At 37.3% G+C, this 72,089-nt stretch overlaps 1 protein-coding gene across 1 annotated transcript; it reads left to right on the top strand.

The window, feature by feature from the left end:
• The first annotated feature begins 27,892 nt into the window (after nt 1-27,892).
• SKAP2 (src kinase associated phosphoprotein 2) lies at nt 27,893-65,913 on the top strand. Its single transcript, XM_086467884.1, has 8 exons — nt 27,893-28,008; nt 28,916-28,979; nt 29,336-29,440; nt 29,584-29,592; nt 48,362-48,430; nt 55,054-55,166; nt 64,561-64,662; nt 65,063-65,913. The coding sequence occupies exons 1-7, from the start codon at nt 27,931-27,933 to the stop codon at nt 64,651-64,653; spliced, it is 531 nt and encodes a 176-aa protein (XP_086324010.1). The 5' UTR covers nt 27,893-27,930; the 3' UTR covers nt 64,654-64,662; nt 65,063-65,913.
• The last annotated feature ends 6,176 nt before the right edge of the window (nt 65,914-72,089 follow it).

Here is a 72,089-nt window from a genome sequence, read left to right as displayed (position 1 = left end):
GATAATATAGAAATCAGTCTGTTACTGAACATTTGGAAGTGCAGCCATAAAGGGAAAAATATAACCACAGTTACACTTTTAAATCTGAAACAAGTGCCATGTGATGATGATGTATAAAAGTCTCTTCCTTTTAGAGCTGCTGGAAAGTTATGGGGGGGAAAAATATTTTCCAAAGAAATTATGAATTATGCTGTCCTCTTAAGAAAAACAAATCTAATGTTATTACTAAGAATGTTTTGTGTTTTTTTTTAAAAAAAAGAAGGAAGAAAGAAACAATTGGTAGTGCTTATTTCTAATTTGAAGGTGATCTTGGCCTAGATAATAGCTATTCCCATATCCATAGACAGAAAATGATATGCCTCTATATTGATAAAAACTTGAGATTTGTGAGTAGGATCCAGACAACAGTTCGGTTCCCAAAGATTTGTGTATAGGCAGGCAGTCACAGGAGTTTGGCCTTTTTTTTTTTTTAATAACACTTTTACTGTGCATTTTCTAATGCCTCAGCTTAGATTTTAGTTATTTAAGATTGTTTTAAAAGTATTACATGAAAAATTTTAAATTACAAAAATAGATTACATCTCTCCATAAACTGAAGGACTGAAAATCTCTGATTGTGTTGGAGGTCGAGAGAACTAAAGCTCTAGCCAGAGATGTAAGAACGCATTAAGGAGTATAATTTGCATACATTGTGTAAAAATGCAACATCTTAGTGAATTTTGAGAACATTGAATGTGTGACATTCACTTTGCATTAGTCTTTAAAATTTTGAAGCATCTTAAAGTGACTTTGAGAAAGACTCCTCTTAAAGAGGACCTTGAGGAATTGCGTATGTCCAAGTGTAAGCCATTTTATCCCAAAGCATTAAGACGCATATATACATGAGGTTATGAAAACATGTGCAGTTAGAATGGAAAGTGCTAGAATGTGATAGCCACAACTGGACCAACCATTTAAAATAATACAATGCAAATATGATTCTGAAGCATTTGATTCCTTGATGGAATTTTTTTCTTGCTATTTTGCCATCTTCTACTTTTGGACTTCTTGTTTAATAGTAGCAGATAGTATTAAACTATTTTCAAGGGGGAGGAAAGCACTTAAAGAGTTATTAATATTCTGCTTATGGATATCTGAAAAAAAAATATGGAAGGTCATAGTCTGACCTAGAGACCTTGGCAGTGTCCTTTAAACAAGCATTAATCATACGTAGTGCATCAAATCATCATGTGCAAGATAACATTAGTGACCTCTCCAACTGAGAATAACAAATGACTCTTAATTTTCCTTTCTGTACATGACAGTAGTGTTGACAACCTCTATGTATATTTTTTTTGCCCTGTACCTAATCAACTCATCATTCTCGACACAAAATTTTCCTTGAAGTACATCTTTTCACTCCTATTTCTGCGTGATAGGAACCTGTGTAGAGAACATGTAATGTTTATTTCTGCTAGGATGTTTAAAAGCAAAGTAGTTTCTGCATCTTTTATGCTGATGAAATGACGTGCTGAACAACGGGAATTGAAATATGTTGACTAGTTAAAATATGTAAAATTTATAAAGCTGTGCTTCAAAATGTGGATAAAAGTACACCATGCTACAACATTCTCGGGGAATATGCATATTACTTGAAACATTTTTGATAGTCTTTAGTCATATGAAAAAACTAAAATAATCCATGCATCTTCTGCATTACGTGTGTGAAAGTAGCTTAAAAGTCCTAAAGGGGGCATTACTAGTTGTAACTGGAATTGTGATGTGCTCAGAGATGTGTCTTTATATCCAGTTAGAGAGTCAGAGTAAATATTTTAGAGCTAAACTGAAGACAATTGCCTGTCAGCTGCTGAAAAGGTCTTGTTAAACCTATTATAACCCTATAATGCTTTAGTCTTTGTTCAGAAATGGCCAATGCTGCAGCTATGGGTGTACTGGAGGAGTCCATAGGATCGCTGGGCATTATAGGGTTAATAGGCACCTTAGGCAATATTTCGTGACTGTTGCTGCCTTCACAGAAATTGCCTCAGGATTTCAGCATTCTGGCCTGTCGGTCTTGCCATTGCTCCACCACCTGCACTCTGATCGCTCCAGCTGGTTTCCTTCTTCTCTCATTTTTGCAGGCTGGCCTTAAGCACGAGCAGTGGCGGCTTGGCTGAGCCCTGCAGAGACTTGCAACTCGTTGGCTATCTGGGTATTCAGCCCTTCACCATGGATTTGGAGGCAAAAGCAATGTGCCGTTTGTTGGCACCTTGGGGTGCTGCAGATCAGAAGTCTGGCCTTGCTTTGTCTTTCACTGGTGATGCCAACTGTTAGTCTGGCTCTTGAGACATTTTCCTAACTGAATTTCAGTGGGATAGAGTTCACGGAAGTCTAACATATTTTAAGATTTTGCTGCAGCTGCAGACTTTCTTGGTGGCATTTGTTTAGTCGTTTGTTCTTTTTGGCACTTGTGTCATTTAGCGACCAAATTAGCAGCCTCTGCTGCTAGTTACTAAAAACAAATGGTTCATAGGAGAACATGTAAGAGTAGAGAAGGATATCAGATTAAATCTCAGAAGACTGAGCACTCTGAAGTAGCATATAACAACTTTTTAAAAAGTCATAATGGGTGGCTAAATAAACTCTGTGGGTTTATGTTGCTGGAAGCTTTCAGGAAAATCCTCTTGAGTGATAGTTTCAACTTCCACCCACTCGTCAGTTGGGCTTTTTCATCCAGTCAGCTAGCAAAATTGTCAGTAGGGTAAAGTGAAACCTTCTTATTTGATCATATAGGCAATGTCTAGTATACTCATCATGTTCACATCAATTGCAATAGGTGTCTTTGTCATGCTTGCTCTCTTCATTGATTGCTTGGAGTATTCCAAATTAGAGATGATTAGACACTCTTTCCATAATCCAACTAAATACTGAAGCTACATTTGAGCTATAGTATTATTGCTTTGCTGAAATCCCCTGTGAGAGTTTTGCCAGAGGTTTAAAATTCCTAAGCCAGATCGTATTCTGTATTACAGAAATCTTTTTTAAAAATATTTTATGCAACAGCTTCCAGCTCAGTGAGCTTCAATTTATGAACATCTGAATAGCAGAAGAAAGATTAATAAATCTAAGGCACTATGCAATTTATAATCCTTCACATACCTACAAAATGCCTTTTTTTCCTAATAGGCTTAAATTCTAATATGCTTTTCAACCAGTAAGATTCAGGTTTCATCCTTTTTTGATGAGTTGCCTCAAGGGAACATCTAGAATTTTAGTTCCAGAAAATTTCTACTCTGAATTTGTTTCTAATTGGTTAAAACTCTTCCAGAACTTGCAGAGACAATGTTTTATGGACTGCACTGTACAATGTTGCAGGATAACTGGGCCCTACATCTCTTCTTTTACTCAACCTGAAAAGGATGCCACAGATGACACAGATGTGAAATTCAGTATTTGCCCCTGAGTCTGTCACCACAGTTACCTTCAGGTGGTTAGTCAAGTCCCTGATTTTTAGAAGGCTAATTGTTTCTTAAGGTGGAAGAGAGAGAGTGAGAAGATTGGTGCGTCTTTTTTTTTTTTTTTTTTTGAAATGTGCTTACTTGTTTTGTGCTGCAACTCACCTCTTTCACCCTTCAAATGGTATTATTCAACAGTGACACCTTTTTGTGTTTAATAACCAAATGATAACCTTTTTGTTGTTCCATATGGTAATACATGTTTCAGTCATGTTTTTTGTTTTAGAAGACTGACTTCTTAACAGTGAAACAAACAGAACAAATTTATCCTCATTTTTGGGTTGACAATCTGCTCAACAAGATTTTTTTTGTTAATCTAAAACTCTCTGTTGGTCTTCGCTTTATTGACCTTCAACACTGAAGTTTGTCACTGCCCCTTCAAGTTAGTGCTCCTGCTATAGGTTTTTTTTCTGTGGATCTATTTCGAGTTATAAGTCAAGCTCGTCAAGCTTGTGAATGTATGCTGTGACTATACCTGATGACTAAGTCGGTGTTCTGTGCTTTGCCAGTTGTGTTTAAGTGCATTCGTGAATCTAGATTGCATCTCTAGAGCCAGCTGGATAATTCAGGTTCTGTAGCCTAGTAATTACTGTATCGGCCAAACCAGCATGTTTCAGTTCCTCTGATTTCTCTCTTAATGCTTGTTTTCTTTAAACAAACAAACAAACAGACCAACACCCACCTTGGTCACCTTAGTGGTGTTTTTTTTTTTTTTTTATACTATCTTTCATAGGTCAAGAACTGCTGTTATGAAAATTTAAGAATTAAGCAGTTCTGCTGTTCTAACACTGAGATGTAATTCTGTATGGACATTAAAGCTGTTTTGACTTGCACAGATAATACAGTATCGTGTTTCTCTGAAGTAAGTTACCAAGAACCATAAGAATGATGGTATGATTGAGCATGCAAATTAACTTTTTAAGGGTTTCTACTATATTTGTCCTTAAACATGAGTTCTTAGATTTAAACCTTCAAAAATGTTTTCAGATTTACTCCTTTAAGTTGTCTGTTTAGTTGCATAATCTGACTTGTGCTTAATTTGCCGTTGTATCCAAGAGCAAAACTAGTTTCGTAGATCTGAAAGATTAGTATGGGTTTAGTATGTAGCTAAGGGTACTATCTACATCAGTTCTTCTTGTTGTTTAGAAAATTATGCTTTAATTAATATTTGCCTTTTGTAGGGGTGAAGTTTCAAGGTGGAGAAAAATCTTAAAGGACCACACTGATCTTTATTGTAAAATTCAGTTCAGAGCTACAGAGATGTGTGTAGATGTAGCTAAATATTTTTGTCCCTGTTGTAATTAAACATTACTGTTTTTTCCTTTCTCACTATAGGCTTCATGGTGACCTTTTTTCTTTTTGTGTAATCTTAATTTAGTGCTACTGCTTCAGCTCATTCCTTTGACTAAAGGATGATAATTTACTTGTATTTACACAAATGGCCATCTCATTTTTTCACTTAACAATATTCTGCAACACATTCTTTGCTATTTTTCCTGTTTCTATAGAATTTTCTTGATTTAAAAAAACCCCTTGTGTAACTTCATTATAATAATTTTTAACTTTATTAATTAAACAAAAAATCAGGAGAGTACCTTTTGGGGCCATAAAATATGACAGTAGATGCTGCCTCCAAGAAATAATTAAATGGAAAAGTGGTAATATGTGTGAGGGGATCTTTCTGAGACTATTTGTAAACTTTTGATTTCTTAATGTTGCCTTCAGGCTTGGTAAGAAAAGCTCAGTGTTTGTAAAGATTATCCTGACAGCAATATGCTGGGTCAATTGTCAAGACATGTTTAGCATGGGGGGATGTATTAATCTGCTATAGCTACCACTGTAAGTGGTTGGAATAAATAGAGGGCTCAAGCAGATGAAGAGGGATTAACTGTGTAAATTGAGCAAACTCTTCAATCACTAAACCAGTGATTTTACAAAGGATTAGTCTGCTTTTACAAATATTGATTACTGATTTGTTACTCAGAATGAAGATGATATAACTTGTGCAGTTGCTATGTAGTATGCTATGTGAAGTGTGCATCATTCATATTAATGGGATTGTCATAGGCATTACAGAAACTGACAGATTTATTATAGCAGTGCCGTTAGCATTGTCATAGTTAAGGTTATGTCAGCATTTCCATTAAAAGTCCCATTTTCTTTTTTTGCTGTTCATAGATCAACTTTAAAATTTGTACTGTAGAAATTTGGCAATACCAGTTTATAGCTTTGACACAATTACTATTTTTGTGCACTTTTAAAGAGAACAAATCAACATATTTTAAATTAGAAGAAAATACTGCATATCACTTAAAAAAAATTTATAGGTTCGAATTCTTTGTTTTCATTGTAGCTTTTGCATGATACTGTGTATGTTCAGTAGTTTCATTAAGCTGGGTTTGTAGAGGAGTGTATGTGTGTTAACTAGTTGCTATAAAGCGAAAATAGCTGAGGTGTTTTTGTTTAAATGAGCTCTTTTTGCCTCTCTAAAGGCTTGTCTGGCTTTTCTTCAGTACTACTAAAGATTATTACGTTTCTTACAAGTTCTGTACCACTTACATCCACAGACCGTAATACTATCACTAAATACTGTCCATGGAACAGGCAACACTGCTCTGTTAATTCATATACCTTTAATGTTACAACTGGTTTAAGTTTCCACAGTGGTACATTCACCGGGCAGTTTGTCTTTCTAATCCTTAGTTTACATTTAGGTACAGAGGTAGGCTTAAGGAACATTCAAGTGTGGTGTCAGAATCAAGGGACACAAGATGAGTTCAGTGAGTTTGGAAAATATCCCACTGACGTCTATTCAGCTACTTCCTCATTGCAAAAGTCTTAAGTTTTAAAAACATGCCACTTTCTCTCAATGTGTCATCTTTCTCCTCGTATACCGATAATCACAAAACTCAGTCACAGCTCTTCTCTTCATTCTCTTTTCCCAAATTGCAACCCTGTGGCAGAATATGGTTTGTGAACTTCCAGACCGTTAACACTTTGCGATTTCCCATGGTAGATGCTGAAGATATAGAACCCTGTATGCATTTTCCATAGGAAAAGACAAGCTGGCATTTACCAAGTCAATATAAGTGAACCTTTTCCACTTTTGGATTTCAATCCCATAGATGGTATGCAAATAAAAATAATTTGCTAACTGCAAATAAAAAAATTTTTGCAAATATTCCTACATGATACTAAAACCAGTAAGAACTGCACAGAGTCATCTGAGAAAGATAATAGTCTTGTGTGAAAAAGGAATACATTCTGTACTTTGGTATCACTTAGGCCGTTGGAAAATTAATGTGGATATTTCAAGTGACTAGACATAACAAAATGGGACTTATGGGAGAACTGGAGCAGTAGCTCTGATCTGTTTTCTCTTATTAAAAGAAAAATGGCTTCTGCCAGAGCTCTTCTTGCTTGCATCTTAAGTCTTATGGTTTCTTCTGGAGACTTCAAATGGAGTGGAAAATATTAGTGTTGTCATTCAGAAAACTTGGAGTTGATATGGGAAGGTGGTTCTTCCAATACTCAGTTCCAATTCTTAGTACTCCAAGATGAATGACCACTGAGATCTGGAAAGTTTTCAGGAAACACAGGAGTATTCTGCTGGCTTCTTGCAGTGTACTCTGCTGGCTTCTTACACTGTTTCCCTTGTTCTTTTAAATTTGGTCCACTGCAATTACAGCAAAACAGGAGAACTTTTTGTGTTTGTGGTAGCAGTCTCTTTGTGAGAGGAGGTTTGTATATAGTGATGTGTTTTTCCAACAATAAAGCCTTTGAATTTTTATTACCTCTTTATTACCTCTTTCAAAGCACTTAGAAATAAATGCACTATGTTAGTCCCTTTGGAGTTGTTTACCTTTAAATTTTCTCGTGGTCTTGCTCTGTAGATTGATCAGTGCAATGTCATCGTTGCAGGAGACTGTAATTCTACCAGAAGTTCTTACTTCTACATGCTGAATGATATTTGATATGCATTTTGTGTGCTGCAGTGGGAAAACTTGAAATGCTTGTGTGAGATTTTTTTTTCTTTTGTTTTTATTTTAAAAAGGCTTGTCTTTGCATGCAAACTGTACTGTAAAATCATACTTCCATCTTAATCCAAATTAGCTTTTGAATGCAGAGAAGCTTTGAGTGTGATAGTTCACTGATCACTGCTCATAGCTTTTTACTTAAATTATCAGTAGTAGAAGAAATGTGTCAAAAATGAGGCAATGAAGCAGAACATTCAAGCCATTTTGTGTTTGCAGGAATATGTAAAATGTGGGAAATGAAAACTGTAGCTTTTGTGGACCTCTTCGTTGAAATCTGCAAATACCACTTTTAAAGACGTGTCTGTCTGTAGCTGACTGTAGGAATTCTAATCTCTTCCTTTATACAGATGAAAGATTTTTCAACTCCAACCAGTAATGTTAAAACTTTTTTTGATCAAGGATATGAGCTGTTGGAGCATTTAAAATGCTCCAAGTGTGTATGTATGTTTCCTTTCAGAAGCTTAGCAGGCCAAGCCTTTGGCCAGGACTCAGAACAGTTGGAACTTTGCAGGCTACACAGCTAATCCAAGAGGGCTGCCACTTGGCATAAGTGACTTCCATACATAAAACATCACACAGTTTATGTTGGGGTGTTTTGTTGGTGTTTTATGGTAGTCTGAGAATTTCCTTGTTTCCCTGAATTTCTTTGGTATTGCTCATTGTATTTCCAGTGTGTTATGCTTCTGATGAGAGCAGAAGTTAAAATGTTCCCCTGCTCAAGTATCCCTATCACAGACTGAAATTCACATTGGATGATTTTCCTGTTCAGCTAAATTTGGCACTTCTCAAAATGTACTGTTTTGTGTCTGTCCCCCCGCCTCTTTTCTTTAATTTTTGAAGCTTAAAGCATTTTCTGAAACTAGAAACAGAACAGTTTAGGAAAGGAGATATACAGGACAAAAAATTGGGGAAATGATAAAAAGAAGAAGAAAATTTGTATACTTTTTGTTTAATTGATGTGTGATTTGTGAAGAATCTAGCTTGCATGGTATTACCAGAACTTGGGTAAGAGTCACAGAGTTCATGTGATTTAAGCTCTCATAGATCTGTCAAAATGTTGAGTAATAAGTACTTGGATTACTAGGATGCTGAAACTAAAAGAACACGTACTACTAATTTTTAAATATAATTTGAAAGTTCATTGTTTAGCTTTGTAAGAAATCACATTTGGCAGTTTTTCTGCCAAAACATATTAAATCCTTCTCGTATTCAGTTAAATAGTTGTCATTGCTTAGTCTCAGTTTAGGCTTATTTGCTGAACAAAACTGCTGTGCCAGTTGCCCAAAGGTGAAAGTTTAGACTCTTCAAAAGTAATAATTAGAAACATGACAAAATCAGAAAAGTAATCGGAAACTTCTATGTGAGATTATCATAAGTTTTTCTTGAGGTGTTGTAATATGTGGTTATTTCCAAGGGATTCTTATGCTTACCAGGTGGCTATTTAAAAATAGTAGTAAGCTGCAGTGTACAATTGTAGTATCACCTTTTCCAGATGTTGTAGATGTTAAGCTGAAAATTGTTTTTTTCACCTGGACGTATTAAATGTTAGCTTTTGACTTGCTGTTTGATAAACCTATAGGACTTTCTTCCTATTAGTCATCTGGGAATACAGGAAACATGATGTGGTTAAAGATGCTCTCCATATGCAATTTGACATTATGCTGGTCATACTTCAGCTGTAGACTCTTTATTTCTGGCCTTTTAATTTTCTTTGATTAGGTAACAGCACCTTCTGTGGTTCAGCTATTGTATAGGTATTCTGAATCTTTACTTAGTCTTTCTAATCAAAATTGGATGTGTGTACTTGTCTGTGAGACGATGCTGGGAAATTTCAGCTTGCCTGCATAATTTTGTGAGAATTTCCAGTACCTCTAATTGATCCAGGATGGTCTATTTTGACTTGCTTCTATCTGCAGAGCAGAGGCGTTTTTATCTCTGTGTTTTCCTGTATACTTTGTTTCTCATAACAAAGTAGGAAGCTGAGCTGCTTGTTGCATGGGCAAAATTTGTATTGTCGATCTCTGCAACTGATACACTTTTCTGTTATCCGTAGCGTGGGCTTCTGGGTGATTGAAACCTTTCTGTTTTGCGCTGGAATGGTTGATTAAACTTTGATGATCCTTGGAGGGATTTAAGCAGAACTTTTACGTTTCTATGGCTTATGTTACAGTGGTGTGAGTGGTAGGCTTTGTACAGGAGACCTTTTCTTTACTGCTATATCTTCTTTCTGTCTTCTTGCCTCAGAATCTTTGAGACAGAGCAGGAGTGGGAGGGCTGCTCCTGTGAAGCATGCAGTGGCCCGTTTTATAACCCTGGGGGATAATGCCTGCTCACAGCAGAAGACTTTTTTTTTTTCTTTTTTGCCATATGCCATGGGTGTCACTTGTGAAATTTTAATAATTATCTACGTGAAAATGTGAAAGTCAAATCTGGATCAAGGGTTGAAAGCCATGAATTCCTCTGTACATCAAGGTGCCATGCAAAATGTAACAGTGGGTATTTTAGAACCAATTTGAAAGCAAAAAAAAGACAGAATAATATTGGTTTATAAATTCAAAGTTAAGTTTGGATGAGGAGTGTGTGATCCAGGATAATTCCATTAGGCTGTGGATCCTGGTGAATGGAGTCTGGCTGGCTGACTCTTGTAATTTATTAACAACAACAAGTCTTTGTCAGACTGCCTGGACTTCTGCAAAGTGTTTGACACTCCCACATGACATCCTTGTCTCTAAATTGGAGATATGTGGATTTGACAGGTGAACTACTCAGTGGATACGGGATTAGCTGGATGGTCACACTGAAAGAGTTGCAGTCAACAGCTTGATGTCAAAGTGGAGACCAGTGATGAGTGGTGTTCCTCAAAGGTCCGTGTTGGGACCAGTGCTGTTTAACATCTTTGCTGGCGACATGGACAGTGGGATTGAGTGCACCCTTAGCAAGTTTGCCGATGACACCAAGCTGTGTGGTGTGGTTGACAGGAGGGGAGGGAGGCCATCCAAAGGGACCTTGACAGGATGAAGAGGTGGGTCTATGCAAACTTTATGAGTTTAACAAGGCCAAGTGCAGGGTCCTGCACCTGGGTTGGGGCAATCCCAAGCACAAATACAGGCCAGGCGAAGAGTGCATTGAGAGCAGCCCTGCAGAGAAAGACTTGAGGGTGTTGGTTAAGGAAAAGCTCAACATGACCTGGCAATGTGCATTTGCAGCCAAGAAAGCCAGTGGCATCCTGGGCTGCATCGAAAGAAGTGTGGCCAGCAGTTCGAGGGAGATGATTCTCCCCTTGTACTCCACTCTTGTGAGACCCCACCTGCAGTGCTGTGTTCAGCTCTGGAGTCCCTAGCATGAGAAGGACATGGACCTGCTCCAGCGGGTCCAGAGGAGGCCACGAAGATGATCAGGGGGCTGGAGCACCTCTCCTATGAGGAAAAGCTGAGAGAGTTGGGGTTGTTCAGCCTGGAGAAGAGAAGGCTCTGGGGAGACCTTCTAGCCTCCTTCCAGTACTTAAAGGGGGCCTATAGGAAAGATGGGGAGGGACTCTTTATGAGGGAGTGTAGATAGGACAAGGGGTAACAGTTTCAGGTTGAAAGAGGGTTGATTTAGGGTTGATTTAGATTAGATGTAAGGAAGACATTCTTGACTGTGAAGGTGATGAGGCACTGGCACAGGCTGCCCGGGGAAGCTGTGGCTGCCCCCTCTCTGGCAGTGTTCAAGGGCAGGTTGGATGGGGCTTGGAGCAACCTGGTCTGGTGGAAGGTGTCCCTGCCCATGGCAGGGGGTTTGGATCTAGGTGATCTTTAGGGTCCCTTCCAACCCAAACCATTCTATGATTCTATGGAATGAAATATGTTACAACTACTAAAGAAACTTTGCTCGGGAAACAGATGAAGATTGAGAAGCCATAAATGTAAGATTTTTTTTTAAATTTAAAGTATCTAAATATAGATTTATTTATTTAGGGGCTAAATGACAATGACAAAAAGAGACAGAACTCAAGCATGCTAACTGCTTAAAAGAACTAATTATTTCTGTAAAGAATATGTTACAGTGGTTTTTAGGCTGCCTGGCCCACTGCCTTCTCCTGACCTTGCAGGAAGGAAGGGAGGAGAAATGCTCATACTGCTTTCCTTCCAAGGGAGGAGTCAAGAAGAAATACTCCGTATTTAGGCCTCTGAGGGTGGGGTTTTAGTGTTTGTAACCCAAACTTCATATCCCAAATTAGAAAGAATTAAAACTAGAAACAGATGACACTGCTGTAAGTATTCTTTAATAAAATACACTGCTGGCTCTTCTTAGAGGAATAATATATCAAGCCAAGTTATTTTGCAAAAATTATTGTAAACTATTAGAGAACACAATGGTGAATGCTGGGGATGGCTCCAGAGAAAAACTTCATAGACTAGGCAGTCTTTGGAACAAGCACTTTGAAGACCAAAATGCTAACTTTTCTTGAACTGATGTTTCAAAACCTAACGATTTTCATTATATTTAGTCCCCTGAATGAAATGCATTTTCTTTAATTTTTATCTTTTGATTCTTGCATGTTAAACTAATTCAGAGCTATTAGGCTGCTGCATTTGCAAAGTACTGAAATAGTCTTTGTGAAAGTATTCAAGGCAGTTAATGAAGCTCGTGAGATTTTATGTGATTTTCCTACTGATAACTTTTCCTTAATAAGGAAGAAGACTGAAGACTCTGGGAAATGAGATTTTTCAAAATTTAGTATACATTAATCTTTAATTAAAAAAAAAATGTAGGGAGAAGGTATGCATGTGAAAGTAAAACACCTCCACTTTAGCTTACATTTACAGTGCTTGTGCAACAGATGTGGCCCCAGCGTATTGCTGTGTACAGATTCAAAGATAATTGAATCCCTCTGTAGTAGCTATTAAAAATGGGTAAATGCTGTAATTCCAGATCAAAATGAAATGGAGAGATATTAAGAATTTGGGGAGAAGTGTGTAAGAAGGGGGGTGGGAGGGAAGAAAAGGAGATGAAAATATTTTTGCATTGCTATAAACGTTACTCCTTCTTTGCTCAACTTTAGCACAAATATTTTCAGAAAAGCTTTGCCAATTTAGAATTGCAGCCTGAGAGATATCATAAAAGCCTGAGCTTGAGGACAACCCCTCCTATTTTCTGCATTTTAAAAGATATTATTTCAATCTTAGGTAGCAAGTCTTGGTTTTTAGAGAAACATCCATTTTCATACTGGATTATAAGATACACTTTCATATTGCCAGCATTTTTCCTCTCTATTTTCTAGCTGATGTCAAAGTTTTTACTAACAGTAACTCAAACAGGAATGGATTTCAGTTTCTCCTTTTGTATAAATGGATCTTCAGTGCACTGAAAAGGAAGCTGGAAAAATAATTTTCAATAATAGTGGTTTGGGTTTTTTTGAGTTAAAGGAAGATAAAGAAATAGCAATCACTGTTTTCTCCATACAATCAAATTAACTTATTTTGTCCTGGCAGTTTTCTTTTGCAAGGACTGAAGAACAGTGAATTACTCTTATTTGAGCAAGAAGTCTTTACCATTATAATAGTTAAACCTATGGTCCTATACTAGGAAAGCAAGCTGTAATCAACCAGTTAGCTGTTACTGAATTACAGTTATCTCCACTTCGCCTGTTTAACTTCCCATAAGCATGCTAAGCACCTCTTTAGAATGCATTGACCTCTAATTACTTCTTGCTTTATGTATCCCTTAGCCCACATTGAAGAAACGGAAAGTATTCCTATTGGTATACAGTGCAGAATAATACAACCTGGTTTTGTTTTATTTATTTTGTATACAGAATGGAATTTTAACGCCTTTGGGTCCTCCAAAAATCAAAATGCAATACATAACTGAATTTTGTGCTTTATCGTGTGGAGTGACACTGATGAAACTGTTTTTAAGTAATGGGCCAAATTCACTATTACAGTAGTTTGCAAGATTGTATCATTCAGACTTTTGACCAATTACCAAGCTGCAAAAATTGTAGCCACGCCATGAGCTGTAGTCTGAGGTCTTCCTGAAGTCACAAGATATACTGGATTTGTGGGATTTGTGCAGTGGAACCTGTACATTAGTACACCTACGTTAATAATGTTCATGTTTTTCTGAAGTCAAAGCATGACTGGTAGAAAAGCTGGCTTTATGCTTGAGTGAGAGCATTTCATTTTCTTTTCACTGGAGGAATTTCTAGCCTGGCTGCAATAGCATTATAATAACTGCCAGCTGCTCACTTGGCACAAGAGTGCCTAGAACCCAGAGAAAGAGCCTGGTGCTTTATATGTGTAATTTACTTTTCTCTAAAATTTGAAGGTTTAGGCCTCATAAATATTTTGATCTGGTCTTTCATGGCCTTTGTACACATCAGTCTGGGAATATGCATGTGGAGCATAGCTTGCAGATTTTACTTTGGAGTACGTTGAAGTAATTCCCACCAGGATAAGAAGAGAAATTATTCTGGGAGATTCATCTCCCAGAGTGGGTGGTCAAGAAAGAAGGAAAACCTTTAACATTAAGCAGATGGACCTCCCTCATTTTATACTGTATATTGGGGATGCAATCATCTCCCCATGTATTGGGTAGTATTGATCTGATTTTTCACATCAAAAGAATAAGATTCAAGATATTATTTGTGAGGTAGAAACTCAGGAATGGAAAGGAGACGTTTTTTGTATCCTGAGCTCTGTGCTTGCCCACCACTGTCAGGGCAATGATACAGCAGAAATTAAATCTGGAAGGGTACATAGGAGTAATTGTTGTACCTTTCTTCAGCTGTACACTCATACAGCTGCCTGCCACAGAGCACTTCTTGACTCACAGTGCCACTTTGGTATTTAAAACTGGCTTCAGAAACTACAGTGTACTAAAGGAGAAACCAGGAAAGACTATGGGCCATTTAAACATCTTTATTTCAAAATCCTTGAGACATATCGGTAAAAAGACCATACAGAGGTAGGAAGTAGGTAGGAAGACATAGTGGTCTCTGCTGGTCTGATTTTGGGAGAGAAATTTTACTCCGATCTGGTAGTCAGCTTGACCATAAGTATCTGAGCAACAAACACAGAGACACCCAAGAAAGTGAATACCAGTAGGCCCTATCTTGCATCCTTAGGACACAAACTCCTTGCATCTCTAAAGTTAATTTCTTATCTTGGTCAATCTCCAGTGAAATTAGAGGAAGCTGAAATTCAGGCCATTTCACCTGCATCCATGAGGGAAGGGAAAAATTTTCCCTGTCCTGAAGACATCCTGGGATGTGCATGGGAGTATAATGTTTGGGAATTCAGAGCTCTAAACTCTATAGAGTATGTGATTTGAAGCAACTTGTTTAATTTGCTTCACAGTTCTTTATTAAAAAAAGTAATGCCTCTCTTGGCAGTCTTTCTCTGTGTTAAATAGATTATTTGTAGAAGGAGATACCTTATTCAAAATACCATGCAGTCATCAACTGATGAGTCTCTGATCTCAGCTGCTAGTGTAATGTTGCTTTACTATAACAAAGTGCTGCTTTAGTGATACTTTTTTGGAGGTTTATGCCAAGCCTGATCTAATTCAAACGAATGGGGAAGCAACATTTTGTTTGAAAGCAACTGCAAAAAACAACCTGTTGTGCAAATTCCGAACTTCCGGTTGGGAGTTCCCACATCTAGGGATTGCAGTTCACTCTAAATCCTGTTTGAGATGTAGATAAGAGAGTAAAGCAATGAAAAAAAATGGAAGAAAGGTAACACAGTTTAGGAATCTTCCATGCTTACTCTAGGCAGTAGCTGTAAGGAAGATGTCATTCTCTCTTCTTTCTTCCCCTCGTGTTTGTTGCAGTACAGGGGTAAGAGTGTATCTGTGTTTGTGCCTTCTTCCTGCCGCATCTGCACAACACCTGTGGTTAATGAGAATGTGAGGGGGTGGTTCTTTCTCTTTCCTTTATACTTTTCATACTACTTATTCTCCCTCCCCTTCCTTCTGGAGGTACGGAGCAATGAAAGAAAGAATTTAGCCAGATTTATGCTTTTTCTTTCATGTACAGCTGTATGTGTCTTCGGATATTACAGTTGGGTCTGTTTCTCCTGCCCTTCCACTAAAGTTCCATCATATTTTTTGGTTCCCAGGCTTCTCTGACAGAAGGATGATAATATGCACATGATCTGTTTCTGCTTCAGCTACTTATAGATTGTGAGTGGCAGTGGGGCTGACCAGCTGTTGCTTGTTTTGTGGAGTTACTGACTCAGTTGCTTTGAGGAACAGAAAAAGAAACTGTCTTCTCTACAGGTTGAGGGTGGGAGGAGGATGCCTTTCTGCTATGCCACCAGAACAGTGGAAGACTGCCTTTTTTCATGTAGGTTCTTTTCCTCGCAAGCTTTCAGTGCCCTATGCAAAATAAATTGTCAAATTTATCCTGACTTCTCTCAGCAGAAGTAGCAAAACCGAGAATGGAATTTTGACTCTCTGAAGGTAGTCAGTTCAGATGGGCTTCTACCTACAGGCAGGATAACATTAAAGAGTCCCCAGAGTATGTGGTTCTCCAGGATTGTATATCCCTTTTGATTTGACTGTTCGCTAAATGATCACTTGCCAAGCTTCCTCATCAAAACCCAAACTGATAAAAACAATAACGTATGAAATTAGATCCAAATAGTGGCTGAAATTCTTAAATGAAAAAAATTGAGAGTGAACTAGTTTTGTTTGTTTAATTAGGTTTTGTGTCTTCCACATCTGTGGGGGATGCACTGTTCTAAAATGAGCCCTTACCAGATGAGGTAAAGCTGTAAGTGTTGCACACTGATGCCTCCCAATGACCAATATAAAGCAGCACACTATGTATATTTGTAAAACTTTTCACCTCCCCCGCTCATAATATCAGCATTAAATCATCTTTTTAAGTAACTATTAAACTTATCACGTACCAGCCAGCGAGTGTCTTTGTGTTAAATTCTCACCTACCGTTGTGCAGTGATTGCATATTATCAGGGAAGGGGGGACAGCTGCACCATTTTATAATGCATGTACATGGAGCCAATAACTCTTGTATTTTTAACACAGTAGTAAGAATTCCGCAGAAGCTGAAATAATAGCTACTGTACTCCTAATCTTTAAAAATAATAATAAAAAAAATCTGTGGAAATGTCAATGTGTATAAAATTCTATCTACTGTCTTATGGTATCCAACAAAATCTTTCGTGATCTAAAGAGCCAGTTGTATTATTTAAAGAATGCATTATCATTTTCAGTATTTTATGCTTTAAAAAATTACATCCTCTGCATGTTTCTATTGGTTTTTCCTTTCACAACTGTATTTAAGTAAGACCACCATAAACCAACTTATTTGTGGACACATTAAAAAAAATTCTATTTTAAGGAACGACGTAAAAATCCAGGAAGTTGGCATCACCATCCAGAGACAGTGTTCTTGGTTCAAGGTCAGACAATTGATATTTAACCTACACTACATAGTTTAAATTGTTGGTTTTTAGCACAGGGATTGTCTGCTGATATCAGTCCTTTTTTGTATGTTTATATTGGTAGAACTTAATGAGATTACATATATTTTGATGAATAATTGCTGCCTACCTACCTACAGTGACTCTTATGAATATTTGATGATAATAAGTAGTAGGAACTTCACTGTGGTGCTCACACGCACTTAAAAAGCCAGCGGCACAGGAATAGCTTCTGTTCTGCTTTTTTGCTTGTGGTAAACAGTATAACATTTATATACATGTTAATTATTAGACATATCTAACATATTCCTATTCTTAATACTAGCAATTCCATTTAAATCATAATTCTGTTGTTTTAGGATGCAGGAAAAAGATGCAATTTTTAATACATAGATTCCTATTTTAAGATGAGGCAGGGTTGACTGGTTGGTCTCATGCTTCTAGCTATGAATTAGTGATTGAGAAAAAGGAAAAAATACACTGGAACATACCATTTTGCAGATGCAGATATATTCTACAAAAGCTAAAATTAATGTCTGAAGATCAAATATTTTGTAGACTTTCGTGCAATGTCTTTGGTCTATCCAGTATCACCAAATAGATCCTATAGGCAGTACTTTCACGTCATATTGCAAATCAGGCAATGTCTGTCAACAGCAGGCATCACTTTTTATCACCTTTTCATCTGGTTTATTTTTTAGTAGGCGACGTAACAGAGGGTCTTCACCTTGTATGTTTGAAGATATTTTTGTATGAAGCTGGTATTGAAAACCACATTCCTGATTTAATTGTGTTGAATTGTGATACTTGGTTTTGTTTGCACATTTGAAAATGTACTGCTTTCGTTATCCAACTTGCTTTACAGACCATGTTCAAAACACAAACATGTTTTCTAAGTTGCTGTAGCTTGTTTAATTATCTGTTTTTCTTTCTGAGACTTGCAGGGCCTGCTACACAGCTATATTTTTCATTGCTAAAGTCATGAGGACAGTAGCAAACATCTGACATTTATAGTTAGAGGGTTTTTGTACTTAAAATAATCTGGCATAGTAGTTACTAGAATTATTTTTTTTAGTAGCTCCTGCATATTGAAAGTGTAAAATCCGTAAGTTTAGTAATGCTGAAGTTTATTAATGCTACTATAGCATTTTTCTTGAAAAGCGGTGCTTTACAGAGTTTATTTTTCTTTCAGGGAATCAGTTTCCTCCTGTTGCAGCTCAGGATCTTCAGTTCGTTCTGAAGGCTGGATACCTGGAAAAACGCAGAAAAGGTAAGTCTAACTGTCTTTGTGAAAACTAGTGCATATTTTGTATCTGGGAAGTCTATGTGTCAGTATTTGATCTTATACACACAAATAACTTCATACAGCAATGATAGATAAAATTGAATAGAAGCTGAATTGTTGAAGCATTATTATGCAAAAGAAACACAGTACATAGTTGCTCCTGTAGTATTAAAAGAAAATCCTATTTCTTTATTGGCTAAAAAAATCGTGCTGTGAAAGTCCACTGTCAGCCACAATTCGGAGACTTTCAGATATTTTTGAAGAAAACATTAGGAACATCTGTAAAAGTACCATATGTTGACTTCATGTTTCAGTGAGCATCAAGATTTATTTTCCTTCAAGAGGGCAAGTATTGATCTCAGCTTTGATTCAGTCAATATTTACCTTGATTCAATAAATCTTATATTGTCACTTTAATACCCACTTAATGCTGCAATAACTCTAGGAAATATTTAGGAAGTTGTTCATTATTTCCTTATATTTAATGTTACACATGACTTCTCTCTTTATATGATTTCAAATTCCCATTCGTTTCCTTATCACCAATTTTTATTTCTAATTTCCTTCTCGCTGCCATACATTTATCTTCTTAATAATCAGATTTTGTTTCCTTTCTTTAGTGCTTTTCCTGTCTCCTCCTCCCTTTTATCTCACCCTTGAAAAGAATTAACAAATTTGTGTTCAATAATGACAAAAAGTGAAAGTAAACACAAATTATATTAATTGCAGACCACAGTTTTCTTGGCTTTGAATGGCAGAAGCGTTGGTGTGCTATCAGTAAGACGGTCTTCTATTATTACGGAAGTGACAAAGGTAATTATAATAATTATGATAAACTAGAAAAGTGATCTTTTAATGCACGGAGAATACGGAAGCTTTAGTGGAGTTGGAAACTGCAAATCTAAGATCATTTTAAGAAAGCAAATGAAACTTTTAAAAGTTGATTCTTAAACAGTGTTGTGAATTTTAAAAATGTGTAAATATTCTTCAGAATCTGTAAATGATGTGCTCATTTTCTAAAGCAGCGAGACTGAGGAAAAAATATTAAGGTACTTGTGAAGTTACTTTGTGCGCCAATAACAGCTATCTATTAGGTTTGATAATATGCTGGTACTAAATTGATTTACTGGACACTTTTTTCTGTATAAATAGGATTTTAATTTTAAAATGCCCTCTAGCAATTATACCTTCTAGGTTCTTTAAAGATGGTTCTATTCAGGAAAATGTTAGTCTAAAAACCATATAGTGGAGTTCTGTGTTTTTTTCTAAATAGCTTATGTTCCGAAAAAGCTAGAAATGAAGTAATCTATTTAACTAAAAGCCAGTCATGGAGACTGAAGCTAGCTTCTGAAGGTGACTTAACTTTTAATGGCCAGTTTAGAAAGAATCTGTCATAAATGTTGGGATATCACTTTGAATTTTTAAAATTGACAGTCAAATAAAGCATCCTTTAAATTGTGTGCCAAGTGTATTTGATATTTAAGGGTAAAACAAATGATACGGAAATATATCTTAGTAAATCTTAAAAGTGCAATTATGTCTTCCCCCCAGCCCCCAAAAATACTTATTCTTGGGAAGACTTTCAATTGAAGCTTTTATTTCTTCTGCTTATGTTTGTGTGACTCTACTTGAGATTAGTGCAGGTAGTTACCTTGTGTTGTTTTATTCAAAGACTAATTTAATTTGGTCCAGTTTGTTTCATTCCTCAATATGGTGACTCATTTAAACTCATTGTCTCTTTAAAAACAAAAGAAATAAAGTAAGGGTCTAACTGTAAGTTCAGTTTTCATCTTGCTACAGTTTCCCATCATATTCTTTGTTTCTAGACTTTTGTTAGTATATCTGCTAAATACTCCCTTTTCTTCTTTACTCTTTCCTTGGTATTTACAAAGTGATCAAGCTTCAAAACCATAAACCATCTCTATTCAAAAATTTTGAGGAGGTATGGCATAACACTGATTTGTCAGTAATTATTTCTTTCTCTGGAAAATTACCTTGTTCTGTTTGTTTATATATAGTTATACATTACCTAGTACTTGAAAAATTTTTTGGTCAGAATATGTTGCTAGTTCTTAAAGATTGTTCTGCGATTTTAAATCTTTGTCTTTTCATCTGCTAGTTTTTGGAAAAAAAAAAAAGAAAAAGCTTGGTATTTTTTTTTTCTTGTGTCTATGCTAATGATTATTTATACTTTTTAGCATGTGGTCTTTGCATTAAGGCAGGAAAACTGCCCACCTGCCCTTTTTCTATCTTTTTTTTTTTTTTTTTTTTTCTTTTGCAACACCCTGACTATCAAGGCTGCGTTGTAACTTCTAATACCTGTGCTGTAAAGCTGACATACATGGAATCATGTTCCCTAGCACTTGGCAGGCTGGTGTCATGTTAGGAACTGACTGTGATGTACTGTGGGATCTCTTTCCTTTATGGATCTATAGACAGATGCTTTCACTTATGCATGGATAGCTTCTGTAGGTTGCAGATTGTTTGGGGAAGATCCTCCTAACCATAACCTAATGATGTGGGAGAGGCACATAGTCCATGGGAATTGTATAGGCATGGCCAGACTCCAAACGGTAGCTTATGGAGGAACCAAATAAATCAGATGCATGAATTTCTGCCCTACGTCCATGTGACTGGTTCTGCTAGTGCAGAAAAATTAGCGCAGTATGGCGGAATTCTTTAATCTTGCAGATCTGGGACCAACATTCACACCTGAACTTACCTTTGAAGAAGGATGCTTTTTTTCTAGACTGATCAGAGGTACTTTCTTTGTCCCTCTAATGCCATAGTACATAAAGGTGCCTGTTCCCATGCAGAAGTGAATTGCCATCATTGTGAGGAAACTGGATAGCAGCGACTGCTGTAGTTCCATGACAAACTAGTTTGCTGTTGAAGCTGAGCTGTTGTCCTGATGGTTGTGAACATATGTGCTGGTGTTTATCATGCTGTTTAGCTGCAGATGGTCAGCATGGACAAAGTGCGCGATGAGACAGTCCTGAGGAGATGTGGCATTTAGTCACTGAAAGGACCTAAAACTGTTTTCACTCACACTATTGTGGCCAGCAGTGGTACCTGCTGTAGTATGCTGTCGTATTGGGGCCCTTCTTCTTTTACTGTGACCGTTGATGCTGTACCGGATAACTTGGATGTCGTAGAAAATGTGTGCTCTTATTGACTGTAGTGGTGAAGTATGCATTTGGGTGGCTCCATGCAAATTGCTGCCACCTCCTGAATTTCTGGGATGGTGTCCGTCTAAATGATGCCGGTCGGCCCTAGCCTGTGCAGTGCCTGCAGATGTTTTGTATCAGCTGGGCCCTCATTTCTGACAGGTTCCAGGGCTGATTCACATGACACGAAAATTCCCCCTCGTTGATGTGAACCTGGTTTGAAGAGGGACGAGGATTCCATATGTGCTCAGTCCTGCTGCCTGTGTCGTTTTTAACGGGTAATGGACTGCAAGTGCCTGTGCATTGCGGGACGTAATGCAGAGCGGCAGCAGGGATTTCTAGGTCCTGCTTGGCTTGTTTTTCTTTGTGTGTATTTTAAAACTGGACACATAGGTGAGTAATCTGTCACAGAGATTTTGTCTGGTGCAGTGTGTATTTTGTTGGCCAAGGTTTGATTTTAACGCTTAAGTATCAATGTAAATGTAACTGAATGCTATTATTAGGTTGTGTAGATTTTTTTCCAAAACACTTTTAATTCTTCTTTCTCCTTTTTACATTGGGAAAGCAAGAAGAATGGAAGTGTATAAAGCTCACAAACATGTAAGGAGAAGTTTCAGAATAATTTATTTAGAGCTGAATGATGAAAAATATGAGGCCTAGTGCAGGAGAATATAGTACAAGCTAAAGCCTGTGAAAATACAGCAAATGACTGTATGTTTGTGTGTATGTGTGTGTTGACCTAAGAGATTACAAGCACCCTTTTAACAGTTGTGATGCCTGCAGGCTAATGAATGTCTTGTTTCCCTGTTTCCTCTTCTATTTTCTTGTACATTTGGTGCAGCACTGGATAGTGAAACAGTGTTATTTATCCCTGTGATATAGACAGGTCTCAGCGAATCACCTATGTTGTTTTTTTTTTCGCGCTGATCACTGATATGTGGAGTAGATGGAGGAACAAGGCTTAAAGGTTTGACCTAATTACATGTCAGAAATAGGGATGGCAGGAAGCATTTTGCGTTTGTGCTGCAGTATCTGTTGCCAGCATGTGGCCCACACCATTGTGGAGAGGTGTGTTCAAATGACAGAGCTGGCTTGGATTTCCAGAAGCTTGCCTGGTCCTCCTTTTCATAGTCTTTCCTTCCATAAACCTTTTATAGTCCTTCTCTTCTTTGCTTCCATGCAGTTGCATCCTGAGTTGAGTACCCTGTTTGCATATTCTTTTTCTGTATTATCTCTGGCAGTTCCTGTGGTGGTATAAGCACCTCGGTGGTATGGCTAACCTTTCAGACCTCAAAGTGCATGTGAAGAAGGAAAGTTAATTTGTTGCTTTACAAATGAATGAATTAATGGCTTCATTACTTCTTTCTCTCTAGGCCACAATGTTATATGCCCTTCTGTCTCAGCAAACTGGAGAGATCAGCTAAATGTTTAGCAAGACAGTAATTGATAACGTCATGGTAATTTTTCCCCCTGTTAATGGGCACTAAAAATTTATTTTCATTTTTATAACTTGAAAGTGGTGTCTGCCTGCCTGCCAGTAATATGATATTGAAGAAGGGGATAATTCAGAAGCTTTTAGAAAAGTCTGAGTTTATTTTTTTTTTTAAATTTATTTTTTCTTTATTTTTAACATGGATGTGAAAATTTTGGATTTCTCTGAATAGTAAGATAGTGATGGCCAGGCCAATGGATGGACTACTTCTATTTGTGCAAAAGAGGGGTTTTAAGAACTTGCTGACTGAACAATATTAAGGGAGAGGGAAGCCTAGTTGCACTGTCCCAGTGACTCGCCTAACCAGGCTACTGGAATTTCTGCCATGTGTTAAACTTGCAAATTTATCCTTCTAGGAGTGAAGAAAGATATACAAACTCAATGGAAAGCTGTCGAAGTATCATTTTGCTTTTAGCTGCAGACCTCCTTCTTTTAGTCTTCCCTCTCTGAACAACCACATAAGAAAGGCAAAAATCCTTGTTTAGTTTAGACTTTTCTCTTGACAGACTCCATAATTGAAACCTGCAGCATTTGTGAATGTTCAATAAGACTTTGTTGTAGCAGGGTGATGGCAATCAAAAGCATCTATCTAATAAGTACTGAATCTTCTGCTATGAGAATGTTAAATTCAGACCTTGAGACCTTATACTTGCCATTAATAGTGTGTTATTTAAAAAATAACTATTGAGTATAAGCAAACTGAATATAAAAAAACTTCTGCCCTTAATAGTATGTTTCAATCATTGCCTCCATTTCTTATTTTTTTTTAAATTTAGATTTCTCAGAGGACTAAATTAAAGGAAAGGAAAAAAAAAAAAGTTTGCTGCATTTCAGATCTGCTATCTAAAAGGGAAGAAATCCTATGCTTGCATTTGGAAAGGACTATTCCAAAAGCTGGAAAAGGAATTACCATTTTGGAGATACTGACACTTACTATTTTTAGAAAGCAGACATCCTGCATGTGGACGAGTATGTGAAACTACATTTAGCATGAAGCTGTGTAAACCATAAGATCTTACAGGCTCCTAATTTCAAGATGAAGAGTTAAATTATAGATTCTAATAGTATCTATAAATACTTTATCACTCTCTGAAATATTTCTGTTTGCCTTTGTTCCTTGTGCCTTTCTCTGTAACTTCTTTCCTTTCTACTATCCCAGTCCTCTCTGTTCTTCAGAATGCACTAATTCTTTTTACATGTGCTAATAATATGAGCACATCGCCTTAGGCCTCAAATTTACAACCCAATCATTTCAAGACCCCATTGAAGGTTTACCCTTCTTTGTTTTAAAAGTTCCCATGGACTCAGTTATGCAAGGTTTCTTCAGACCCCTTTTTCTCTCCTTCCCTTGAGACTTTTTTTTCCTATTATTATGGGAAATGTTTCCATTGTTAACAACATTTCACTATTTTGAGGATGAATGAAGTTTATATGTAAGAAAAATGTTTAACGTGGCTCTCAAATGTCATTCAGATCTGTATTTTTTCCATTTTAAATATAGCCCTTCATATTTATTTCTCTCAAGTATCTATGTACTAGTTTTGACTTTTCTTTTTAATACTTAGTGCCTGACTTTCTACTCTGTTATACTAGCTTTTTACAAATCTGAATTCCTGATGCAAAATGATCTACACAGACACAGATTTACTTTTCTGTTGTGTGCCTGATATCAAGAGAAGGAAAGAGAAGGAGGAGATGAGAGTAAAGAACAGCATATTCTGAAATGAGATTTGACTTAATTGTGGAACAACTTGTGCTTGATGATGTTCACAGTTCTTTTTGTTTTTCGAGACTGATAGTATTATACTTTTTGCAGTTCTGTTCTATATTGTTCTGGGACAACTTCAGGGTTTTCCGTTGTTGAATTGCAAAGCCCTATCTTGAGAAAATAAGAGACAGTAAGAATGTTATCAGTCTTCAGAGGAGTGTGTTCCACCTACATGTCTGTCTCTAGTTCCTCCTAAATATGCTGTTGTATTTCTGCCTAAGCAAAACTCTGGTTCTGATTTATGGGTTCAAAATGAAAGTGAAATCTCTGTAATGTAAATGTGCTTTCTGAAGCTACTTTTAAGGCTCCTGCCATAAAAAACAACTATGTGTAATTTTGAGTCTCCAAGTAAATTCTTTAAGTCTTCAAAGTTTTTAAACATCAAACACTGCATAACTTTCCCTAAAGCACGGTCTCCAGAAAGTATTTCTGATATAAACAAAATAGCTCTGAATGTGAAAGTTCACAGAAGTCACTGGGGCACTAACTTCACAGGACAGCTTTAAACTGAAAGCCCAAGTCTGTCTGCATACCTATTTAGCTGCAAGCCTTTGCTGATAAATGAAGTAGAGATGTTCATTGAGTCTGATGATCACAAGATGGCCCTGCTTTCAAGCCTGCACATGACTACTGTGCCTGGCCAAACAACTACCATGGGTCATAGTTCTCTCCGTGGTGATCAGGTGTTGGGCTTCGTCTCCAATCCTGCCTGGAAAGGTGTATTCTGCAAGAGCAACTGGGATTTGTAGACCTCCATTGCTTGTCACCGTCAGAGCATACAGCTGACCTGTGTCCTGCCATTCTGTGTTTGTGGAGCTGTTTCTCAGGACATACTAGGTCTTCTCTGGCTTGCTGCCACAGGGAGTTGTGAATGCATACTGAGAGTCTTTCTTTCAACTTTAATGGGTTCTAGGTCAGGGCTGTGAACCGTCTCGTCTTAAAATTTCCTCATGGTCAACATTTTAAGCATATGTGTAATGCTACACTAGGCTTTAATCAGAGGTACTTCACTGCACAGACAGTGTGAAGCAAAAGTAGCAATGCTATGACTAATCTGTTGCTATAAAGGGCAGTGAAAGAATGTAATAGCAAAGGATTTTTTTTTTTTTTTTGGTGGTGCATACAGGTAATTTTAATTAGCACTGGAACAGTGTGTTCAGATAAGACAAAGACTGTATAAATAATAAAACAATCAAATGCAATATGGATACCATGCATCACATTCCCCTTCCAATGCAAAGTACAGCATGTTTGTGTTTTAACTTTAATGCTCTTTGAAAGAAGGAGTAGCAGTACAGAGATCATCTGAAATTAGCTCGGAAAACTATATTACTAAAAGGGATCATCTGTGTCACAGAGAAGCAGTCTCAGAAATAATCCAAGAGATTAAATTTGAATACTTGCCTCATTTTTATCTTGACAAAATGTTTTTACCTTTTGAACCTGGTGTTTGTTTATTCTGTCTGCGTGCTCCTATCTTCTTGGGTTTTGATAAACCTCCAGCATGGGAGAGTGAGAAATTAATGTGTTTCACTTCATCTTCTCCCTGAGGTTGCAAGTGAGGGAACAATGAAATTTCTAGGCAGAATTGAATTTCATTAAAAGTGAACTTAGTTAACCTATTGCAAGTTATTATTTCTAATATCTGCCTTGATGCGATTCCATGAATTTTGCATCTGTGTGTGGCTTGATATGGGGGTGGAGGATTGAGCAAATATAAAATATTAGTACTGTATCATTGGTACTAATTAAAACATAATAAAATTTACTGTGGGGGAAGGGACTAGATGAGAAAATAGAACAGTGCCCTGCTCATATAATTGTGTTATTTGGTATTTACTTGCCGTGGGTGAGAGTTCATAAAAAGGTGGAAGGACAAAGAATTTGTGTCTGTGTGCATGTGAAATTACTAGCAAGAGTATTCGTATGGTGACCGCCCTTACATCCAATGATGTTCGTGTTGCTGTGTTAGCCAATTTTTGCCCTCAGGAATGGAGAAAAGATATGCTTTCCTATTAAATTTCGAGAAAGATGACAAAATTATGTTGAAAACTGTAGTTTTTGCTGTTTTGTCTACTGTGAAGTTTTCTCCTTTTCTCGACAAACGTAAGTAATGGATGCTGGATTTGCACCGAAGTTCTGTTCAGCAATTCTTAAAGCAGTTTTGCTATTGTGCCTGATGCTTATTGTTAATTAATGTTTTTCTGTACTGTGGGGAAAACCCCCACACTTAATGGTGTTTTCTTTCATTTGCAACAGTACTTTGTTCTTTGTTTGCCTGAGCGAAATGTGACTGATGATGCCTATCTTCATGTGAATGCTGCACTGTGATCTACAGAAATTGCAAAACTGAATTACTTTTGCTTTTTGGGTTTGTTTTTAATATTCACCAAAACGTGCCAGAGCACATAAAATGAAATGTAGCGTCTGGTCTGAAGAGCTCAGAAAGAGTGCACAGGTGCAGCTTGCCCAACATGCAGTATATTTAAACTCAGGCCTGTTCTAAGTGATACTTTTATAAACCAGAACCTTTGAAAAGTAGAATTGTCTTTAAAACAACCACATGGCTCTACGTAATAAACTGTGGTAGGGCTCAGTACTTTTATTAGCTAATTAAACATTTACTGTGTTGAGAGAAATGCTTTTGGAACACACACCTGAATTTATAACAAAATTCATTCTGTATTTGTGCCATGTGGAAAGGAGGCACATCTGGGAGTGGGTGGGAGAATGTGAAAAGAAGCTTTTCCAATTGCTTAAAAAGGAGTTTGAAGTTTATTTTTTGAGTGAAGTGGTTAGTTTAGGAGGGAGCTCAGCAAGTTCTGAGCTAGACAGGTTTTCCCATTGGTTTACTGAAGCTGAAAGAGACACTGATTTATAGGAAACGTGTCTTGCAAGTTCCAGTTCTTGGCTTTCCCTAGGTACAAGTGTCATAACATGCACTTCTTACTAAATAAGACCACCATCTGCAAACATCCCCCTGTGGAATTCCTTAGGCATCCTACAGAAAAATGTACTTTTGTATACATCTTCCTTTAAAATAAAGCTTTATCTCCAGAAGCATCACTTAATCACTTTGGTAAAAACCTTCCTGTTCTTTGGAAAATTCAGGAAATAGAAAACAAAAATCTGAATAAGCGATAACCTGCTGAGCCACTTACGTTCCCTGTTGTAAATGAAGCTCTAACTTTGTTTTTTATCTCCAACAGACAAACAACAGAAAGGTGAATTTGCCTTAGAGGGCTACACCATCAGAATGAATAATAGCCTTCGGAAGGATGCAAAGAAAGATTGCTGTTTTGAAATCTCTGCTCCTGATAAGCGCATTTATCAGGTTGGACTTTTTATGTTGACTTGAAATTAAATTGATAAAGCCGTTACAATTCCAGTTACTGAATTAACATTTCAGTAAAACAACTTTCACTGACATCTTAATGAAAAAAGGCAACCTTCGCTTGCTTAATTGTATATTCATATATTAGGAAAAAAAAAAGTCTGATTTAAAATATGTATGTATGTGTTCAAATATTATCTTTTTGGACAAGAGCAAGGAAATCTATCATCTTTATCTATTGGTCATTTCAATGTTAGTGTTTTAATATCTATTGTATAGTATGTCTGCATGATTTCTTGCATGAATTAAATAGTAAAAAAAAGTTAAAATATATATCAGTGATACATACATATTGTATTGGTCATGGCTTTGCAAGGAAAATCTACGTAAAGGCGCATATCAGCTGTGCAATTTGGAGATCTATCTGCTAGACATCAATATGGAATGTAAGTTTAATAAGTTTTAAATATCTGAGATTGCAGTTGAAAGCCAGTTAATTAAGCTGTCAGGTAGTGTGTTGGAGTCTGACAAGAACATTTTTAAGAAAACTGTACCCAGCAGTCTAAAGAAATTCATGGGTGTCTTCTAATTGTCAAGGGCAAATTTTGTTCATCAGTTCTGGCTTTGACATTGATGAAGAGAAGCAGCTTTTTTTCTGCACAGCTGCCAGCTGCTGATCAGAGTTTCAAATCCATCATCCTCTCCTTCAATTACGTAAATTTGTCAAAATTAGCTGTACATTATAAGAAGCATCCTTGCAAGAAAAGTACCAGAAGACATGAAAAGAATTACTAATGGTTTCTTGAGGAAGTGACGAGAATGTTACGGTCCCTCTTTTTTATTCCTAATGAAATTGTAGTTGTGTTTTTGTCATTACTGCTAGTACTTATTAATAAATGTTGAATAGTTTACAGCTGCCACTCCTAAAGAAGCAGAGGAATGGGTACAGCAAGTCAAATTTGTAATTCAAGGTAAGCTGGCTGTTAGAGCAGTAGCCTTTATTGACAATACTGATTAGTGATGGTAGGTCTGTCTGTTAGCATCGTTTGTATATGTAGTATGCCCACTTGTCCAAGTTTTGAATAGCAAGTCCTAGTTTTAAATCATGTTGTAGCTTTTATATGACTTCTCTCCTTTTGCAAGATTTTTGCTTTTCTCCGAGAATACTATCTAGGTTGAAAACTCTCCCTTATGAACATTATAAGAAAATAAGCAGAATATACTGTAAGGACCAGGTCATAGAAGAATTGTGTTTTCATTTTGCATAAATTTCTGCTTGGTCATTCTTTCCTAGTAAGTGTTAACTTTTTAAACTGCTGTTAAATAGATATGGAATCTAATGCTATTCCTGAGGAGGATGAAGAGGAATATGATGATGTTGGACAAGTGAGCAGTGAACCAATAGATGATAGCATTTATGAAGAAGTTAAAGGTATTGAAATTTTTTCTTTGTGACTTGTGATCATTTTGTCTTCTCTACTTCTAGTTTGATAACTCTGAGCGGCTAAAAGTAAGTGAGTAAAGTAACCCTGTGTATAAGATACTTTCAGATTTCAAGTTTTGCTATGACATTAGAAAAAGAACGTGTCTTCAACCAGGTCTGAGTAAGAACAGTTCAGTTTTCTTTAGCAGGGACATCAAAATAGTGCAGAATGTGTAAAAGTGGTCTCAGGGGACTTTCGGCTCATTAACATTCTCTGGTATGTGGGTTTTTTAATTAAAAAATTGACTTGCCTTACAGCTTTTTCCACCAACTTGCCCATCATTTTTTTCCTGTATTCATTTTCGCATTTGTATTAAACAAAAGTTTGCTATCACTCCATATGTTATCAGCTGCCGCCTAATACATGATATTATAATCCTGCAAGAAAGCAATGTGTTGGTTTGAAAGGGCTCTGGAGGTGAACTGTGAATAAAGTAACAGAAGTATTGACGTTGTTTTGTTTCATATCTTCCAGCATGACTATGATTCTACAGAAATTTTTTACTGTGGACTTTCTGATGTGGTCAAATGATTATGCCTCTAGGTGTCCGAGTGTATCTATCAGATGGCAAAACAAAAGAAAAAGAGCTTGTCAAAAGCTCTTGGAGTTGATTAGAAGCATTCAGCTATTAGGAGAAAGGTGGTCGTTCTTGATGGTATTTTAAGAAGCTATGAAAAAATGAAATTTTCAGTTACCACTAGTAAGCAATTGATATTTTAAAGTAATATGACAATTAATAATCACTTTGTATGAAATAATATTCTGCAACTCTTGCTGTTTGGGTTAGGGTAAAGTAAGCAGATCTGGAGCAGTAACACATACAACATTGGTAGAGGGCCAGTAGTTAATATATGCTTTGAATTCTTTGAGCTCTGTCTTCAGACAATTGCTGCTTGATATGATTCTGCAAGAATTTAGAGTATTTTCACTTATACCCCATTTTTATGTCAGTTTTCCAGGAACTGTTTTCTCCTAATGTGGCTAATAAATCTGAAATGTACAGAACAGCTGTCACAAAGAAAGGATAGCTCTTCTGTTATTCAAGAAATCTAGTTTCAGTTTTTAGTTAAATGAATTTCTTCTCCATGATCATGGAGTGATGCTTCATTTTCATGTCATTGAGTAGGGATTATCTTTCTCTCATGCTTTCTCCATCTTGTCAATTTGAATTGTAAACTTCTCAGGAAGGACCATCTTACCGTGTACAGTGGAGTTCTTAGTTTTGGCTGTGATGTGTTGGCATAACTAGGTAAAAGTAAAAATATAAGTTTGCAACAGATTTTTAGGTGATTAAAGCATCATTTTCTCTTCCATAAATGTGCTTTAATAGGCATTTGCTTAAACAGAACTAAAAACTTACGGCTCTGATGCCTTAGAGCAGTCCTCCTCTTAATCTGTAGCGCATTGAAGAGTTTTAGATGAAATGCTATTTGACAAACCTCACAGGAGTAGGACTTATTTGGTTCTTGTAGAGCTATTCATCTAAACTTGATGGTAAAAAAGCATACTCCAGTTTGGTCTCATCTGCCTTAATTAGGCCTGATTGGTTGCATTTAATTCCAGTTGGCTATCCTTTCTATTTTTCCAGGTAAGTGAATTCCTTTTTCTTCCTTTCATGGTCATAGGGTGGAGCATCATTATCCTTGCTGTTACCTGACTTAATAATACAGAACAAATAAGGAATTCTAAACGCCTGTTAAGAGAACAGAAAAAAAGGAATTATTTGTACAGCTGCAAAGCTATGCTAAACTCTGGAGTACAGAAGGCAAATATGCTAGATCCCTGTGAAGACGGAGAAGAAATTAATCTTCACTTTGTTTTTATCCTCAAAACATCTTCATATTAGAGGCTTCTGATCCTCTGTGATCCACTAGCTTTATAAATATTGAATTTCAGGTACATGGCTCATTGTACCTTGTTATTATTTATTTGGCTATAATTTGCAATTTCTGAAGTAAGTAAAAGTTTGCATTTCTGTGGTTCTCCAGCGTTTTTTGCATCAGCATTTCAGAAGCAAGTTGAGCTAGCGTATGGATGCAGTCCACTTAGTAATATTTGGTTTGGTATTTGAATAAAGAGTGTTTGGGTGAAAAAAAAAAAAAAGGAAATTTTTGCACAGTTTTGAAAATTGGGAATTTTCAAGAAATGTTGCAGTAATCAGGACTGACTGATGTTGTATTCTCTAGCTATCTCATTGCTTAGCTATTTTCTTTTTTCCCCGCTTGTGGCAGGAGACAGTATAGGTGAATTTTCCAGGCAGGAGCTGGATAGCTTCAAACCAGCATCCAGAATGATAACAGTCTATTAGCCTATTAAAAGCACGGATTTCAGTGGCATTCAATTAATACTGTCTGCTGCCAGGAGGAGTGGGTTGACAGTTGGAAGGGGCACAAAGAGAGGTGGGAAAATTAAACTTTTGTCACTTTCTTCTTTAATAGCATGTACAAATTTGGGTTTACCATAGAAGTGTAACTTTCCTGGTACTTAGTATTAGTCAGTGTTCTACTGTGGTTATTTGGGTAGTCTCAAAAATGTCAGAACTGATAAAGATTTCCCAGCTTGTAGAACCTTCCTTTCAAGGTTCTTCAGGAAGAAGCTTTATCCTGTCTTCAAAAAACTAAGCTTTTTTTTTTTTTTTTTTTTTTAAAAAATAAAAACACAGAGGAAAACTTGGTGAAGCAAAATTAAAAATATTGTCAATAAAGGCCCATTTTTGCTTAATTAGCTAATTATTTTCTACTTTAGTACACTCTATATAATTTTGCAGTCCACAGCTGGATATTATAAGCTGTAACATAAAATAACTTCTAAAACTGTAATATTAAATAACTGTCTATGTGTGTGTGTGTAGAGCTACCTAGTTGCATACGGTTTCTAGCCTAGTGGTATTTTAACAATGGAGTTGTCCTTGTCAGAAGAGAGGATACTTGCTGGCTTTAAAGATGTTGTCATCTGTTACAGCCTTTGAAGGCTAAATCTTTTTATTAATTCCAGGTTTCAGTGACATAATTTTTAAGGGCTTTCGGTATTGTCTTCTGTGGTTTCATATCTGTACGGAGCACATACCCAAAACTGCAGTGCTAACTACTGCCTGCCACCTTGATGCTTTCTACAACCTCAACTCAGTTTGTGTACTGTCTACCACACTCTTGCACAATAGGAGAAGAGGTGTTAATCTAAACTAGCATACTTATCTTAATTTTTAGTCTTATGTTGTCTTTTTTCTTCTGTTCTCTTTCTGCTCACAAACTGGCATTATAGCATTAGTTTCCACGGTGTACAGTATAGTTTCCATTAAAGTGATTCTAAAGATAAGGTTTAATTCTTACTTTGGTGGTGCTTATTTGGTGCATGGAGATAAAAAGCTGCCCTTACAGAATAGGTAAGGTTGGAAATACTGAAGCAATGTGATGTGACACAAGGCTGGCATTATTTGCTTTGTGCCATCTCTTCTCAGCCTGTCCATAATGCGGAGAACTTTGGGGTGAGAGGGGTGAAATTCAGTGCTGCGGTGATCTCTAGTCGGGGAGCTGCTGTGGAGAACTAATCCAGCCAATACAACTTTCATTAGTTCTTAGTTTGCTGTAAACTGAGTTTGAGGATTGATTCAATCTCTGGTTGGGCCAAGGATCATGGGAATGGAAAGTTTTTGCTTTTGTCTTTTGATTCCTGCTAGCAGTCCTCTGCCAAACAGTTTGGTCAAGCCCAGGTATTTGGCCAGTAATTCTGATTGGCAGTGTAGTTGGAAGCTTAGCTAGGGAAACTCTGTGACTAAGGCAAAGCTCAGGGAAAGGTAAGAAATGTCTTAAGTTTTATGCAATAGGAATTGTGCTACGCAAAGAAACACTTCTTAATTTGTTTAAACAAAGTCTTTTAAATAGTTTTAAAATATTGATGTTGTCTCAGGACTTATTTCTGACATTGTGTATGAAGCTAGGGAATGATCATCCTGTCTCTATCTTACTGTTGTCTCTTTAAGCAGCTTTGTTGCTTTAATTTTTTCTAACAGTTAACCTCTGCAGTTAAGCAGCATAATTTAATACCATCCTCATCCTCTCTTGTTGCTGGATTGCTTGAGCTTTGAAGAAGCAAATTGTTTTTATGAAGTTGTACTCTTTTCTTGATCATGGAGTGAGGGGAAAAAAGAATGTGATCTCTGATTTACCTGTTCTTGGGAAGAAGGAAGTAATGATTATGTAGTGGAGTTTGAGTGTAAGTTGCATCTGTCACTTGTGGACACCAACTCATAGCAAATATTTGTGTTCTCAAAATGTGGTGTCAGATGTATTGGCGCTTTGGCACTAGAAGGGAAGATTTCACAGCACTGTGTTAATGAAAATGCCTTTTCAGGAGACCTTTGCTTATTTTAGAGTTTTCAATGTATCACAGTCTGGGTCTGTGGGCCCAACATAGTGTTTGGTGTCAAGCAGTCCCAGTTGTGGATTACAGCTGTATAATCAATTCCTAAAACCAATAAGCTAAAATGAAGAAGCTGTTAATTGGTTGTTGTAAACCAGAGCAGTAGGTTTAAGTCGGCAGAGACACAGGTGATTATGAGATGTTACCTGTGATCATCAAGTTAAGCTGTTAAGTCAGTATATTACATATGTTGGTATATTGTCCAAATTCCTCCCAGCATTTGTTTTTTTGCCTCAAGTAGTTAGGGAATTCTTTACTTGTCCACAGAAGTTGTATATAATGCTGATGTACTATCAATTTTTTAATTTTATTTTTTCCACATAAAGAATTCTAAATGCTTTTAATCAGTAAATGAAGTGACTTCAAAGTATAAAGTGTAAGTAGTATGTGGAGTATTTGAAGCTGAAAAGACCGGATGTAAGGTCAGCACTTTTGAGGATTGTACTAAAGAGGAGTTTCCAAATTAATGGCTGCAAGTGTTTTGAATAATTTCCACTGAAACATCTTTCAGATTCAAGAACACAGCAAGGGATTTTTTCCTTTTAAAGCAGTGAGGATAGGTCATTTTTCAAAACCATTTTTTCAAAGATTGAATCTCAATGTCGTTAAGAAATATTTTTCACTTGTTTAGCTGTTGCATTATATTTATATATGGAGTATTTTTGCCTATAAAATCTTGCTGATAGGTGGAGTACCAGAATAAGAAGGGGCTTACTCTGTTATAAATCAAAAGTGATTAAAATAATACAAGAGCAGTGAAAAGCAGATGTAAACTACCTTTTGGCGTCAGGGAACAGTAAAGATTTTTTTTTTTTCTGTCCAAGATGTGTGGTTTTGTTGTCGTGATCACTGGGCTTTGGGGTCTACTAAGTGTCTTTGATTATATGCCAGATGTGGGAATAATTGGAAAACAACCTTTTTCAACTTGCTGAATCCCAACTGCTATGATGAAATGGAGCTGTGTCTGAATTCTCTGTCACTCTGGGTTTTGAGGCAGTATGTTTATGGGATTTATAAATACCTTCGAGTGTCCTTCAGCTAGTACAAAATGCTCATGAGACATGAGTTACGAATCCAGACAACTTTTTGTATTTAAAGACATTGCATCCAGAAGGTGGTTAGGAACTTGATACCTGGACCTCAGCTTTTGTTTGCCACAAGAGCTTGGGCTTTATCTTCAATTAATATAATCCTACATCTAAAGAAGGAACTTTTCCTTTCTATTGATGTTAGGTGTCAGTGATGGAAGAGGAGGTAAGACAATCTGGTGCAGCTGAAAAGAATGAGATGTCTATTGAGTGGGAAGTGGCAAGTCTCTGGGAGGAAAAATAAGGTTCACAGGCTCTTCTGTGTTTCTTGTAAAGTGAATATGAAGCGGTGGTCTGTGAGCAATAGGTGGCCCATAGCTGTCAAGAAGCCTACTGTCTGTGATGCAATTCAACCCCTGCTCCCCCATCACACATGTGTTCACAAACGTGCAAGTGAGGAGGCCAATAAAAGTGGAATAATAACTGAATATTCATATTTAGTTGCATTTGCATGTGAGGGGCTTATTCACTGATTGGACTTGGGGGGTGGGGTTGTCTACTGAGAAATACTCTTAGAAAAGAATATTCTTTATTTAGTAATATACATCTGCTGCAGAAAACTTGGTCAGCTGTGAAATTCAAAGCAGTTAATTACACTATCTACAGTAAATGGAAAATGTGTGCTGTTAAGCTTAGGTATTTAGTCTCTTCTCTTTGAACTGCATGCAAGACTTCATAGTTTTCAGATGTTTCAGACTTCATAGGTTTCAGAGTTTACAAGTGGAGAAAACAGAAATGACGTGCTTGAAGTTGTGGTCAACTGTTACAACAAATTGAAGAAGTTCAAGTTGGAAAGGCTGTGTTTATCAAAGTCTTGGGTTAGCAAAGCCTGAATTTTATTTCTGTATTTCAGAGATTTAAAAAACAAAACAAAACAAAAAAACAACAAAAAAAACCCAAACAAACAAAAAAAACCCCTAAAGCCCAGACAACTCCCACCCCTAGTAAACCAGGAATAGATTGTTAAATCTGTATTGTCTATTGGCATTTTGAATCTTATTTACTTCTAATTACAGGACATAACTAAGAAAATCTAAAAGGAAGTGTTTTTAATCGTGTGTTTTTATGTTTAAAGAACTCTTTCAAAAACTAATTAGCACACAACTCATTGAAAGAAATTTACTTACTGAAATAAGGTATTTTATTGCAAGTACTGATCAATCAATTTTGTACTATTTTCTGTGCACGAGCGCTAAACAACATTTGGTACTATTGATTTGTAAAACCAATCTGATGTGAACAGTTTGTGACAGAAGTTGTTTATCATTAGGAGATAGAATCCTGTCTCAGAAAAGCTTGTCATCCTGCTGAGGCAAAATCACAAACTAATTTTACTTGCATCATAGCTTTTTCAATGTTGACTCTGTTTCTGACAGCTGGCTTCACGTTAGATGTGAACAAAGCTTTGTTTATGCATGCGTGTCTTCAATGGGTTATGGACCCAAAGTTCATTCTTTTGAAAGCGAAGTAGTTTTCTTTGGTAGCACTGTTTTTATCTAATTAAGAAGCAGTGCAATAATTCTAAGGCAAAGCATTCAGAAGAAATGCCTTTGTATGTGAGATAGTTAACCATAAATCTGAAGAATTGCTGTAGTTTAGCAAGTTCAAAGCAAAATGTCAATTGTGTTATGTATATTTATGAAAATAGAAATGTTGGGCTTGCTTGGGTATAACTGTGATGAATACTATATAGATAGATCAAGGAACCTTTACTCTTCGAGTTTGTGACGAATGACTGCATATCAGGCTATTGAAACCATTAGGTAGAGTTTTTTTGAGAAACAAGAGCAACCAGAGGTTATATGGTGCCTCAGGCTATCGCTTCTCAACTTTTCTGGTTTCCACAAGGTAGCTATTAAAGAACCATAATTTATACAACTGGGTTCTCAAATAAGACCCAGCAAGGTGGGCTTTAAAGGCTGAATTAATCACTCTGTTAGTGTAGATACAAATTCCTTATTTGAATTTTTCAGCCTTAAGAAGGGAATCGGCATAAATCCTTTGTATATGTCTTTTCCTCTGTGTGCTTTTTCTCCTGGTCAGTTTGCTTCCCACTGTCCTCCAAATGGAGATATTAGCCAAACAAAATACTACTAATTAACCAGAGCTTCGTTAATTTCGCTGGCCATATGCACATGTACCTGATTTTCTTGTGTGTTATAGTGTACTGTGTTTGCGATGGGTATCATGCTTAGTTCACACATATGCCACAAAGGCAACATAGGAAAAAGCTGCCTGTTTCCTTGGCTTGGCTGCTGCTCCCTAGGCTGGGTAGGAGTCTTTGAAAGAATCAGGTTGGTTGCTCCTAGGAAAGGAAGATGGTCAGCAAGGTACAGCTCCCAGACCACACAGTGGACAAGGCAGAGAGGGCAAGAGATGCAGCAGTCTGCTGTGCCCTCAAGTAGAGAGCGCATGTTCCAGGGGACATCAAGGTGTAGGTACACGGATATGCTTCAGCAGCAAAGGGAAGAATGTTTTCTTAAAAAGCCAGAAGAGACTGAGGGAAGTGTTTTGGCAAGTCAGTGAGATTTGGATTAGAGAGCAAGGTAGGAGGAAAACTTTCTTATCCAGAACAGGAATATCTGGCACGGGATATTGTTTCAGTCCTTTTTCTTCCACCTAAAAACTCTGAGTTTGTGTTCTAATGAAAACTAGTTTAAGATCTTGGAAACTTTCAGTATCCTTAAGGAATAGCATCCAGTACTTCCATCTTTGGTTTGTGGAAGGGTTTTGTCTTAGCAGGCTGTAACAATTATTCTGTCCTTGCATCTTGAAGGCAACAGTGAGTAAAACTGGGACTGAAGGAAGGAATCTCATTTTCAAAACAAAGCACTGTCTACAGAAAAGCCTGTGGATCCTGGAATGAGGGTTGTCCTTCCATTGTCCCAAAATATACTGACTGAATCTATACTTGCTTCCATACCTGTCTCAAATTTATTTCCTTAAGAAGTGAGGCATCTCCATTACTAAATGTTGAACGGTAGTTCAGATAATGCAATAAGCAAAAGTTCAAGATGGATGTGATCTTGTCACAATTTCCATACGGGTCATAAGAGCCAATTTCTGGTTAAACTGTGTAGCTCAGGCCTACAAATGGTGGCTCTTACAGTGCAACTGGGACTGTGTGGTGTCTCTGGCATGAGAGCTGGGTAATCCAAAGTACCGGCTGCGAGGGAATTCAAGTAGTCTGGGACTCTGGGGGCCCTGTGTTTTTTCTGAGATCCAGCTGTGCGCCAATCCCACAGTAACATGGTGAGCTGTCTGGGGAGCAGTTGTCATCTCCTGCTTATGGACTGTTTCCAGATCCCCGCTGTGCTACCTCATCTCCGTGAGGTGCACTGTGGTATGTGCCGTGTAGGTCTAGTAGATCTGACGTTCAGAGCTGCTGGTCCTACTCTGGACCTAACGTGTGAGAATGGTATGGTATTTGTAGAAATGAATTTGGGAATGTTACCCAAAATGTGGTATATGTAAACAGTGTGCATTGCAGCTATAATTTGTGGTTTATTTCTAATTTAACCTGATTTTGGTTTACTGATGAATCATAACAAGAGTATTTTTACAATTACTTTATTTAATCATTTAAGCTGGAGAAAGGATTTAGCGTAGTTGACATAACTTAATTTGATGGCATGGGCCATAAACAGTGAAAAGAGGCAGTAGAGTGGGTTTGTTACTTTTCATGAAAATAAGTGAAGGGTGAAAGCTGCGGAATTGTTGTGGTGTTTTTTTTTTTTTTTTGTCAATGTGCAGTTAATGATCAACACAGAATGCAAAAATGTCTTGGTAGAACATTTTTAAAGGAGTTATAAGAGAAGCATCTGGGAGCCAGACTTTTCTTGTGGAAACATGCCAACAACTGTATTTTGTTTCCTTTCACTAAAGTGAGCTATGCTGAAATGCCTTGTCTTCTGTCCCTTTTTTGAGTAAGTTCATTTCTGGAATCAGACTATAAATTTGAATACTTTAACCCTGCAGATTATTAAAGGATATTATGTGGTTTAAACAAGATGCTTTCTTTATGAATTCTGTGTATGTAAATATTATGTCAAGTCACATTTGTCACAATTAGGGATATGTAGTTTTCAGAAATGGCTTTTAAATTTAAATCTTGCTGCTGATCAACGACTATGGGAAACTTTACTTGACATTTACAGACTTTTTTTCTGTCTATCATGTAAATTTAAGCCTGAGAAATATAACCCCTACACACGGTTGTCAAATAACACTGTAGTACAGAGTTATACAGTATAGATTGGTTAACTGAATATTTGATTGCTAGATGTATTTACATAGAGAACTATTTATATTTTCTATGTAACTTTTAATAGCCACCACACTTATTTTAGCAAAACATCTTAATAATAAGGTTTATAAAATGTCATGTTGAACACTTAAACTATTTACATAACTAAGAGCTGTTACGGGTTGAGAGAACAAATAAATTTATTTTAGTTACAGTGAATTCACATAAATCTTTATTATGTTTATATATAAGAATGTACTTATATGCATGCCACATGTATTTGGGCAAGCAACCTCTAGCTCAAATTCCTGTGAACCTACAATACAACCATGGAATCAACTTCAAAATCACTTTTTTTTGTTTATTTTGTCCCTTTGAGCTACAAATTTGCATTCTGTCCAATAATTGCAAATACTTTTTTTGGGAGGGTGAGGGGGGACAGAGGAGGGAGCATTTTTTGTTAATCAGCTAAATAATTAGATGAGCATGTAGAAACATTAAACCCCAGGAGCTTTCCTTTACATTGTTAAGGCCTGTTAAGAGCAAGTATCTTAAAATATTTTATTCCTTCTTTAAACATTTAAGTATGGATTTAGGTAAGATGCCTGTTGCCTTGACTTTTGTATGCCAAATTTGAGGCTTTAGGAACATTTTTAGAAGTGGAACCAAAATTGAGCTTTATTGGAAGCTAACATGAAACTTTACCTTGAGAGATGTTTCTGTTCAGGTGTCAAAGTTGTTATCTAATCTCTTGATCAAAAAAATATAGGTAACATTTTTAAAAGTGTCTAATCAAACTTCAGAGTCCAGCTCCTTATAAATTCCTTAAGTCACTTATGAAATTTTTACCTTCTTTGATGGTCCATCAAATAATTTTTTGTTTTCTGAGTTTAATGTATTCTGACCAGTTCACTCAGCATAAAGGATTAGACCATTCTAAAAGACTTTATTTCAGGGATTTGTTTTCAGAAATCGTGACTTTAATTGTAAATGCAAAGCATCTGTGAATATAAAAATGGGAAAAGAATGAATGAGTTTCTGGAAGTGGATCTCTCTGTAATTTCTTTTATTCTTCATTGTAATTGTTGTGTGCATATCCACAATTGAACTTGCTTATGATGACCTTTATCTTTTCTCTTGAGAAGAATTACTATTATCAGGTCTTTCTTCATGAGGAAATAAAAAGGTCAGTGCAAAACCCATCCCTTATTTCTATGCAGTGCATATTGCACTTTGGCATATTTGTATTGAATTTTATTAATAATAATTAGATCGTTTTGTCGAAGAAATTTTAATATTCAAAAATTAGACACTCTAAATGGTCTTTCCTGGTATGTACTCCTGCTTTTCTTGCCTTTTTCTACCTCCTTTCCTCCCAAGCTTGCTATTGGTGTAACTAAGATTTTACATACTTGTATTCCTTCTAATCCTGTCAGACTACATATTTTTTCCCTCATTTAACCTTAAATTGACAAACTGTTAATTCTTTTATATCTATGTTTGTCTAAGAAAAAAAAAAAAGAGAATGTAGAGAATGTAAAGTTGTTGCATCTTTTTTTTTAATTGGAGATTTTAAATTATTTGTTGTTTGCTAGGAACTGCACAACTAAGTTGATTCAGCTGTCACTCAAAACATGACTGAAGATTGCTTATTTGCAAGGAAAGTTCCAAGCAGGCACTCCAAGCAGGAAGCTGAGTTAATAAAATCTTAATATATTCATAACTAAACCCAGGAATTGCCTATGTGGATTGTTCAGTTGTCCTAATGAATATATTCTGTTCTATTGTTCAGGTGATTGAGCATGTTTTTCCTCCCATTCTGATACTTTGCTTTTAAAGCCTGAAGGGCCTTGTGAAGCCCTGGAAACAGCAACTTTCATACAAACAACCTCTGTGTTTGGTAAATAAGCAAAATCTGTGAAGCAGATATTGTTTTTATATGAATTGGTTGTGACTATAGAATGGTGCAAAGGCAGGGAAGCAAGAGTACTGGGACACTTGGTACTGGGGAAAGGAAAGAAAGAGGAAAGGTGCTAACATATATTCAGATCTTAACAAGTGGGGAAGGTAAGTAGGGGAAAGCATGCTCCTACATTTCCTGAAAACTTGGTAAAATTATGCACAGTAGAGTGAGAAGATGATCCACTTTGCAACAACTGTGGGTTTGCCAACAATGTGCAATTTTCTGTCTTGTGTGCAAGTAACTGTTTTTCCTTCAAGGACAGAGATGTGTTATTTAATAATTTGATCTTCCTACTTCCTGCCTTAAAACATTATAAAAAATACTTTCTGCTAGAAAAATATCGCTTATTGTTTTCTAGTAAACTAGAGAGAACTTGTATATTATCTTTCTGTTTTTAAAAACATGTTGTTTTAATCCATTGCCTTAGCACAGTTCATGTGGATGAGTATGTGTGTGATAATATAGAAGAAATGCAGTGTCTTTTTCACAGATATATTTAGAAAGAGATTTTTTTTCTCACACAGTTCTCCAGACTTACTAATTTCTCTCTACTACTTCACTCAGCTATTATTCTTTGTAGCAATAGTTATGTGACCAAACAACATTCTTCTGCACAAGACTAAAGAATTGCATCCTTAAACTGTGCTTTGTATTTATCCCTAGTGGGACTGGGATTTTTTTTTTTTTGTTTACTTCACACTTTAGTTTAGCAAATACTGTTAACTCCAAAATGCTTCTGTTAGGAAGGGAATCTTACATCTGCTTTTTGGTTTTGATTAAGCCAAAGCATAACATATGTTTAGATTCACTGGGTGGTGTCACAGGAAGGTTGTTTTAAGGGAGATTTTTTTGTTTCTCCAGAAAATGGCTAATTGACATTCCAGGACTCCAATATCACTTCCTCTCTTTCTCGCCTCCTTTTCCGGCAGCATTGATCCTGAGTTAATTTGTAACAAAATCTACCAATCTTTTCTGTGAGGATGATGAGGTGACTTTTCCAAGATCTTCTCACAATAGGAGGCAGCACTTCACCTTTAGCTGAGATGGCTGGTTTGGTTATTCAGACTGCTTACACAATTGGGAGCAATGGTGGTGCACAGTAGCACCTTTTCAAGATACAAGGAGTGCAACTGAGGGGAAAAAAAGTGCAGGATTCCTCAAGGAATTCAGGAAACCTCACATCTGGAGACTTGGCAAGATCTGGAGAAAATGGAGTCATTTGAGCTAATCCTGTTCTATAAAGTCATTAGCTTCAGCTCTCTCATGCGTGAACTATTAAAATGCACGGACCCTTATAAACTGCTATAGTACGGAGTACCAAAAGAAGCCAAATGCTGTTTCCTAGGAACTTGATCTAACTTTCAGAGTTAGAGCAGGGTGTTAGACTAAGCAATTTCCACTGGTCCCTTCTGTCCCAAAGTATCTCATGATTCTAGCTTTTTCACTTTGTACAGCCAATGCTATTTATTCGAGGCCATTGGGAGGTCAGTACATTGTCAATAGTAGTAACAGACTTCTGTTACTGTCTACCGGTTGGGCAGAGTGGTGTGTGTACTCAACCTTACTTACTCTAGAATTCAGATAAGGGTTGTTTTCAAAGGGCTGATTAAAACTTGTGCAAAAAAGTGTTAGTTGGAGGTCCCATCCAGTTTAGTGGGTAGTGTATTTGAACGAAACCTTTTGCCTCCATCTTGGAATCAGGCTTGGATCACATGTGTTGGAAGGAATTGGGGATAGGAATTGGCATGGATTGTCCTCAACTAAAACTAAAGCATCTTGGTATGCATAATATTTTTGATTAAAATGTATTTTGTATTGTTCAAAACCTACAGATCTCTTTCTGTATTGCGGTAGCATACCATTCTGTGCTGTGTGTTTCTCATTGTGTTTCTGAGCACAGTGGTGACCATTTATTCAGTGCAGCTTCTGCTCATATTTTGATGTCACCTCATCTATAATCTCAGTGTTCAGCCTGTGTCCAAGTGACCCATTTCTGTCTCTGTTTCCTCTGCTTGTGTTGTGGAAACTTTTTTTTTTTTCCACTCAAGCTTGTCATGCAGGAATATAACTTCTCTGAGACATTGGGTGGTAACTAGCTGACCCATAGAAGTAGGAATAAAACAAGAATTGTGCTCTCTTCTGTCATGGTAAGAAATTCTTACGTTTATAATCTCTTCTCTAAATAGCAACCAGTTTGTTTCCCCACTTCTGTCACTGTCCTGGAGGATTTTCATCCCCAAACCATGCACCCTGGCACAGTCAGATGGAGCTTTAATAAAACGATAGTCTGTCTCCCCCTCTCTGCCACCCCCCATGGCTAGAGAACAGCACCTTCAGTAGCCTTCTCCAAGTGGTTTCATTTGTTTACAGAGTGCACTAGAGTGCTACTGGGAATGCAGGGTGAAATCTCAAGAAGTTGTGTGTAAATCTTCCAGTAATCTGCCATGTCCAGGAGGAACTAGGGGAAAGGGACAGATGTGTGGGAATATTGGAGGATAATGAAAGCTGGAGTTTTGCTGCTTGGAATTGGAGATTTCTCCCTACAGAATGGGTGGATCTGGAGTATAAAAGAAGACTTCAGAAAGGAAAATCCCTGCCATTATAAATAGACATACCAAAGCAAATAAGCCTAGGATCAAGCAACACATGGAGGATTTCTGGGCTATCAAGCTGCTTAGGCTAAAACCCCACAAAAGTTTGGGTGAAATGTATAGGTCTGTAAAGTCTGTACATAGTGAGAATATTGCAGAGGACCCCCTCCCCAAGGCTGGGGAGCACTGTCTTCAGGTAAGGCAGCTCACTGGCCCTACATAAAACAGGGTGTTCATTCTTATTACTTTGACTCCAGATGGTCTCTAGCCCTCACTACTAATGCTAGCAGAAGGTGTCAGTTTGGCCAAATTATAAAAATTATTTTGCTCTTAAGTTTTACATGTTTATTGCTCCTTTTTTGGAATTCTTAAATGTTTCTCTAAACAAATAATCTTGTTTGTAGAAAAGACGGTTTTTGCTCATTTTAAGAAAAATTACATAGCTGGATTGATTTATGTTTCTTATTAGAGTAATAACCCATCTGTTATGGGGTTAGGTCAGTTCATAAAACTGTAAATCTGGGCGAGAAAAGGTCTTGACTCTTTCCCATGGTAAGCATTTATTCATGTTTGCAAGTTCTTGTTTACATTTCTGCAGAGTCATTGTTTGGTAGCAAAAAAGCAGTGTGGAGGAGTAATACTTTTGGTGTTACCATGCCATTGTATCTCTTACTTTTTCTTGCACAAAGCAGTATTAGACCCATGACGTTCAGCGTCAATAGAGGTCTTCATGTACACACCTTTTTATTTGCATGCATGTGTCATCCCTGCTGAGTACAATAGTAAAGACACTATGGGTTTTTTTAATTGATTATTTAATAGTAACAGTTATTTTTGTGGGGGCCTGTCTTATAAGAGCTGTTTGTATGCTTATAACGTGACACCACGATGCGATTTAAAATGAAAATACATTAATATGCATTACAAGCGTGTGATTGCTTGTATCGTTATGAAATAGATGAAAAATCAGTTCACTACAGTAGATTTTATCTGAACTGATCAAAACATCTTCCAATGATTTTTCTAACAATATGTGATTGGAATAACAACTTCACATGTTGTAGAATTCCATGCTGCAGCCGAGAGGCATGTAAATACAAGCTGCTTATTTGCAAGAAGCTTCCAGATTTGCAATATGATTGCTATGGAAACCGCACAATGAAAACCTTATAACCATCTGTGTGGTTTGGTAGGTTTTGCTGCATAGCTGAGCTGTTTTTGTTTACTGTTATTAAAGTGTTGAATAGAATATATTAACCCACAAACTGGGATTATCCGGGGTATAAACTAGTAATGTGCAATGACAATGTGTCAGAGACTAGAATACAGTAGAATACCAATTAATAATGTCCTTAAATGAGTCTAATGTAAAAAGATGTTTAAGTAATGTGTTAGTAGAGGAAACTGCTAAGTTTATGCCTATTTATCATGAAGATACCACATTCCATTGAGGGAATGCACTGTTCAAGCCAAACTCTTACACATTTTGTACTCAAGTGGTCTGATTTTTTTTTTTTCCCCTCCCCCTTTAAGAAATAGAGGCTGGAAGAAAAAAAATTAATGGATTCATGTAAAAAACTCAACTAGTGTAAAATTCATGGTTCACTTTTAAAATTGTGTGGATGGTGGAATCATTTATGATTGGGTGATTATTTTTCTGGTTTTTATTCAGGCTACAAATTAAATAAATAAATTATTTTCAACAGCTTTCGTGGACTAACTGGAAAAACCCCTTACCAAATCCAGTTAGATCCTTGTTGTATTGTCAAAGATTGTTTGCTATTAGAGTCTCTGAGTACCAGCAGAGTATGCAACATAACTTGTATCTCAAGGGTTTTTTGGATCTACAGCTCTGGAAGAGTTCACTGGTTTGATTAGTCTTGAGTAGTCTCATGTTGACATAGTGAGAAGGAGGAGAAGAATATTTCCTCACTGCAATGGTAGTGATAGTGTTAAGAAGAGATACAGAGGAAACATACCAGATTGTTTTAAATGTCTGCATGACTCTTCTTACACAGTATCTTAATACAGAAGTACTTCTACTGTATTTTTTATTTTAGTTTTTCATCTTTTGACTCTCTTCCATGTTGCAACATGAACTTTAGTATCTGATTACATCTGTAATTCCTGGGGTAATTGAGGTTGCTGTGTTTAAAGAACATCTCACACATAGTTACTGCTTCAGGACCTAATACCAGAAAACACTGGGAAGAACCATAGGGGTTTTACCATATTTTTGCTTCTGGAATGCCTCTTCCAGCCTAATTGCCCCTAAAAGTTTGTCCTCTCTGTGACAGCTCTGTAGCGTAAAGCAAAGTGGGTTAAGTGGGGGTGGCTGGGATCTAAACCAGCATGCTAATATAGCCAGCCTTTGTTTGAATTTGGGACCTTTCAGTATTCAAAGTGCCTTGGTTCAGGCGTTTCCTCATCTTCAGATATGGATCTGGTGAACTTTTGTTTCTAGGAAATAGGTTTTTCAGGAAGGGGAGTGCATATATTCTAAATTTTTCCGTGAAACCACAATGCAAGCTACGTGTCTTCAACTGTACCTTACGACAAAATCTCTTCCAACCTCTGCTGTTTTACTTCAGTTGAAACACCCTCCGACGTCAGTCCCCAGTTTAAGCTACTCTGATGACCATGACAGTGATAGACTTAAAATCCACAGTACATTCAACACATCAGTTGATGTAGGTCCAAACATTCAGTAACATGTAATATCAACATTTATTTAATCAACGTATAATACTCTGTGTATTGGATGAAACTGGGTTGTTCTGGGAAAGGGCAGCAATCCTAGAAAATGTGACTGATGATGGGATAATACTGTCTGTGAGTGGTGTAATAGTGGTAAGGAAGCCACAGAATGACAGTGCCTCCTAGCGCTCCGAACAGCATGTAGGGATGTATTTTTGCCATTTATGCTCCAATTGTGAGTGCTTAAAATAAACAAATGAGTGTCCTTGGAAACATGCAACAAGTGTTATGCCAAATGAATGTGAATGTGGTAAATAGTTTAGAGTGTTTTGTGCTGTACCACAGTTTCAGATTTCACCCATTCTCTTGTTTTTTCCCTTGGCTTAAATAATAGTGTATATTCATCTCAACCAGATTTTTAGCTAGTCAAGTGTCAGAGAGCAAAAACTCTTGCTGGTTTAGTAGGGCAGAATTTCAAAGCTTTTATGGAGTGAATCTTATGATGTAATTGTAATGCTTGTAAGACTACGTATATAGGTTAGAAGCAATTATGCATACTCATTTCAACAGGTCTACTCTTGTGCTTTAAACATCTGCTCTACTGTTTGCAGGGACAGTCTTGTGGATAGATTAAATCTTTACAAGGCTAAAAATCCTTTGAACTGTTGATATAAAATTCACTCTTTGTCAAAGCAGATAGGCCATTACATAAAAGTTGCACTATAAGGTACATTTTAAAATCTTGAGTTATCTGTTGTTTGTCATTAATAAAATACCAAAATTAGCTGCGGAAATGTGTGCCTTGAAAAGAAGCAAGAATATCTGTATAAGATGTGATGAGTAGCAAAACGAAATGGTTTAAATGTATTAAAAGTCCAGTTCTTGTTTGAGAAGTAGGTTTATCAATATACTATTTCCTCATTCAGTACAGCAGCTTTGTCAGTTTTGATATACTGTAAAGGCCAAGATAGATCTTGTTTCTACTTCCTTATGAACCTAAAGAAAGAATGCAGCTAAAACCCCTCATAGTTTGTTCCCTTTTTTGCCTCATCAACAGAATTGTTGACTGTGAAATGTGAGGAGCAGATCTTATGTCCCCATATTGAGTGGAGTGTGGATTTACTTAAGTAAGGGTGTGGGCATGAGAGTTCCCAGTCTGTGCTGGACAAGGAGTATGGAGCACATCTTTTGAAATTGCCTGTGGGCATTTCAGAGTGTTCCAAGCCTGAAAAACATGCTTCAGAGCTGATTGCTTCCAGGCTTTCTCTTTTCTTGTCTCCTAAACTTGCCCTGAGTTATTTGATACAGTCTGGCTTGCATGGTCAGGTGCAGTAGGCAGGAGCACCGAATGCATGGCATTTGCAGTGGCTGTGTTCCTGTCACGCAGGTGTCCAGCTAGTGCGTCTGTATGACAGTGTTGAAGGTAGGATGTCCTCGGCCTTCTCTGCATACTTCTCTTAAGAACTTCTGAATCTTTGCATGGGCTGGGGATACTTTTTCAATCCTCAGTTTCCTTTTCTGTATCCTAGCAAGAAATGTACATAGCAGAATAGGACCCTCATTCTAATTGTCTCAGAAGGACTGAAAAACAGCAGAACTGCAGCTCTGTATTACCACATTCAGAGCAGAGTGAAAAGGGAAACAGATGTTCACAACTGAGACTTTGAAAGAAAGCTCTTGGAGTGTTTGGATGGGTGGGGGAAACCACAGAAATAACAATCTTCCAACTTCTGTACAAATGCAAAATAGTAAACAGGGCTTCCTATCTGGAAATGTAGAGTGTGTCTTTCAGACTGATGTGGGCTGTAATTCCTGTCAGCTCAGATGTCCCTTCAGAATTTCATTTGCAGTTATGTGTTTTGCAGAAGAACGTGTTCCTTCAAAGGCTGAAGTGCCAAGAAAACTGAGCCAGGAGAAAGTTACCACTGTTTCAGGTAATTAAAATCTTTCCTCTTTACTTTGTGTATGCACTTTCTTTTAACCTTTATTTTCTTGTCTCTTATCTTTGCTGTTTTAAAATAATGTTTTTATAGCTCTGTAAAGCTGTCTTTTTCACCTGGGTACTTGATGGCAGCAAAACTGCTTAGCACCACTTAGGATGCATGAAAACCACTTGAGAAGGATTTATAAAGTAAGCCAATTTATACAAGGTATTCCTTCCTGAATTACTTTGTAATGACTCAATTAGCTTTCATTTCTGCACAAAGGAGATTTAGTTGCATAAATTAGCTTATCATCATTGAGGAAGTGTCACTGCTAAAGGACAGTTTATAGATACAACATGCAGTTGCTGTCAAACCTATAAGAATGTAATATAGACATCTGTGTATACTTTGTGCTTGAGCAGAACAGACTTCTGCCATTCAGAGACTAACAGGGGACAACAAGTTGCCCAAGGGACTGGCAATGTAGACGTCTCTGAAAAGGTCAACTTGACACAGGCTCTGACAATCGACCCAAAGCTCTGTCTTCTTTGATAAAAATCAGATAAACTTAAGACCACTAATTGATCTGCAGCCTGTTTAAATGTTGGCCATGCATATCTTCATTGCATATGATTACCACAGAAAGCAAATGAATTGGGTAAGAAATGCCAGAGTCCAGTGACAGCAGCATAAAAATTGGAAAAGGACACAAATGCCCAGAAAGGCTGTGAAGGATATTCTCTCGGCTTTAGCTTGGCAAACTGCCCTTGTGCTAATTATCTCTGGGACTTGAAAAATAACTGCAAACACCATGTAAAGTCACATGGCCAGACAACTTTTCTTGACAGAAAGGTATTTCCAGTTATGCTTAAAAACAAGATGTATATGTGCTTCAAGGGCACAGACCTTTAGATAAACTATTGGTGATTTGACGCAGCAAGTAGAGAAGACTTGCTTCTTATCAGACCTTACACCTTTTTCAGATCTGCTGCATTGTAACTGTGACCTGCACTGACATGCAATCTGGCTCTCCTTCCCCACAATGTACATAATGCACATAATTCTTTCAGGGCTGTCAAGGAAAGGGTGGGCAAGAAGAGTTCCTTTAGGAAGTAGCTCTGCAGCGCTCTTCCTGTTGCAACATGTGGAGAGGAAACAGAGGCCTGATTTCCTGACCCATACAGGAAAGCAGGAACAGGTTGCTGTGAGGAGTTTTGGGTTGCTTTTCTTGGAAAGGAAACAAGAGACAAGTCATCAGATGCTGTTAGCATTGTGCTCTGCTAAAAACATGTGTAAAACAACATGACTCATTACAGCCTTAATATTTAGTACTCATTTAGACATTACCGTAATTATAAGTGTGTTGTCATAATGGAGCGTGAGGTCAATCCAATTATAAAGTCGCCAACAGCGTTTTTTCTTTTCAAGAATGTATCTTCTTGAAGTTTTAAATTGTCTTACTTTTAAGAAATGAAAACCTTAGCACCTTTATTTCTAAGAAAACAAACAAACAAAGAAAAAAACCAAAACAAACTGCTATGAGAACAGCTTTATCAGTCTTACTAGTTTTTGTGTACTGTCCTTGAAAATACCGTACCAGTCTTCCCGAGATATCAGATTCATTTCAAGCAGTAATTTTCTGATCTGATCTTAGTTAACTATTTAACCCTGAAAATTTGTTTGACTTTTAGGGCTGAGTTGACATGAGTATTTCTGATAGGCACCACATCATAAATATCTAACCTGACTCAAAAGTATTTCATGATTTTCCACACAAACAGCACATACATTCTTAAATGTAGTTTATTGCCTAGCTTTGCTAAACCTGAATTTCAGAGAAAATATTCTGCAAATTGTCTGTGAACTCAGCCTGGTAAGTGCAAAACCTCTTTCTTTTCTTGCCCTAACTTATCTCTACTTCAGTTAATGTGCAGATGTGAGTTCTTTTTATTCCTTCAGTCTTGATGCTGACTGTTGCTGCTGGATAGCTTTACGTTAATTGGTAGCAACCTAATTATTAAAAATACCAAAGCATTGAAAAGTTTCAGTTATATAATATGGCTTGCTGGGTGTTTTTTGCTACCACCATCCACCCATTATAATATCCACAGTCACTGTTTTAATAAGTATCATGTTCTGTGCTGTCTCAGTATAAACACCTTGATTTTAGAGTAAGTAAGGACCAGCAGGAGAAGGGAAGTGGGAAAGATAATACTGAACAGATTGGTCGAGATTAGAGGTTGAGTCCCAATAAATACACTATAATTATTTTGCCCTTATTTAATAATTTTTTTGGCATGTGGGAAAAAGTTCAAGTAAGTAACAGGCATTCTTTGAGGTTTAAAGACCATCAGAACAAAAAAATAACTGTGTTCTTTAACAGGGTGTATCTCTTCTGGGCATTGAGACTCTACACTGAGAGTCTAAATCACTTGTGTAAGACAAAGTCATTCTGGTAGTGTTAATTTTGAACTTCACTTGTCTCTCCATCTTTAAGCCTTCAGTATGATAAATATTGAGCACATCATCACCAAAAGCAGATACAGTAATTTTCCAGAAGTTCATCACTTTCAAATATTGTTAAATAGCCCAGACTAGCGATCTTCAAACCTGATGCTATACTTTTGAAGAATCTGATTGAGTGTCAAGGAATGTGAATCAGAATGGGAAGCTGTTTAACATGCTGCGCAGTGGACCACAGTGGTGAAAGGAAAACATACACGCATGTTCCTTCGTTCCAGAAGCAATGGATAAGCAGATAATACAACTAATTGCTCTAGGTCACTACTGTAGTTGTGTTTGCTAACTTAGATGCTGTCAGTTTTAAAATGGAAGGTTAGTGGAAATTTGGCCCAGTCACATTTATTCTAATGTTTTAAGTAGTATGTTTGTATAGGTGGGCTGTAATTCCTGGTCTTGTTTGGTTGCTGTAATTTTCTGCCAGGTTTGTGTTCAGAAGTGGCAAGTGCCAAAATTGGCTCAAGGGAGGGGGCAGGAATGGAACAGCCTGCAGTTAGATTGGCTTAGGATGCAATGGGACAGCACACTTAAATCCCTCTAAAATATGTTACTTTTAATCTGTTTTTCCAGGTTTTGGTTTTTGCTGTCTATTGAAGCGATTAGAATAGTCTTATTTTTTTTTTTCCCTTGAGTAATCCATGGGTATTAAGTTTTAAACAGTCTACAGTGTTTGAAATGAATGCTTGAGTGATAAGACTCATCAGATTTTTTTTTTTTACCTGCAGTGTTCACCTTTCTTTTTTCAAGCATGTATTGTCAGGTGCCAGTATTTTTCAGAGAAATAAGCAGTCTGAGCCTATTGTTGCTGTTTGATCTGTCAAGTAATCTCTGAAGTGTTTTCTTCAGTATACTGGATTAAAATATCTGTTGTTCCTATTACTGTTACTGGAAAAAGAGATGGCAGAAGAAAACCATGAGGAATTTTTTGTGGAAGAGTTTTGGAAACTGTTGGATGGTTGTTCATCCAGAGAGATGTCCTGGAATGAAAGACTTTTTTTCCTGGAGAAACCACCTATCCAAAATCCTGCTTAGCCATTTCTTGTGTTTGGTAATACTAAAAGTAGTGGGTAGGTAACAACGAACTGCTTTCTACCCTCTGCTACACGTTTTAATTTTTTTTAATCATGTCTTATTCATATCTGTGGCCTAAGTGGCCATGCCTTCGAAATATGACAGACTCCAGTTTAGCAATTATGTCATCATAGTGTTTTTAAGGGACAAAACATTTCACGGTGTATAAGAATAGCATGTAATTGTGACAAAGTAACACCAGCAAATTGATACCTTTTGAATTTGAACTCTGAGGGGCACGCAAGTTTTTGATGCTAAATCCACCAGCTGTTTTCAGGTATTACATGTGTTTAAGAAGCTCCACATAATTTCATTAACATATAAATACCAAATTCCTTCACCCAGGTCTCCTGGTTTTGTCTTATTCAGTTCTTCAGAGGTAATCAAATGAAATTTGGCAGGGTCCTCTCTAACAGAAAGGGCAGCTGAAGTAAGAAAGAATGGACTTGTGTTTTACAGAGGTTTTTGCAGCTTTTTTTTTGTTCTCCCCCTGTGTTTGTGAACCACAGTGAATAATTTTTTGAAGCATTTTGCCCTTTAAATGTATAGATTCTGAAGTTAAATTTATAATCAGCTTTTATGTGCGTGTAGTTGCACTTACAGAATTTGGAGAAACTGGTGCTGGTGGGTATGAGAGGGGATTTCGAATCTGAAATTAGCTCTTGTTGGAAGACCAGCATAGTTGTTCACAAACTTACACTGACGTTTTCTCTCACCATTTTTAATTTCTGTGCTCCTGGTAGTACTGGTATATGGTTTTCTGAGAAATGGGGCTTTCTGATTCCAACAACTCTTCTCTTATGTTGAATTCGCATATGAGGGCACAGAGCTGTGGTTAGTCTTTGGGCAACGTCTTCACTGTAGCAATAAGCTTATGTTAAAATGCATCCTTTCAAGTGTTGCTGTGTTATTAGTTGAGTTGCTTTCGCAGTTGAAGGCTTAATTAAATGATCATGACGAACATCTAAGAAGAGATGTGTCTCACCCAGTGTGGGATCTCTTCTGTTGCTGATGTTTCCCATGTAACACCCATTAGTGTTAACAGGACTTACGTCAGGCACATAAAGGTAAGAACAGACCTCAAAGTGGTAAATTCAGTGTGAAAAGTCATGATTCATTTCAGTGCAATTCTGAAGTAAAAGTCCTGATTAATGCAGTTTAAACAAAATCAGTAAGACAGCTGCTGAAAGATTTGAGAGGTGGGTTATACAGAAATAGCTCTCTTAGTTTTTTCTTGCATGGCTTACATTATCTTTTATGAGATAGAGCTGGGAACTGTGATCAGTGCTGTATCAAGAGACTGAGGAGAGATTCTGATTTAATATTTATCACAAATTAATTTGTCACTAACCCATGTTACTGTTTATAATTGTCTAATGCTAAATTGGTAAATAATTTAACAAATCGGAAGGGCCAAAATTTGGAGGTGCAACATTTAAAATCGATTCTAGCTTTCTCTTGAAATTACTCTGTCTGTGCATTTTACAGTAACCACATCTCTTATTTCTGAATGGTCGGGAGTTTTTATATATGTATGTATTGCTGCTTTTGGTGTGATGATGGAAGAATTTGTGCAGCGGTAGTCTGAAAGCCCCCCAGTGCTGTATAGCAAGTGGTAGCTACTAATCACCAGTTTATGGAAAATTAAATGGTGGCTAACTCGCATAGCAGCTTTTAATTCAAGGCTGTGAATATTTAGCCTGACACAGTATTGCCATCAAAACAAGATAGCACAGAACCGTCTGAAATGAATAAATAGAAAACAAGCTGCTCTTGCTCACACAGACAATATTAAAATTAAAATCTAAGTATTTGTCAAAATAGGGAAAAACACAAGTTGAATACTGCTATATTTTTTTATAGCGTGACACTTTCTATCGCCTGATACTTGATATTTTAGCAGGATTTTTTCAGTAATAAAGTGAACCAATCATGATTAAATTGTAAACTATAAATAATGGTGTAGAGGGCTAATGACATGCAAATGTAACTGGTATATGTTGGAATAACCAGCAAGCCTGCTGTTCAAAGATCATATAACAGAACTAAGATGACAGCCTTGATCTAGCCAGTTCAGTGATATTTATGTTATCAGAAATAGAAGATAGCTTTCCAGTGATGTAAATTATTAGTACGTATACATTCTGTCTGGTTAGTGTATACATAATGTAACTGGTCATCTTAGTGGTATTGCTTACATTCTTTTTGCATTAACTCATCACACTCCATTCTCATGGAATTAAAAACAGGAAATAGTTTGCAGCGTAACAGAAGCAGCCAGTGTATTTAACTGTGTGTAAGCGCTGTGTTTCAATAGATGTACTCTGTATTGTAAGTGTATGACAAAGCATTTATTACTGTGTTATTGCCGTATTACAGAGCAAAGAGTGCTAAATAATCAATCAGTTAATGGTCTGTATGGCAGCTTGAACACAGCACATCCATTGTGCTTATGCTGTTAAAGGATGAGTTTATGACTGAGTGTGGTTGCATGTTTAGCCAGAGCTTAATGTCCTAAACTGGAGCTGACACAAATATTTTTAAAATGCAGCTTCAGCAACAGTTTCCAAGTTCTCCAATATTTCACAAGGAACAATCAAGGATTATCTCAAAGGTTCTCAGAGAAGTTATTTAGTTTTGTTGGAACAGGAGAGCGAGGAGGAGCGTATCACAAAATACTTACTTTGGCTTCCTTCCACAGATTATTATTAATTATATTCTAGCAATTTTATCAGTTTCAAGTTGAGATACAAATATGACTTGCTGGAAATATATTAGTAGAGGAAAACTAGCAGCTTTAAGTTGCAGCTGGAAAATGCTTTGAAAACCTGTAGCTACATGTCTTTAAGTGATACAACTTGTTGGTGAAGGGCTCACACATTAAACTTGTTTTCCACTTGCTTTTGTGCTATGAAAGAGCTGTTTCTAAAAAGAGGAGTATGAAATGTGTGCTAATAAATTTCTATGTATCTGGAGATTTAAGAGTAACTTCAGAGTCCCTCAGTCTTTCTTTTCATAATTAGATGTCGTTTTCTTTGCAGATAGCAAAAATACCGATTATGCCAATTTCTACCAAGGTTTGTGGGACTGCACAGGAGATGTACCTGATGAGTTGACATTTAAACGTGGTGACGTTATCTACATTCTCAGCAAGGTATGGGATGCTACTGGGGCTGCATAGTTGTAAAAAGAGAGCCATGGCAGAAGGGCACATTCCCACAATTCTATGGGGGGAAATTGGCACTCCCTTTCAGATCCTTTGTTTGCAATCAGATATTCACTGCAATTAATTATTTTGTCAAATGAACTATAATCACATTTAAAACATAGCCCTGTAACAGGAATTAACTCAAAAGCATGTTTATTTACTTGTTAAAACTTGGCTACCGCTTGTTAACTGATTTAATGGGAGACAATGTGCTTTCTGCTTGTAAAAGTTAACCTTGTAGAATTTTAAATTATCTTGTATGTTATGTTTTTGGTTTCCTGTTTTGTATTCCTAACTGTGCTGATTCTGACTTTTTGAGCATCTTGCCACAGAAGATGGTTTGGTTTTTTGAATGATGCTTTCATCTTTGTATGTATATTGTAATTGTTCTGACAGCTCAGATTCCAAATTTGTTTGCTCTGACAAATTTGGGCAATTTTTAGTCTACTGTTTTCCTGTTTGCAAAGCAAATGAGAAATATAATTCCTCTCATCTAAAATGATGATAAGTGGTATAAGCATGAAATTTTATTCTACCTTAATGTTGGTTAATTTTCTTATTTTTCCTTAACCTTTCCAACAAAGCCAAAACATCCCAAAACATATATCTCGTGGTCCATTGAAGTCTACTTCTGAACAACTCATCAAAGGAAACTTCTGTTTTCCCCACATATTAGAAAAAAAGCTGAGCTTTTCAAGTTCTCATTGAAAAAAAAGCTGTTAAATATATGTAGGATATATCTCAGATGTAATTGCTGTTCAGTATAATTAATGCCAAAGATACTGTAGGTCATTGAAATATACAAGTAGGTGCATGAAAGCTAAAGGCATCTGTTTGTGTAACTTTCAAACTCTTCAGTTTTGTCACGATTGCTTTAAATCTTTCATGATACCTTTAACTGCAATTTTTCCAGGTAATATTTGTAACAGCTTCTGTTTAAATAAATTTAAGATTTATGGATAGAAAGATAGTCCTGTATAAAAATATAAACGATATATTACTAATGGTAATGCAACCATGTATGTCTTTTGAGGTATTTGTCACTTAAACTAATAACTGAACTGCATTACCGAAGGCCGGATAACACTCTTGGGTTGGGCAGACTTTCAAGCAGTTATACAGCACTGAAGAATGGTACTAATTTAAAATGATCATCTCTTCGCTCTCTCCCTTCCCCCCAAAAAGCCCATGAACAAACGGATCCCACTGTACGAGTCTGGCCTCTTTGTGAGTTGTGCTTTTCTAGTACAGTGTGGGGACTATAAAATCTTAATCTTCAGTTTGTAGGTGAAAAAATAATTTGCTACTTCTCCCCCAAAAGAGTGAGAAATTAAATTTAAAAAATGGAGCAGAATAGAGAAACAGTTGCTTAAGCTGCCCTCTGTATATCAGCTGTCCTGTGGTCATGCCATGATTAATCCATAATCGGTCCTTGAAACAGGCTTGCTGCAGCTCCAGACATATAGAGCCTCTCTCTTTGGGAATGATTTCTATGCCAAAATACAGCCTAGAAAATTCAGCCCTGTTTCGCTTAAAGGTTGTTACAGCTTTGTCAGAAGAATGAGTGTTGGCCACTACTGTCAGCTCTGAATTTAGGGTCCCTGGAGGGGAAAGTGCCAGAGAATTATCCATCTTAACCCTCCACTTGATTCAGTTTCAAGGTCTGATCGTTTATGAGCTCTTTGTCTGGTAAGTGAAAATATAACCAAAGGAAAGTGAACCTAACCATCCTGAAGTGGGTCAAGACTTTTCTTCTAAAATATTTCCTAATCCACCACATTAATACTTGGATTTTGTGGCAGTCGGCAGGAATCCTTGGCAATTTTTTAATTTTTTCACACCATCTAGTGGTTGAAAATGAGAGATGCAGCTACTGACAGGAGGTGATGTGTATAGATCCAAAATGGTGTCATAAATTAAGCTTCAGCTTGAACCTAGCTATGGCTTTATTGCCTTTCTATCATATGTCAGCCAGGTATGAACATTACTCTTGAAAATCACATTTTGCTGATAAGGAAGTAAGTATGGGTGTAGCAATGTTGCAGTAGGAAGGGTGAAGCATTAACAAAGTATCGAGCATATTTGGGCAACATGTAATAGTTCTTTGTTTTACGATGAAATATAAATGGTATAGCTTGCTCTGACGGACGTGATAACTATTGCTTGGAGAGACAAATACCTTATGCCAAAGCAATATATTTTTACCTGCTTTTCACATACCTTCATAGAAATTAGGGGAAAAGTGAGTATTTTGTTTCCAAGAAATGAGATCATTAGTACAACAGAAGTAATTAGGAACCAGTTTAGCAAATTTGGGCATTGATATAATTAAAATAAAGCAAGAGGAGCAACATGTTACATGTAAGTTTCTAGGTGAATGCCTTTTAGAAGAATGAGCAAGGTTTCAGTTTGGCAACATTTACTTCCTAAAATAGCCTAAGTATTACACAAAGACAAATCCCCCTTATTTTGCTTTAAACTGAGCATCAAAATTCAATGTTAGTGCAATGAGCATGATTTGCATGCCTGTACTCTGCTAATACAAATACCTATGCCTGACTAGGGTAATTACTGTAGAAAAGCATGCTTTCCTTGTTTTAAAGGTGCACTCAAAAACTATTTGAGCTATTATCTAAGTATTTATGTCCGTTGTGGTTTTTGTGTGGCAGGAGTCCCATGGGCTCTTACAAAAAAAAAAACCCAAAACTTTTTTCTAGTTTTTTCTACCTTTAAGAGTTTCCTTCAAAAGTTAAGTTTTTTAATTTGAGCAGAATTAACAGAACTGTTGCAAGAGTACTTGTTAACCTTTATTTAAAAATTAGTTAACTTTAATTGCTCAATGTATCTGTACAGATAAACTCATACTATTATAATTTTAATTTATAATATTCTTGAATATTCAAGTGGCTTTTATAACTTGTGCTATGAATCATGAACTTTCAGAAAGCTATGCAGTAGAAAATATTTTATAGCTTTACTGATAGAGGGACTCATTAGTAAGATTTCTTAGTTAATATTGACTGTTAGAAATGCAATACTTGGGCATCCTGCTTTCTGAAAGGAGGATTGCTCTTAACTCCTGCTTATTTATGGGCTTGCCTTTGCTTTCAAGCCCATATGATAAATGGGGAAACAAACTGTGACATAATAATCCTTTTTATAAATCTTCCATAGCTCTGTTCAAGAAATCAATTTCCAGAAACAAAGACAACTGTGAGTGGAGGTAGCCCTATTATTATTTTTACGTTTGATATGCACAATTCATGCAAGTGCAGCACTTACAGTGTTTGTTTGCTTTAGGTGCATGTTTTGTGTTAGGAAATTCCATAGTTTCATCAGCCAAATGCAAGCAGTAATGACAATTTACTTAGGTGTTAGCAGGCACCTGCTCAGTAGAATTACTAATGTTTCTTAACTTTTAAGCTAATTTATTTCCCACCTTATTTATATTTATATTTGCATTAAACCAACAAATAATACTGCAAAATCAGAAATTATATCTCAAACTGGTATTCTCCCTTCCTGATATTATTTCAGTACATGCCAATGCAATATAATGCTACACACTTTTGTATTTGTGATTCATGGAAATCTTGTCTATGACTTAAACCTTTGCTCTAGAATTTTCCATGAAAGTGAAGTGTTAACTTCTAACCTAGATTACCATTTATGCACTGGTTGTACATTTCCAGTGTGGCAGATTTTTATTCTTTCAAAACAAGAGATGTCTGTTAAAATGCTCACATCTCAACCTGTATTTTTTGCTTAGTGAAAAGACAAACAAAATAATCTCCATAGCTCAGATTACTGTTTATGAAATAAAGTACAACTTAACAGTGCAGCTGTTTCACAGTGTGAGTATTTTGTACATTATCTGCATAATCTTAATGAAATGTATTTATTTGTTATTTTTCAAAAAGATATGAAAGGCATACTAAAATCCTGAGTGTTGGTGGTTTTTTTTTTTTTTTTTGTCAGGCTATTTTCTGACTGATCATACCAAGATCTGTATTTAATAGTAATTTCTCTTTCCATGACCATACAGCCTGTGTCTTCCTTAGCAAATAGGCAGTACCAATAGGAGCAGATTTGCGGAGTGAAACACTTAGTGCTGAGGCCCTGGCACCCACATGTGTGTTTTCAAACGGGTTTGGTGTCCAAAGAGGTCTAGCCTGGTTTTGTGGAACTGAGAACATGTTAGTGGTTGGAGGACATTCAAGTGCATCTTCCATTTTAGCTTCATCTGAAAGAAGTGTGGCATGTGTGCTCTGAGACTGATAGCTCTGCGAAGTGCACCAAGGTGGGGAAGCATTGGGAGATTCACTTCAGTGGGGCGCTTCTGATCAAAACTAAAATGCAATACTAAGTTGTGTATTTCCTTCTTCTGGCTTGTTTAGGTATATTCCTTACAGAAAAAATGAATAAATGTGTGGCTAAACATCAGAGCAAAGGCCTTTAAATAGAAGGATAGTTAAGACAGACAAATGCAAAGTGACTCCAGCTTGGTTGGTTTGCACATTGGTAATATGTAAGCATTTACCTACTTGATTAGAAAAAAAATGTACATTGTGTCATGTAATGCAAAATAAAGTGTCCCTTCTGTCGTTTCAGGGTGCTTTCAGGGGCCAGTTTTGGTTCAGAATTCAGTCTGCTTACCCTGATTTATATTGGATCTCATTAATTGGTGTCTACTTTGTCTCATGTCTTTGCAGGAAATAAAACCTAATAACGCAACCGTACAATAAATCTGAGGCTTATGTTCTTAAAGATGACCACTTTATTGCTGTCTTAAAACAACCCTACTACCTGTGAAGAAGTCTCATTCAGTTATCTAAAACATTTGTCGTTTTCTGCTTTTTAGTGAAAACGCTGTTCTGTGCCAAAAATGCTCCCTGGTTGATAGTGTATCATTCAGCAATTACACCAAAGGAAATTCTAAATTTTTTTAGCTAGTCTGAATCTCCTGGATGAATTAGAGGTGTTTTAAAATATTATCTTGCCAAACTTGCCCCTCAGGATATTCTTCAAAAAATAGTTCTCCCTGCTTTTCCCGCACATCTTTAGCTTGATAGGAGAGGCTACTTATTTTAACCCCAAACAAGGCTATAGATATGTTTTGCTTTTCAGTTTTAAAGCCTGCAGACCTTCAGCCTGTAAGTTAATGTTACTTATAGTGCCACTGGAAGAGGGCAGGAGAAAAATCTTGAATTCGCACACTTCAGTTGTGTTTTTTTAAAATACAACTCCATTGTTTGCTTCAAGGCATTGAAACACAATGATGATTTTCAGCAACTCTTTTTAAAAAACAAAACAAATAAAAATAACCCCACCCCACAAGCACAAAAAGCATACCATATGTATTGAACAATAGGGATTAATTGCACAAGGACCAGATGTTCTCAACTTTTGCTGAAGTCAGTAGAAGTTAATATAGTGCAAAGCATCTGGATATCCTCATTTGCACAGAGGATCTGCTCTAAAGGTAGAGACTGTTCTGGAAATCCTCTTGCATATAAACGTTTTCTCTTCTTGCACATCAAAATTCTCTTCTAAATAGTACAAAAATCTTGGATTTAAAAGATATCTGTAAAAAACCAGGTAGTGTGTTTCTACCTACTGTGTTTTCCCCAAGTGCTAAAACTTTTACGATGGTTGTCTTGTGGAGTCGTAGGTAGTTGATACACGTAAGTGCAGCGAAATTGGTGGGATGGGGACAAGGAGAAGCATCTGCTCATACTGTGTTCAGTTGAGAGCGTTTAAGGAGCCTGTAAACCCTGATGGGATTCTTTTCCCCCACTATCATAGCATGCTGTACAGAGTGGTTTCCCAGCTTGTTAAATATTAAGTCATAACCTGCTCCTTGCTGCCCTGTGAAATTACTTCACTTTGGTTAATAAATTTCTGCTTGGGAAAAAAAAATAATAAAATCCCCTCTTACAAACAGTGGAAACACAGAAGTAGCTTAGAAAGCATTTGGTCATTTGTTAAGGTGGTTGTTCCGTATTGTTTGTCAGAATATGTTCCACTGCCCTGGTGCCTGCCTTGCAGGGGTTGCGGTGGCCCCTTCCTCCCCCCCAGCATCGCCTGGCATGGCGAATGTGCTCCAGTCACATGGTGGAGCCCTGGCCGCACACTTGTGCATTCTCCTCATTGCAGGGTGGCTGGATCTGGCCCTGCCCCCCTCTCCTATCCCTCTGTTTGCCTTGGAGCAATTCATTTTGCAGTTATTGAATTTCTTTGGAGAGTTATTTTCATACAGCAAGCATCACAGCACCTCTGGATCTTGATAGCATTTCTACATAAGGAGAAAGAAGCTTTGTGTTAGTAATTACCTAACATTGTCAGGAGCTGACTGCAGGCCTCTTTCTAGTGATAACAGAATAACCACATAATGTAGCTTTATAGCACATGATTAATAGAAAATAATTACACATCCTACAAAGGGATGCAATATTTCTTATAAATTGACTACAATGGTTTCCTGTAGATTAAAGGACTCTTTATTATTTTATCAGTCCTTCTGAAGTATAGTCGCTTGCCTATGTTAGCCGTGATGTTAAGAGCTGAATGCAGTGAGGGATACCAGATGGTAAACCCAGTGGTACCTGAGATCTGAAGCTGATGCTTGCAAAAGCAGCGTGCTTCCCAACTCTTAAAAATTCATATAAAACTCCTAACTGTATTCATATCCTTCTGTGTATTAATCATTATTTCCCACAAATGTGGGCTTTAGACTTTTATTCTACACATCTTAAGCAGTGGTAATAGACATATGGACCTCACAACAGCAGTGTATTAATGAAATTATATTGCTATGAAGGCGTTTTTAATTGATAAACTCCTGAGTGGTTAAAGAGAAATGTCTGTACTTTAATCATTTTAAAAGGGAGCGCTAGCTAATTATTCTAAAACCTGAGATTAAAGTTTTATATTCTTGATAGCCAGGTATCTGCACTGTATTTTTGTTCAGGCTTCTATAGACTGTGGATAGTTTAATTTGGATTCATGTTGCTCTTGAGACCCATGCAAAGAATAGTAATGTAAAGTAAAAGCTTCTGTGTTGCAATGTTGTCTGTATGGTATAATGGTTGCAGTGAATCCTTAAATTAGTTTACTAGTCTGTTACATCAACATTCATTTCATCATCTCACTTAGCTTCATGCCAGAGCAGTAAGTGGTGTATTAGTAAGTAGCAAAACCCAGAAAGTTTTCAAAACAGCAGCATGGTTTTAATTTTAATTTGAGGTATCTGAATTGTTTATTGAAAAACAATTGTTTCTAAGTTCATGTAGTGTTGCTAAGTGGAACATTTTCAATGGATAATGTAGTCTGTGGGCTTTTTCTATGCCATTTGTCATATGCAATTTAATGACCGCTTAACTAAGCCACTTCCCTCATTTCATGTATTATTTGTTTTTTTGGCTGATGTCTAGCAAAACTTGCTTAATCACTCTTGACAGTCACTTCACAAGTTCCATGTAACAGCTTAAAATCTTTTGTTGCTTTCTCTTGGAGAGATTTATTGCTGAGATTCCAGTAGTATACGTGAGTACCGCTCCTTTCAGCAATTTCCCACTTCAGTCTAGAAATCCAGTTTGTATATTTAACCAGTATATTGTGAAGTAAAACACAGATTTTTAAACAGGCTGATCTGGAACATTATAAACTTTAGTGCCAGGGTATTATTTAGCCTTTAAGGATTTGGAGTGTAATATGTACCCTCATGGGAAGGGTTATCAGCAGTTCTTAACTTCTGTGGAGAGCAGGTTGCACTGAAGATCAGGATCATATACCTCTAGACTTTCAGACCAGACCCATCCCCAGCAGTCTTGTTCTGCAGTGGAAGGGGGAAGAAGGTGGAATTATTTTGCAGCTTTCTTGTTCGTGTGTTCACATCATAAACGAAAGTTTTCCTGCTGCTCTTTATGTGGATTTTTCTTTAAATCACACTTACTGCAGTACTTTATGGATAGTAGGGTTGAATCTTTTAAATCACCAATTCACCGTGAAGAGAAGGAAGAAAACGCTTGACTGGTGTTCAGCCTTCTACAATAAGAAAACATGAAAGTGTGTCTGTGTCTGCATGCAAGTGTTTCTTTTTTTTTTTTAAAAAAAAAAAAAAAAAGCGAGGGCGGGGGAAAAAAAGCCTGGGCCCACATGAAAGTGGGCCATCAACAGGGCTTCATCCGTAGTTAAGCACAGGCAGAGCTGAGTATACTAAGCACCTCATAGGACCCTAGAGAACTCTCACCAGGCCAAATATGCCAGCAGCAAATCATTATAGCTTGGGCTCTAATGAAACTCCATTAACCCTTAAGCTCCACTTGACTATTTATAACCGAAAAACTTTATCTACAGTCAAAGTAATAGCTGCTTCTCCGTAGGACCATTAATTCAAAATCCTACAGCCTTTTGCTTTTCTCGTCAGATGAGCAGCGTAGCAGGAAGCAGATGTTGCTTATCAGAGATATCTGTGTATTTTTGTATTTTCCATGTTTGTTCCAAAGTAATCTCTATCTTACTAATCATTCAATTTTGAATGGGGTCTCTGTTTTAATAAGGCTTCATTTGTAACTCAATATATGTGTGCGTGCAATTTCAGCTGTTACAATTTATTGAACCACTGTTAGGATTGATCTTAAAATATTTACCTCATAGGAAAAAAATTAAATTTGGATCCCACAATACTCTTACTTGGTATTGCTTTTGGAAGATATTATTTCTTTAAACTATTATAATTCATTTTGTTTCATATTTATCTCACTAAGCCTAAACAAATTTCAAACAAAAGTACATTAGTCATTTGTCAGATATATGAGATCTGCTGTAGAATTTTCTGCAAGCCTGGAGCAATGGTAGACACTGTCCATAGAAAGAGATTATGTATTAGATATATAGTGTTCCCTTCACATCTGAGCAAAGTAGTTTCTAAAATAAGTTGATTGTAAGTTTCTTAGAGTTTAGCCTTGTGATACTGAAAGAATCTCAGTTGATTCTTATATGTCAACATTGTGCTATTAGATTTTAGTTACCAAGATAAGGTTTAAATATTTGTGATGAATAGAGGATGGAGAGGTCAGCTATTTTTAGTATGTGTTACACAGAAGCGTGGCCTTAATTAAGAAATTTTCCTGAGCGTGCCTGGCCTTTTTAAAATTTAACTTCTGTCTTTGCCGATCTCTGCATGTGAATGCCTCTAACAAAAAGATATAATGTTTTAATTTTCAGTTGAAATGATTATAACTGTATATACGAGAAAGCATCCATAAGGAGTTGCATACAAAACTCTATTGCATTTATATCAGACTAAAGGTTAATATTGCATATTGTTTTCAATTAGGAGTACAATAGATTTGGCTGGTGGGTAGGAGAAATGAAGGGAACCATTGGCTTGGTGCCTAAAGCCTACATAATGGAGATGTATGATATTTGAGAGGCCTGGGTAAGTACATTTTAATCCAATCTTCTGTAATGGCTTATACGTTCCCTTGTTCTCTGTTTCATAAGTATTTCTTTCCTGGAACCTTTGTAGGAGTCCTGTTAACATAAAGATTATGGTGAAATATATTGAGGGCTCAATTAAAGCACTTTTTCTGGGATTTTGTATGAAATATTAAAGCACAATGTACAAAAGTTGATGTATTTTATAACTATGTTCCTTTTCCAGATTTTTTTTTTGTAAAATAAAATTGGTGTGCTTTCTAGTTAGTTTTGTTACTTCAGTAACATGTGCGTCTGTGCAGAAAACTGTGGAAGGTGATAGATATTTGGACTGGGTTTGATATGCATGTTTGAGGTTTTTTGGTTAACGATGAACTTTCAACTTCCCTCTCCCTAAACAGGAGAAACCTGCACTTGAAATAAAGACTGGTGTGCAGCTGCAGTTTACAGACTCGGCCTCTGAAAGAAGATGATTCTGTGTATAGGTTTTGTGGTTTTCACTGAATGTAGTCAGATCCTTTCCTTCTGTATATTAAACATTAAAAACTGTAATCGATCATAATTCTGTGGAAATGTTCTTCTCAGCCACTTCTTATAGGCTTGTACTGCTAGGAAATGAAATAGATGGTAATTAACATCTGGGGCACAAGCAGCCAAATAGTGCCTGTTGCTCTTTTCTTAAGCATATTAGCAGCACTCTGTATGGCTATAGGTTTGCATTCTTTCAGGGAATTTCCTTATGTTTTCCTGTTCTTCAGACTTAGAAAAATGAAGCTGAACTTCGGAAGTAGAAAACTACTGCTCAGTTCATGCACACATTAACCTTTTAATGCTTTTAATGTTTTTTGCGGTTTCGTAGGAAAATCAAGGGAAATTTATGTGTAATATTGCAAATCTTCAGGGTATTCTGCTTCCACATGCTTTTGTATTATGTTTTAGGCAATGATTTATTTTTCTTATATACTTAGTATTGTGTTGTTACTTAGTATTTTGTTATCACAAAATGAAGGTTTGGATCTTTTGTTGATGTAACAAGTCAGCCTGCTTATAATACTGCCTTGATACCATTCTGACTTGAAGTTGTGAATTATGTGAAAATTTGTAAAAAAGAAAATATATTTAAAAATACAATTTTTGCTGAGTTACCGTGAACTAAACAGCAGGTAAAAATGACTTTTGTCTGTGGTAGTGTTGAAATATTTGACTCTGTGAAAGTATCTATAAGGTACAGATAAAATCTGGGTGCCTTGTTGATATGTGGAATTTCTGATACAAGTTGTGCAGTGGACGTCTTCAGCTCTACGTGGATCAGTAACAGCTACCTGCAGTCTTAGTGTCAAATCCAGAACTTTTTGGCGAAAAGCATCAGTTGAAAAGTGGAAAAGTGCACTAGAATACTACCACTTGTGGACAAGAGGTTGGGCAGGTCAGAGTTAATACTTGAAATACTCTTGTTTTGGAGATGCGCTTTACTATTAGCATGCAAGATCAACTTTTTTGGATCCTCCCACACGCTTGATTTGTGAGACCCTTAATCTGCCAAAGAGGCAGGTCAAGCCAGTCTGCGAATTGCTGAGCCTGTGCAGGTCCCCTTGTCGTTGCTTGTGCTGTTTACGCTTCAGGCGGGCCCTGGGAAGAGTGTGGGTGAAAAGGTAACGTTGGCCTGAACTCGGAATTAGGTCCTTTCGGTAAACGAAGGCGTTGTGCTTTGTGTTAGCTGATGCGTGGTGCTTGATGGTACGCTGGATTCTAATGGGAGTCAAACAGGGTACAGGGTTTTGTTCTAATTTTTTTTTTAAAGAGATAGTCATTGAAATTGATTCTGCACGTTATCAGCACAGCATTAAAATGATAGATTATAGTCTTCAGATCTTTTACTACTTTAATTTATCAAGCGTCCTGGCGGATTGTGTACAGAAGGGGAAGCGTTAATACCTCGGCTAGAAAAGCTCCTTCTCCCTTGTTAACATGGCAGCGTCATAAATCTGCCCGCCGCCATGGCTGCCTGTTAGTTATGGCGTTCCCAGTTCCACCACCTACTTTTTGGGGGAGTAAATCCCCGTGTGTGTGTCCCGTCGTCCGTCCCCCCCCCCCCCACGCCACCCCGCCTCGTCGAGACGAAGTGAAACTCGACTTGGGGCGGGGGCGGGGGCGGAGGCGCGGCCCCGCGGAGCCCTGCGCGGCCCCGCGCTGCACCGCGCGCCCGCGGCGGTAGGTGGCAGCAAATTTTCATGGCAGGGGGAGGTGGCCCCAGCCCGTCCGTCCCCTTCCCCCTCCGCCGGCGCGGCCCGTCGCCGGTTCCGCCGCTTTTCCAGGAGAGGGAGTCCTCGCCCCGGCGATGAGCGGCCGCGCTGCCCCGCGCCGTCGCCTCTGGGTGGTGGCAGCCGCGGAGATAACGTGTCTTTTGTCCGCAGCGCTCGCGGGGGGCTGCCCCCCACCCCCCGGGACCTGCGGGGGGGGGGTGTGGGGGGTGTGTGTGTGGGGGGTGTGTGTAAACTATCCTAAAACGTGGGAGGTGTCCCGAAAGTCACTTGGAGTTATCTTGGAATAAACCAGCAGCGGACGGCGGACGCGTTGTTGACTTTAAATCTGTGCAAACACCACAACCTTTTTGGGATGAGAAATTCTCTGTTCATGCTACTTAAACAAAACTGGAAATGCTAATTGCTTTATTTTCTTTGTTTGCTTAGGTTGCACTTGCCTTTCTGTGAACAATAAACCAGCTATTTTATAAAAAGGTGATTGTAAGTCATATTTTCTACAGCGTTTTACTTGATTATTTGCTCTGCTCTGGATTTGTGCTGTACTGCCATTAGATCTTACAATAATGTTCTACTCTGCAAATTTTTAAGGTTCAAATAAAGTTTAATTGTTTGCAAACTGTTATGATGCTAATAATTCAACAGCCTGCTGTGTTACTAATGAAATTACTTTGTTATGATTAATTTGGAAAATAGTGTGTTGATTGTAGTAATTAAGCACAACAAGGTGAAGTAAATGATTCTAATGCCATCTGGCCTCCAGACTGAATGAAGAAATGAAATGGGGCTGTCATTTGAATTTATTCAGAGAAGTAAGGGTAATACAAATGGTTTTTATAGCAGAGGCACCCGGATATAATCATGTCATGCTCTAGTATTTTTTTCATGTACTTCTATATACAGACAACTAGCTCACGCATTTTTCTAGCATCTAGTTAGGATAGACCTCTGTGTGTGTACTGCCACTAATTACATGTACTGATGGTAGTGTATGCGCTGCTTCTTCCATTGGAGAGGTCTATGGCTAAGATTTAGAGAAGCTGTGTGCATCAACTTACCTTTGGCTCCTCTATTAATGTTAAAAACTTTGACTGGAATTAAGCTGAATGTGAATGCTAATTAAGATCTCCTTCTATATTCAAAGCCAAATTCATAAACTTTCTTCTTTTTGGCTTTGGAATCTGAGTATGACACAGCATTAGAAGGAGTGTAAAGAAGTAACCCTTTAGAGCCTGATCCAAAGACTGTTGAAACTGAGAAGCTATTGAATTTGGTTGCTTCTGGATCAGGCTCTCGGAACAGTAACTCAAAACCAGGCAATACAGTTTCAAAGTGCCTTTTGCTGAATACTCTTTGTCCTCTTTCTGAAAAAGAAGCAATTTCCATAAGCTGAACTGAACAAAAGAAAGCCGCTGACTTCTCTGTAGCCAAAAGATAGAAATCCATTTCTCTATCACAGGTTAAGCAAAATGAAGTTGTGGCTGTATGTCAGAGTCCTGGCTTGATAAAGTTCACTGGGTTCTGTAGGAAAGCTGTGAAATATTAAAGCATGGGATGAAAGTACCCAGGTAGATGACAAGGGCGTGTTCTGCAGCTGCATGAGCCATTTGATGTTTCTCTCATCTCTCTTTCAAGTTGCTGAAAAATTTATTAGTATGTAACCGTGGGAATAAGAATATGTATGGAAACCTTATAAACAACTTTCCACTTTACATAGCACAACACACGGATAAACTCTAAGACCTTCACTTACTAGGGTTTCTCTGGAGCTGACATTTCTCAGACAAGTGTCTGCTTAATTCTGTCTTTATTTAGAAAAAACGGACGCTGAGCTCAGTGAAGAGTGCTCTGCCAAACCTGCATCTCTGTCTTTAGATCCTGCCCAGCATTCTGTGTCTCACTGTGAGGGACCAGACCAACCAACTTCAAACTATGGACTTAAAATTGTGGATTCAAGCTGGGTGTTAAGTACAGTGTTTCACGCTTCTGGGATGAAATTGTGACTTGGCTGGTCTCTCCTTGCTACAGGAAGAAGTAACGGGGGGCTGAGGCGGTGACAGGATACACAGGTCAAAGAGGTCCTGCTTTTCTTAGCTGACTGTGCTGTGACAAGGAACGTATAGGGTTTTTTTTTTTTTCCCTTTAAATTGTAAAGCAGATCAGGCTAAGCTATGATTTGTAATATCATAGACTTTTATGGATTTTTTTTTTTTTAGGAGTGATTTTGCAGTGGGATCTAGACAATTCTGCCTGGAATTTTCCTTAGTCCAAACTACCACACAGAGAAATTCATGGGAAGCTGGGCTCAAAGCAAAGTAGAGGAAAAACTTCTGCACCTGAAAGCTATGCCAAGATGAGTCAAATTTAAAACTGGAAATGCCATCTTCTTTCCAGCCTTTTGGGAGGAACAAACCTTTTAATTAACAGGAAAAATTTAAAAATCCAAGGTGTCATCTTGTAGCAATGTGTGGGAGTATAAAGTACAACAGTGCAGGCAGTCTGAGAAGAGCTGCGGGTAGATGAAGAGACAGATAATTTCAAATGCCACTAAAACCCAGTCTATCTCTATTAATTTTATGCTGTAGCAAACTGATGTGTTGGAGCTTTCATCCTAAAGGAGCCTCAGTGTCTCACAACTCGTAGAACAAATTTCCTCTCACCCTCTATTGTAAAGATATTTGACGGCTAATGAGCATTTTACAGCAAGACTTTAAAGTTTATGCTGTGAGTTGAAAAAAAATTCCACATTCAGTTACAGTGGGAGGATTTATGTTGGCAGAATAGAATTACCAGTTTGGCCACTTCCAGTCTGCCGTAATTGCTTGCATATTTGTAAATAGTGCCATGGGATTTTTAACGGCCACAGGCGATCGGGATTTTAGTTTTACACCTCATGCTACAAGACAAGGTACGTACATTGCACCACAGAACTGACCCCCGTGCAGAACTGCCTGGGTTAAAGGAAAAAAAAAAAGTGTTACACGGGATCATTATCAATCTTTCAAACGCCAGCAGCATGGAAGTGTGCCTTGGCAGTCTCCCACCCAAGAGCTGACATGGCCCAATGCTGCTTTTTAATAGTCAAATCTAATAGGGTCAGCATGAGAAGAGCAGAGCGCAGACAGTCTGACAGGCGTGGGCAACTCAGTTTATTCATTGCAAGTCTTCAGCCTCTGAGACTTATTTCAGTTTGGAAGGGAAAAGATGAAATCTGTAAACAGTCATGTGGCATCAGGGAAGCAGAGGGACTTTCCTCCTTTGCTGCTGCTCTCTTCCGAGAGGACTGCTGTTCCTTCCTTATGTTTAAATTAAAAGCAGCCAGGCATGAATGCACATGCATGTGTGGGAAGGTGTGGGTTTTATTATGTAGTCACTTATGATCATGTTTTGATGCTGGTTTCTTCTTTCTAAAAGGTGTTTACGTCTGCATGCTCATAATAGCCATGCTATCTTTACTGTAGAAAAATGGTATTTCTAGCATTTTTAAAAATTCTGTTGCTCATTGTTTAAAGGCTCTGTTCTAGTAACTTCTCTCATCCTACATTTCCCGTCATGATGGTACTCTTGATGCATTATGTCAGGTACCTCTTATCAAAATCTATATGTCTCTTGTGACACTATTTTTTGTTTGCCCGTACCAATAAAATACTCCAGGCTTATTTTTTGCAACACCTTTTTGCTATTTTCAAACTAATTTGAACTTACGTGTAAGGTATTAACCACAACGGAATGGGGGAGGTGGCGGGGGGGGGGGGGGGGGTAATCTATGCATCTAGATTTCCATTACTTAACATAACAAAAAAAATAGGCAATCCACGTTACCAACTAGCAGAACTGTTTGGAAGGTCTGTAAACTAACCAGCTTCCTACCCATCCATTCTTTTCTGCTTTGGAGACTGGTGCATTATAGATGATGTGGGTACTTAACCTCTTCTAGACTGAGATTACCTATTCAGCTACTTACTGTCTTATGATAGCCAGCCAAGGTCACCTGTAGGTCATTATTGAATTGTGACCAGAATTGCCTTTCCTCTAACGTATCTGGCACTGCTTTGAAGTCAGCATTCAGGAACCAAGCATCTTGTCTCATGGGCTTTGTAAATTTTTGGAAGGTGAATGAAACTTCAAAATGCAGAGACATCATCCCAAATAATCGCACTCACTAAGCCATGTTTATGACTTGCACTTCTGTAAATACTCTGTATTTGCTGTACTCCTGCATACATCTACTTACACAAAATTACGAAGAGGAGAACATGTACCATAAAGCATCTTCCTGAAAAAATCAGATTTTTACAGAATTGGATCAAATTGATGTTTCAGGTGCAGACTAAGGAAATGCCCACTTGAGAGTGTGAACCTGAATCTGTACCAAGGGTGGTCTGTGTCAGACCTAGGCAAGCAGTGGAGAATGAAGACCTCCGTGGCTGGTCCTTTGCTGAAAACTGATCCTTCCTGATCTGTATTATCCTGGGCCCTTCAAGTGCAGTGTTGCTACTGCCCACGTCTAATAAATTCAGTGAGCTCACAATTTATGGAGGTGTTTGTCCATCAGCTGTGGGTCGGGGTTTTGAATTATAGCCTGATCTGACGGAACAGCATACAAAGCCATGAGGTGATATGTTCCTGTTTACATGTCCTCAGACAAGCTGATGATTCCAAGAAGCATACGTGGACCATAAAGGGGTTTCATCACGCCTGTTTCATTAAATGGCAAAGATAACGTATTCCAGTGGAGTTCTATTTTGCACATTCTGGTTGATGTTGTCCCTGTTAAGGAGGCCTTCATGCGAAATAGCCTTGCTTAAATGGCATAACATTTGAAACATGGGGAAGGTGTGTGATAGTAATTCAGTCTAAAACTGACCAGAGTGACTCTTAGGGGTCATCGAACAGAGTACTGACCAGCTACCGAGAGCATATTTATTTAATTTGGTAAACAGTGTTTGATTATGAATTAATTGTGATAATTCAGACAATTATTTCAATAATTTTGTCTAGTTAACAGTAACAGTAGACATACTGTTTGCTAAATGTATTAACTGAAATTACAGTAGCTATTCAGACTACATTCATCATACTACTTATTAGCGTCTGCCCTTCCTATGTCTGTGGGCTCTTGAATGTTCTGCTCATCCTGAGTGTTGTCATTTCTGCTGGTATTACA

The sequence above is a fragment of the Leptosomus discolor genome, chromosome 7, assembly GCF_034619465.1.
Source record: "Leptosomus discolor isolate bLepDis1 chromosome 7, bLepDis1.hap2, whole genome shotgun sequence".
NCBI lineage: Eukaryota > Metazoa > Chordata > Aves > Leptosomiformes > Leptosomidae > Leptosomus > Leptosomus discolor.
Note: the sequence above shows the minus strand (reverse complement) of the source record. Positions and strands in the feature narration are given on the sequence as shown.

What these genes read in the sequence shown, in the direction of transcription:
- SKAP2 (XM_086467884.1), top strand. Translation starts at nt 27,931, where the DNA reads ATGAATAATAGCCTTCGGAAGGATGCAAAGAAAGATTGCTGTTTTGAA. An exon ending in GAAAGTTACCACTGTTTCAG is followed by an intron (nt 48,431 to 55,053) that starts GTAATTAAAATC and finishes TTTTCTTTGCAG; the next exon opens with ATAGCAAAAATACCGATTAT. An exon ending in TTATCTACATTCTCAGCAAG is followed by an intron (nt 55,167 to 64,560) that starts GTATGGGATGCT and finishes GTTTTCAATTAG; the next exon opens with GAGTACAATAGATTTGGCTG.